Source organism: Peromyscus leucopus, chromosome 5, assembly GCF_004664715.2.
Source record: "Peromyscus leucopus breed LL Stock chromosome 5, UCI_PerLeu_2.1, whole genome shotgun sequence".
In the NCBI taxonomy this organism is placed as follows: Eukaryota; Metazoa; Chordata; class Mammalia; order Rodentia; family Cricetidae; genus Peromyscus; species Peromyscus leucopus.
This window is the reverse complement of record NC_051067.1, coordinates 34,664,243-34,736,331: the sequence shown is the minus strand read 5'-3', so window position 1 is coordinate 34,736,331 and position 72,089 is coordinate 34,664,243.

The window sequence follows — 72,089 nt, the reverse complement described above, 5'->3', positions numbered from 1 at the left end:
GGGAGGAAGGGGAACAAACAGGCTAATGGGGAAAGATAAAATATCACACTTTCTTTCATATACATAATCTATACTTAGACATATATGCACATATGGTATGAAAGCAAAGAGGGAACTATTTGGGGAGAACAAGGGGATGATGGGGGCAGGGTGCATGGAAGTGCCGTGGGGGAAGTAGAGCAAGATACAACTAGATATATACATTATATATAATATATATGAGTATAAAATATATAGTGTATATATATATGTAATGCTATGATGAAACCTATTTTTTATATGTTAACTAAATTTTAGTTTAAAAGTTCAGGTAAAGAAAATAGAAAACAAAAGCTATGAACCAGACCTGGAGCAAGCCTATCAGAATGCCAGCATCTTGGTGAGGTTTCCTTTATTATTGCTAATATTTGCAGGGAATTTGGAGGAAAAGTAAATTAGAAAAATAAAAAGGAAAAAGCTTATCCAAAAATGTTATTCTGTACTCCAAACGAACATTTAAGTTGTGTCTTTTTAAAATATCTCCCTAGGACTAATAATATACACTATTTAAATTTAGCAAGTTCATAGTAAATTACTCTAAAATATTAATGCACATTTACACACACTCAAATGCATGCATGCACACACCTAAAGAATTAGGTAAAATTTTCTGGAATGTACAATATAGTTTTTCATGAAAAGAGGGAGAAATGTTTTTGCCATCATTATATAAAATCTATGCCATAGATTTTTCATCCTAGATATGTCTGCTAATTTCTCTTGTTGTGACCATGACTGCTCCATTCCCAAAGTGTTCAAGAAAATGCAATTTCCCTCAACTTTTGTCAGACTGTAGGATCTGTTGACCTCTGGGGCCCCCTGAGCCTGCTACTCTTGCTGATGTAAGTTTTCAGTCATCCTAATTATATTAGATGTTTAGGTACCAGCTCTCTCTAAATGCTCTAGTAAGACCCTCCCATTGTTTAAGCTGTTTTCACAACAAGGAAGAGTGTGAAGACATAAGAAGATGAGAGAAAAGGATGAAGAAAGGAAGGGAAGAACTGAAGATCAAGAGACCGCAGAGGAAGAAGAGGAAGGAAGAAGAAACTGGTCCAAACTCAGCAACAGCACGATGGTCAGGGAAAGAGAAACGTCAGGAAAGAGAAACGTCAACGGTGGGAAGAAGATGGAGGGACAGAAACACAGGGGAGTGAGACCACACAGTTCAAACAAGACCGAGGGACTCCTAGCCAAGCAGTGTGGATAAACCATCGCCAATGGAGAAGGCAAACTGGAGGAACACCAGCTCACAAACCCCGCCAAACATCTGAGAGACTTTTTTTAGCAGTGGACACAAAACATGAGTAGTAGCCATAACAACGAAACAGCTGGTTGTGGTAAAGAAGCATCCGTGTGCTTGGACCATTTGTTGTTTACATGTACTAACTCATCTGAAACCCCCAGGAACGGAGTTATAGTTCCATGGTCAAGTGTCCCCCACAGGTTCATGCAGTTCAATACCTGGTCCCCAGACGGTGGTGCTGTTTGGGGAGGTTGTGGAGCATTTGAGAAGGTGTGGTCTACCTGAAGGAAATGGCTATGGGGGTGCAGCTTGCAGTTTACAGCCCACCTCACTTAGTTGCCTTTACTTCCTGTTCCATCCAGATGTGAGCAAGCTCCTGCAGCTGTGCTTTGCCACCATGATGAGCCATCTCTTCAAAATGTGAGACAGAATAAGCCCTTCCTCCCTTAAGCTGTTTCTTACTAGACACTTGGTCATACAGAAAAAAAAAAAACTACTGAGGATAGATATGAAGATGACTGTCGCCATTTTGGAAAGATGGCACTCAAGGCCCCAGAGAATGGAATGAATGCCAAAGGCCAAAGAGCTGGTAAATATTTTCAACTACTCCAACAACAGCAATGTGGATGAGCTAGATGTGCAAAGACTGTTTATTATTATTATTATTATTATTATTATTATTATTACTACTACTACACAATGAAAAAGCCATTTTATTAGACCAGGAAAACATTAAAGGAAGACTCGTCTCTGGCACAGAGATGGAACAAAGGTTGTCACCCAGTGTGTACCCTTTGAGCCCCCTCACCAGTCACTGCTGCATGTCAGTGGCAGTACTACTCATCAGTGAAGGACTAAAAACCACATACGAAGGCCACTCCTGAAGACTGCACAGCCAATGAGAAAAGTCTACGTTAACCAGTATGCCCAGAAAAATTCCTCAGATAGACTTTGTAATCTTCAAAAGGCAAGTTGCCCAGCAGGCATTGTAAGAGGCTGAGCACTGGCCCCGGAGATGCTGGGTCCAGTCTCCAGGAGCTGGCGCACTACCTCGTTTGGAAAAAGGATCTTCAAAAGTGTGAGTGAAGATCTGTAGGTGGGAAGAGCATGCTAGACCACTGCAGCAGTTCCTACCTACAGTGAAACTCTCTTTAAACATTTCTATTTGTTTTCTTTGCCATGTTGGGATTCAAAGCCCAGGGTCTCCAGCATCTTTGGTTAGTCCTCTAACACTGCTAACTAACACTGAGCTCTCCTGCAGCCCCGAGAGTTATGGGAATAGAGGAGATTTGAGCAAACAGAAGATAATGTGTCTCAGTTCTGTCTCCACCACCAGCATCATCACCATCAGCATCACCACCACAATCACCATCATTTCATAACCATCATCTTCACCACCATCATCACCATCACCACCACCACCACCACCACAATCACCATCATCATCACCACCACAATCACCATCATCGTCAGGCTGGCCCGGAACTCCTAGGATCAAGTCATCCTCCTAAGCAGCTGGGATTGCAGGTGCCCACTTCCATGCTGACAGGCAGCAAAAGTCCTCAGAGAGAACTTGGGTCTGCTATTCGATAACAAATGAGACAGGCACCTTTGGGGTAAACTCCTGGTTCCCTGCACCTTCAAAGTGTACTTTGCATTTTTCAGATAAAACTTTCTGACAGAGTTGAACACATCCAAAAGTGCTCCTGTCCACCACTGTAACACTTCAGGCATGCCTGCAATGACTTTTGAGCTAAAAGAATGGCCACTGTCTTGCCTTCCTGAACTCTGACCTTCAACTGAGATTGCTAGGAAATTGTACTTACTTTACTGGTTGAACATGCACAGGACTGTGCTTGCCTCTCAACTGCTTTTCTGTATGAATAGTCACAGACTCCCAAATAAAAATTCCCATGTTTCCTTTGTTGGAAAAGTACAATGCTTTGGTGGTGTTGGTGGGACCCGGGGGGGGGGGGGGGGGGAGTTGGGGTGGGGAGCGAATCCTGGAGTCTCTCCTTCCCTACTGAATCCTGGAGTCTCCTTCCCTACTGAATCCTGGAGTCTCCTTCCCTACTGAATCCTGGAGTCTCCTTCCCTACTGAATCCTGGAGTCTCCTTCCCTACTGCAGGTAATAAACCTTGCTCCACTCTTTTCCGTCTTGGCTCAATTTGTTTGTCTTTGCACACTCTGAGATGTGATGCTACTGTCTTGCTGTACTGCTGACAACCTTGCTCTCTGCCCAGTGGTGCTGATTTTGGACTCCTCTGCTCCCAGAACTTGGAAGAAATGCTTTTCTGCTGCTTCTAGCTTCCAAGCTTGCTGTCTCATCTGTAAGATGAGGTACACACGACACCACTTATATATAAAATGTACAGACTCACACAAATAAATATTAGCAGGGCAAAAGCAAAAGACTGCCAGAATAGTCCTGAGGAAGTGGGACTAGGGAAGGAAAGAAAGGGAAGGAACCAAGGAGAGTGGCTCCTTCTTAACACGACACTCAGTTCACTCTCTCCTCTTCACCTGAGTTTTTCTTTGCTGTGAAAAGAAGTGTAAGAATGCACCTTCCAAAAGGAAACAAACCCTCATTCGTTTCCACTCCAAATGCAGAGACACACCTCCCTAAAAAGAGAGCCGTTAAATGTCCAAAATGATGAATGAGTGCAGTCTTCGCCCAAGACAGCAGCCAGTAGGGAAGGAGGGGGCGAGGCAGTGAGCACGCTGTGCACCCAGCTGCCAGTCAGCATCCCGGAACCCAAACAACCACAAGAGATGGTGGCTCCGTAGGACTCTGACTCACTGCCACTACCAGATGAGATGCAGCCACACTCCAGACCCAGCTTTGCACGATGTCCACTAAGCACACCCCTCCAAGTCACATCTCCTCCCAACAGTTAAGTGCCCTTACAAGAAAGGTTCCCAGCGCTGGCTATACTTTTTCAAACCTGAGAAGCATTATTAAAAGGCAAGGGCCTCTCCACACCAAAAAGGAGTCTCCATTAAACATCAACTAAGGCATTAATTAATACCACCAACGAAGAGCTTCATGACAAATTCCTCTTAGGGTGATTGCTTCCATTGGCAACGGACACACTTGTGACCCAGATCTAGACACTGTGTGAAGCCTGGCACACCCATATCTAGCTAAAGACTGATTTAGAAAACCCTGGGTAGTTTTTGTTAATGGAGTTGTTGTTGTTTTGTTTAAACACAGGATCTTGCTCTGCAGCCCAAGCTGATCTCAAAGGCGATCCTCCTGCCTCAGTCTCCTGAGTGCTGGGATTATATGATTAAATCATACCTTGGAGCCACACTCCTCTTTCCTGATTTCTCAACAACAGGGAGACACCGCATCTAAACTCTCCTAATATTCCTTCAAATATAAAACAAAGGAGTGGTGGCTAGAGGCGAGGCAGGACAGGCCCCCAGGCTCTGGGAGCTCCATCTGTCCACAAGGGCAGGTGGCTTTGTCCAGAGCTCCGGGGCCTGAGAAGATGATACAAACTGGAGAGCTAAAGCTACGAAATGCAGGCAGGTGGAGATCCTCCTCCATCTCGGCAGATTCATCTGGAAGACAGCCCAGCTTTGGAGGACTTGAACTGCTGCAACTATTTCCTGACAGATTTTTCCAACCATCACATTACCAAAATGAAAATGTAACAGCTTGCAGGCACTGCAATATACTTAAGATGTAATAATGGAAAATGAGATGTTATTGATTGGAGAGGGAGGAGAAGTAACCACAATGGTGTCATCAAGTCAGAGAAAGAAAGAAAATTAACAGATGAATTCTTCAGGACTGAGATCTCGTTGCCACCCACTACAGATGGCAGAGTTCTGTGGAGCAGTCCCCAGACAAAACAAGATACACAGGAAATATGTGAGGCAGTCCTCAAAAGAATATCCCATGGCCTTTGGATCTTAAGGGAATTCCAGGCTCTCGAGTGCAGCACAGCTAAAATGTCTGCTGTGGATCCATTCTGCTCGCAAGAATACACACAGACACACAGCTACCTTCCACGAGTGTGCACGTGGTTTCCTGCCTCCTTCCAATGAGGCAGAGTGTGCAACGGACACCAGCTTAAAATGATAAAGTCAGCAGTATTTTCAAAGGAGTAGCTAACATTAAATGTAGCACATCCTCAGGGAGAGAACCTGGAAATTCACTCCAAATGAAGCCCTTCCTCCTTCTCTCTATTTATTCATTTTATTTATTTATCTATTCATTCATTCATTCTTGAGGCAGGGTCTCACTGTGTAGCTCAGGCTGGGCTAGAACTCACAGAGATCTGCTGCCTCTACCTGAGGAGTGCTGGGATTAAAGGCATGAACAACCACCGCCCTCCTTCAGGCTCTGCACTGAAAGAAAAGGAATTAAGGTTTTAGAGACAGATACCCGCTGAGACACAGGATTTTTTTTTTTCTACACCCGCAGCCACGTGCACATCTCCCTGGAAGAAATGTCACCTTGTTAGCCCATTGTGATCCAGTTATTATCAGGGCTCCACTGGTTCCTTGAGTCTTTGGTAGGTTAACATCTTCTTGTGTATATGAGTTGTAAATGTTTCCCCCAAATTCTGTAGCTCAGCCTTTTGCTGTGTTTTCTAGGCTATACAGAAAGTTTTCAGTTTGGTGTCACAAATCATCATGGAAATCAAATGCAAATCACAAACAGTGAGCTCTCACACCTGTTAGGATGACTATTACTTTTTTTAAAAAAAAAAATTAAAACAAGCTTTGTGGAGAAAGTGGAATCTTTTCATATTCTTGGTGAGGCTCAAAATGGAACCACCGTGGAGAACAACATAAAAGATTCTAGAAAAATCAGAGCTGAAACTACAATAGAATCCAGCAATCCAGCTCCTGGGGACTTAACCAAAAGCACTGAGATCAGAATGTCTCTCAAAGACGTTAACAACCACCCGTCAGATACTACCACTCCCTTCACAACAGCCAAGATGGTCAGGGCACCTAAATAGCCATCAGCAGGTAAACGGACAAAGATAATGTGCTTTCTGTGTGTGTGTACATGTGTGAGCATGCATGCGCATGCACAAACGCAAAACAGAATTATTATTCCACCTTTGAAAAGAAGGAAGTTCTATAAAATCCAGCCACATGAGCAAACTTCCTGTGCTGAGTGAAATAAAGCAGATGCAGAAGGATGTACAGTGGCGTAAGTTCGCTGTATGAGGTATCTCAGTAGTCAGAGGCACGGGATCAAAGTGGGATGCTGGAACAGAGACAGAAAGAAGGAATGGGGACTTACTTATCAACACATGTAGCTTCAATTAAACAGGAGGCCAGTGGCCTGCAGGCTGCTCTATACTGCTGGCCTACAGCTAACTGTACCTACTGCTACCAAGACAGCATTGTCCACTTTGGAATTGACGAACAGTTTATGCTGAGTGTTCTTACCATGGTCTTCTTTTTTTTTTTTTTCCCGAGGGGGGGGTGGGGGTGGAAGGGACTAAAAAGGATACCTGTAGAGCAGTAGAAGTAGAAAATACTTCCTTGGCAAGTATTGTGTGGCAGTGATTCTTGCCATCTTTTTTTGTGAGTCAAAAACGTAAATTATCAAACGTAAAGTTATTTGTGCCTATGCACCACTACTTCAGAGAAATGCACTGAACTGTCATAATAAGAAATCTTGAAATTTTGAAAACAAGGTGCATTTAAGAGATATGACTACTGAAAATTATTTCATCCATTTTGCACTGATTTAAAGAAAATCTAAAGATGTAACTATCCAGAATAAAGGTTAACTCGTGTGTATCAATGAAAAACAACTGATTTTTAACTCATAAAACAAAGAACTTTTTTTCCCAAGAAGTCCTGTGTAAAAGGAGTCCACCATGTTGGTATTAGCTGCTTTTCTTGTAGGAGTGAGCAAATGTCTGACAAGAGGGAGTCTGAGGAGGAGAGACTCATTAGGGCTTGCAGTTTGAGAGATGCACTCTCTCAGAGCCAGGAAGGCATGGCAGCAGGCCTCCATGGTGACAGGTGACACACGGTGACATGTGTTCAGGACTCCTCTCATCTACACAGAACAGGAAGTGGAGAGCTGACCAGGCACAGGCTGAGCTGTGGAATCTCAAGACCAGCCCCTAATGACTCACTTCCTCTTGCAAGGAACGGCTACCTAAAATGTCCACAACAGCCCCAAACAGGGCACCAGCTGGGAGCAAGGATTCAGAGACACGCACCTGTGGGGATCTTTGCACAGTCAAAGCACAGCAAAAACTCGTGCCATTATGCAGCCAAGGCAGTGGGCAGCAGCGGAAGAGACGGGCTTTGGTGAAGAACCTTTTCCAACTCCGCTATTCCATCTTTTCCCGTTATCTAGACAGCATGCCATGTCAGCCCCATCGAATCCAATAGGCACAAAACAGAGACAACACGTTTGGGATCACAGAACATCTGTTAGAGTCCAAGTGGCCTTGGGCGGGTTATTCAAACCCTCCAGGGTTGTTTTGCATCAGCAAACTCCTTCTCAAAGTTATTATATACTTCTATAAGTAATAGTGAAGTGAGGATATAAAGTACCTGCACAGAACAGCCAAGAACAGGAACAAGTCGCTCCCAAACTCACATTTCTCATCCTGATCTTCCATCCCTTAGAGAAATAAGTTAACCCTGAGCACACCTAACCAGGGGAAGAGGCTGCCACTCATTCTGACAGGCGCCCACCCAGGAGAGAGTCTAATACACATACCAGGCCTTGCTCTACCTCGGCTGGATTGTATAGAAATGTTTCCCAAAAGTCCCTTCTTCCATCTTCCCACACTGCCAGTAATGTGCCCAGGCGTCCACTGCTGAGCAAGGTTTTCTCAGCTGGAGCAAGTGAAAAACAGGGGCAAAGTGGGAGGCAGATGAGTCCACTCAGCACCATGAGGCAGGGCTCCCGATGATAACCTCTACTCTGGGATTTCCTTTGGATGCCCTGGTGGGCTCTGAGTGTGTGTGTGTGTGTGTGTGTGTGTGTGTGTGCGCGCGCGCGCGCGCGCACGCCTGTCTGTCTGTCTGTGTCTATGTGTCTGCATCTGTGTATCTGTGTCTGTCTGTCTGGGAAGAGAGACTAAGTTGATGCCAACATCAACACAGGCAAATTTAGTGTGCAAAATTATAGGCTATATTTTGAAACTACAGGAAGACATATGATGCCAATGGTTTTAGCCCCAGAGGGAGGGGCGAGGCCCAGACGAACTTTTCTATCTTTGTCTAACTTGGACATGGACATCGCTGACTTTTGGGTCCCCTGCTAGAGTTCCTCATTTGCAGCGGTTCCCCAGGGGCACTTGAAGAACGCCTTTAACTACAAAAGAAAACACAACTGAAAACAGATTCCAGGGCAGCTTCTGGTAGAAAAGCTTGATCTGAAAGGTGACTATCCTTTTTTGGCGAAATACTCCAGATATGCAAAAAAACACTGTGACTCTTCAAATACCGCTTTAACGGCCACAAATAGCACATGCACCCCCAAATCGGCCACCAAGCATCCATTCAAAAATGGCGTTCATTGCCTACTACAGGTCAGACTGCTAGAGAATTGGACACTGCAATACACAAAATGGACATCTGCCTCAATCACCTTTTCACCTCTGCCCTATTCCAGCTCCCAACAAAGACGCTTTTTCCTTCAACGGACCCTCCATCACTCACAAATCTGGCTTTTGCAAATTGCTCTGTGGAATGTGTGGTTTGCCCAAGGACAAAAGACTCCTTTCAGTTCACTGAAATGGAGTCTGGAATCCTGAGGAGAAGCTCGCTTCTGGGGCTCTGCACGGAAGGAGACATGACCTCTCAGGCTGGTTCTACACTGATAGTGAGATCTGTCCAGCCCAAGAGCTTGAGGCCCACCTTGCCCGGCTGGTTACCATACTAAAGCTTGTCCTTCCCACTCTGCCTCTGACTCCTGTCCTTCTCGCCCGCCTGTCAACTAAGAATGCTGCCTTTAGTCTGTGGCCTTGGTGTGATCCACGATGTTTTTCAGTGAGGGAGGGAGGTAGTAGGCAGGGTAAAGAACCAAGACAAGCAAAGCTTGGGAAGGAGAACGCTCTCTAATTTTCCTTCCTTGAATGAGCTTTGGAGTCTGCACTATCCATTCAGGCAAAGTGCTCGGAGCTCCAGTGGAAAGTACCTGTTAAAGGTGAAGTGGAGATTCAGAGGCCATGGTCCATTTCCACGCACAGCTCATGACATGGCTGGATTCATGGAATTGGTGCCTCCTGCACCAACCTAGCAGTTCCATGGTGTTGTCTTAAAGATAGATGTGACTCCCTTCCAGCTAGAAAGCTGAAAATGTTCACTACCTTTAGTTCCAGGTCATGGGAGCGCCTATCCTGTATTAATCTGTAGATGAGCCATGTCAAAGGACAGCCAGATTGCATTTCAAGGTAGGACATCTTCCTGGGGAGACCACCATGCATACAAAGCCACCTCCCCACCTTGGCCATGCCCAGCTAACCATGCATATTCTAATTTTAGAGTTACATATCTCGTTCCAGGCTTCTTGCCCAAGAAACTGCCAATCACACAGTATTCCTCAAAAGACGTCCCTGCCTGTCTATGCAAGGCTGCCAGTAACCAAAACGAGGCATCCGCTGCCGGAAGGAGAAAAGAACTGCCCCTTACATTCATGAAACAAGCAACGTGGAAACGAAGCCTAAAACAGCATTGTCGCCATCGAAGCATAAGAGGAGATCATAAGAGGCATGAATGGTGACTTGGGGTCGACAGGAAATCAAATGTTTTATGTGACAATCAAGCACTCATATTCTCCTTCCAACTTCCTCTATTCCATCTTGCCAAAGGGTTCGGCCTCCTAAGGGGCCTCTGATGGAACAGAGCTGCTGCTGTTTCTAGTCAGCAGATGGAACACAAAACCCCATGGATCATCATGGACCATGGCAGGACACGATCCCAAGGCTGACAGCACATGCCTAACATTTTTAAATTTAGAAGCATATATGGATGGGGGGTTTCTGAAATCCTGGAATATGAACTGTGGCAAACAAAACAGTACGTATGCAGCAAATGTGCTACACTGCATTTCTACAAAGAGTATGCTCTCCCACAAATACCACAAACAGTCAGACAAGGTGGTGCAAGTGGAGGCAGGAGAACTAAAGAGTTCAAGGCCAACCTAGGATACATAGTGAGTGAGTAATTCCAGGACAGACTGTGCTACATACAGTGAGAGACCCTGCCCCTAAATAATAGATACATAAATAATAAATAGGCAAAAAAAAAAAAAACCTCAGGAGGCAGAGGCAGGTGAATTTTTGTCAATTTGAAGCCAGCCTGGTCTACATATTGAGTTCCAGGCCAGCCAGTGAGACCATCTTAACAAATAAATTAAAAAATAAAAAATAAATAGTTACATCACAAATAATATGTTAGTCCTTAAAAAAAAATCAGCTTCAGAGACTGGAGAGATAGATGGCTTCATGGTTAAGAGTGAATACTGCTGACGGAAGACCCAAGTTAGGTTCCAGCACCCATACTGGGCAGCTCACAACCACTTCTAACTCCACTTCCAGGTCGATATAACTTACTCTTCTCTCACTCCCACTAACATGCACAAATCCACACACAGACATAAAATTAAAAATAATACAAATAAATATTTAAAAAGTCAATTCCAAAAATATAATGATATCAAACAAATTTGTTGTTATAGACTCTCTACTCCTCATACCGAAACTTGGTTCCATAAAAACCTGACAAACATCAGAAAGTTGTCTTAGCCTCAAGTTGGGTATGGTAACACAAAGTCTGTAAATCCTAGCACTCAAGAGGCAGAAGCAGGAGAGCTGCTGTGAGCTAAAGGCCAGCTTCGTGTATATATAAGAAGTTCCAGGCTAGGGATACAGAATTATGATCCTGTCTCAAAAGATAGATAGATAGATAGATAGATAGATGATAGATAGATGGATGGATAGATAGATAGATAGATAGATAGATAGATAGATAGATAGATAGATAGATAGATAGATAAAAGGGTTTAACTCAGCCTCCAAACCTGCCCCCTTAAGGTGAGGGTACACTTAAAGCCCACATATAAACCCTGAGGGCAACACAGTGTTCCAGAACTACTTCTGTGGCCAACAGAGGAGTGACCCTCCAAGACTGTAACAAGTCTTAGGTGCTCTGAGCTCCTAGGAAGGAACTCTTCAGTCTACCTCAGTCTCGCACCTCAGGAAAAGACCTCCCTTATTGTCCACCCACCACCCCCTTTTCATTTCCCTGCCGTGGCACTTCCACTGACTCTCCCAGAGCATGAGCAGTCTGCTGATGAGGATGATTTCATCTACACCGAGTCGATTTTCATCCCTAGACACGCTCTTCCTTTAGCCACAACTACCCACATATTAGTCTTTCATTATAAAATAATGCCCTGCTTTCAGACTCCCTCTCTATTTTGGTACATCTTTTGAAAGTAAAAGGCTTGCCATTAAAATGCATTTGTTCCATTGAGTCAGATTTTCAGGCTCATTATGATGCTCACTGTTGACACAATAGCTCCTTCAGACACACAACAATCTGTCATAAAAGACCCACACTTGGATGGGTGACAAAAGTGTTTGGCAAAAGCTGGCTTCTCAATGCAGTGGCTGTCAGACATACATTAATATCATCCTAGTTAAAGAGTATTTGTTCTAGAAAGTGCAGACCATCTAAATAGAAAATTACTTCATGAGCTATTTCTGCAAGTTCAGTCACTTCTGAGATGATGGTGCTTTTACATATTCAGTAATGCACATGTGAAGAAGCAGCAGAAGACCGTAACCTGGGCACCCTGGGAGGACATTCCTTGCTCAGTGTTCCTTCCTGTGGCTTAGAACTCCAAAGTCAAGCTTTTGTTTCTTGCAATTTTATCCTCAATAAACATGGGGTTGGGGTGGCAGATGAGGCGGTTCAGGTCGATAAAGTTCTTCACGTGTAAGCATGAGGACCTGGGTATGCCCGCCAGCATCCATATAAAATCTGTGCATGGTGATATAAGCTTGTGAGCCTGGAGCTATGGAAGTAGAGACAGGCAGGTTCCTGAGACTCACGGGACAAACGGTGTAGATGAGTCCATAATCCCTTGGTTCCAGGGAGAGGCCCCATCTCAAAACACAAGGGGGGGGGGTTCCTTGGGAATAACATCTAAAGTTCACATATGTGCACACTCACCCACACACTTATATCACCATACACATAAATACACACACACACACACACACACACACATAAGCATTTAGGTCAATTACATGTCAGATCTAAGTGAACAGCTCATGTGTAAACTCTGCCAGGTTCAAAATACTAAAGCTGGGTCATTTGTTATAAAATAAACCTTAAAATAAAAATGTGATCTCCTCCTCAGAAGTGTTAAAATGAACAGCTAAAATAGAAGGATGACATATCCTTATGGAGTGAGGTCATGTTTTATTCTTAATCATGCTTGAAAGAATTGAGATCCAACATTCTGAAAAAACTAAAATGCCAAATTGAGCCTAAACCAGGTAAACAGAAAGAGAAAGAAACACCAATATATATCTCAGATTTTTTACTTCTGTAACATTTTAATTGCTAGGATATCTTTTTTTCTTAGTTTAATTTTATTTTTTGTGGTGCTGGGTAAGGAACACAGGCTGCCACAGCCTATGATGTCATGTAAATCCAGGTGTGGGGTGTGTGTGTGTGTGTGTGTGTGTGTGTGTGTGTGTGCGCGCGCACGCGGTATCTTGCTTGAGCATGCATACACTGATTAAGGAGGTTCAAATATTTTGAACACCTCTTATATGCTTAGAAATACAAAACAAGAAATAACCTTAGAAAAAACAAAGTCCCAGGGAAGTAATGTCACATAGCCAGTTAATGACAAACTAACAGATGAAATTTCCAGTTGTGATCGCCAAAGTCACAGATCTCCACTTTCTATATAATCCTGTTCCATCTTACGAAGCCACATGTACCAAGAGGCACTCAGAAACACTCTGGAAATGAAGGAATAGCAGTAAAGTACGGGGGAAGCAAAAGCTCAAAGTTTATCTTATGCTTGCATGAAAATGGGAGCAGGTGACCCAGGACAAGAGACAGACAGATGAGAAAACACACAAAGAAGAAAAAGAGGAGGAAGAGAAGAGGACAGGGAGGTGGCTCAGTGTGTAAAGTGATGGCCATTCGAGTGTGAGACCTTACGTTTGCTTGCCCAGCACCCAAGCAAAGGGAAAATGGAGGATCCCTGGGGCGCCATGCTAAGTTCCAGATCTCAGAGACACTGTCTCACAAAAAAGGTAGACAGCTCTTCAGGAACAACACGCAGTGTTGACCACTGGCCTCCATACACATGTATGTGCGCCTGCACAAACACATGCACATGAATGTCAACAATGACACGCAATGCACACATGAAAAACAGAAACGGGAAACGAAAAGTCACCAAGGCAGCACAGACACTTTGTGCCTCCTAGTTAGGTCAATGTTGAAACTAAGGCCAAAACGTGGTATACAGATTATAACTCAACAAAGCTGCTAGTTTTTGAGGTCTCATTTTCAATAACATCACTGAGCATAAAGTACCTAGTAATTAGCAAAACTGAGGCAGGGCCTTCATGATATCGTTTTACTTTCTTAAGCAACATAAAGAGTCACTAAAGGGTGACACTTTGTCACTTGAGGGAATGAATGGATGTGAGATATCAAGTCTCTCAATCTAATCTCCTATCATGCAAGACCACAAGAAAATTCCACTCAACTTTACCACTGTTAAGACTACCAAGAGCAGAAAAACATCTGGAAGACTGATAAGGGGGAGGTGAGTCCAAGGCATTCTTTTTAGTAGGAAAAAAAATATTTTTAAGCTGGGCGGTGGTGGCCTTTAATCCCAGCACTCGGGAGGCAGAGCCAGGCAGATCTCTGTGAGTTCAAGGCCAGCCTGGGCTACCAAGTGAGTTCCAGGAAAGGCACAAAGCTACACAGAGAAACCCTGTCTCGAAAAACCAAAAAAAAAAAATTTTTAAACTGTATGGAGGTGGGCCAGATATGATGGCACATATCTTTAATCCCAGCATGTGGGAGGTAAAAGCAGGTAGATCTCTGTGTCTTTGAGGCCATCCTGGTGTAATAGTGAGTTCCAGGACACACAGAGCTATATAGTGAGACCTACTCTTAAAAATCCTAAATAAGCAGGTTGAGTGGTGGTGGCACACACTTGTAATCACAGCACTTGGGAGGCAGAGGCAGGAGTATCTCTGTGAGTTCAAGGCCAGCCTGATCTACAGAAGTATGCTTGAAAAACAAAACAAAAACAAAAGAAAAAAAGAAAGGCCATATAACAAGGCTCTTAATAGGCCTGTCAAGATAGCTGAGCAGGTAAAGGCAGTTGCTGCCATGCCTGATGACCTGAGTTTGATTCCCAGGACCTACAATGGAACAAGCTCTTGCAAGCTATTTATTCTCTGACCTCTACACATGCATCAAGGCACATGTGACTCACCTAGTAATAATAATGTAGTTTACATTTTTGTAAGATTTTTAAGGTGATTTTAATAGTGAAGAGGAAGGAACTCAAATCAGACATGGAAGAACTGTTGAATTTCTGGCCCCTATCCTCTGCAGCATAATAAAATGAGATCCATGTAAATTAGTCAAATTAACGGAAATGAAAGAAGAGAAAGGACAAGCAGACAGGGTGACTCTGAAATGGGACAAGACTTTATAACAGTAGAGAGAATCCACCGACGGATCAACCACTCTGAACATAAGATAATAGAACAGATCCCCATATCAGCAGCTTCCACACACTGACCTTAAAAGCACATGGACACATTGCCTAACCTGGCACACAATGGGACACTTTATAGACAGAGGCTGCACATCCCTAAGAAAAATAAGCACAAAGAACCCGTAGGAACATGTCTAGAAACCTGGTGAGTGACAGAGAAAACCCCTCACATTCCAGATCATCAAAATGCCAATGAAAACAAACTCCTGTCAGTATTCATTGACAAATTGGTCAAAAAAAACTTCAAGAGATGACAGGTAAAATTGGTGGAGGCACAGGCAAACAGGCACACTCACATCCACAAGAGAACAGGTAGGTGCTGACCTTCCAAAGGCCTATAAAATTGCTATAAAAACATATGATTATGGCCCAGCAACTCTCCACTGCCTGTATTTACCCCGAGGAAATAATTAAGAGTGTATAAAAGCTATATCTATAAGGCTAGTCATTAGAGTATCATTTACATATGTAAAAGAAAATGTAAACAACTCCATGTTTGACAAGAGGGAATTGACTCCATCTTGCCACAGATGTATCTCTATCTGACTCAGTACTAAACAACCATTACATTTTACTTCTAAGAGAATTCTCAGTGCCCTGGGGAAATGGCCACAATGGACTGTTAAGAAGAGGGCTCATCAGTTTATGATTACAGTTTTATTTTATTATGTATATATCCCTGCTGAGATGGATACCTCAAAATAGCAGCTACATCTTTCTCCAGCGTGATGGAATTATTGGTAACATTAACTATCATCATTGACTTTCTCTCAAACATCCCAAATTTTCAACTCTCGTGTGCTATTTTTTTTTTTTTCTTTAAAAAATTTCACCAGTGTAATGGGCATTAAAAGGATATTATGGTCAGGTGGTGGTGGCACGATGTAGCAGGGTCCTTGCTGATGTTCCCTTTGGGGGCGGGGGCCAAGTAGGCGCAGAGTCAAACCACACAGACTTCGGGAGAATGTCAAAACAACAAGCTCAGTTTATTCAGGAAGAGGCAAGCCTTATGTACCCTCCACCCCACCCTTGGGGGGAGATCTGATGAATATGCATCAGCTGGTGTGACATAGCTGTCTCTCATTGGCCCAGGTCATCTCCAGATCATGTTTCAGCTGCTGTTGCTAAAACAATCAGGCAGACCAAGGCTGGCTCTCAGAAAGTATCTTTTTTACTTGTTTGGGCTGGCTGGCCCTCAAGCCCTTAGGGATGAGTCATCCCACAGCACACGCCTTTAATCCCAGCAATCGGGAGGCAGAGGCAGGCGGATCTCTCTGAGTTCCAGGCCAGCCTGATCTAGAGAGCGATATCCAGGACAGGTTCCAAAGCTACACAGAGAAACCCTGTCTCAAAAAAACAAAAAACAACAACAACAAAAAGGGTATTACAAATTAATGTTTTTTCTGGAGATTGAATCTAGGACCCCACACATGCCAGCAAATGCTTTACTCTGAGTTATAAGCCCAGAGACACAAATGAAACTTTCAATGTACCAATACATTAAACTGTGATCCAGTAATAAGATTCAACTGAAATATACTAAGGATCTGGGGGATGTTGGTGAGAAGTCAGAACCAATATGGTCTTTATTCCTAAATCTGCCAGAATTCATGTGTGTATGTTCTATACGTATTTGTGTTCATGAGTTTATACGTGTGTGTGTGTGTGTGTGTGTGTGTGTGTGTGTGTGTATGTGTGTGCATGCTTGCATGTGTGCTTGCACACTTCCTCAGTCACTGCCCACTTTATTTTCCTTGTGTGTGGTGTGTGGTGTGTGTGTGTGTGTGTGTGTGTGTGTGTGTGTGTGTGTTGGTGTTTTCCCTGCATGTATGTCTGTGTGAGGGTATAGGTGCTGGAGTTACAGACAGTTGTGAGCTGCTATATAGGTTCTGAGAATTGAACCCAGGTCCTCTGGAAAAGTAGTCAGTGCTCTTAACCGCTGAGTCATCTTCCCAGCCCCCTCCATTTTTTCTTTTCTTTTTTTTTTTTTTCAAGACAGAGTTTCTCTGTGTGGTTTTGGTGCCTGTCCTGGATCTCGCCCTGTAGACCAGGCTGGCCTCAAACTCACAGAGATCCGCCTGCCTCAGTTTCCCGAGTGCTAGGATTAAAGATGTGCATTTTGTTGTTGTTTTGTTTTGTTTTGTTTTGTTTTTCTCCGATTCCATTTTATTTTTCAAGACAAGTTCTCTCACTAAACTAGAGCTCACTGATTTGACTAAGTAGGAAGGCTAGTGAACTTCAGAGATCTGCCTGTCTCTACTTCCCCAGAGCAGGGGTTACAAACTGCAGTCACCTGCCCAGCTTTATATATTATACAGTTCGGGTACAAAGGATCCAAACTTGGGTCCTTAAATTTTCCAGGTAGGCACTGTACCAACTGAGCTATTACCCCAGCCTCAAAGAATTCTTCAAAATGGAAAAGGGTCGATTATAATTAGGAAGGAAAGTAAATGAACTCCCATTATCAGTCAGCCTCCGCACTGACCACCTCAGGAACAAGTCCCAGACATCTCATCATCCATTCATGAATATTTCAGCAGATACCTCTAAAAGATAAAGACTCTGTCATCATTGTTACTGTTTAGACATTATCAAAATAACTATACCACACAAGAATAATTCATAATAACCCCTAATGCCATCAAGTACCCATCGCCGTTTTCATCGTGGAAACTGTATAAGACAAGCATTTATGTAATTTTTTTTAACCTATAGGTGTTGATAGGGTCTCCTCCATTCCTTCCCCTTCCTTAAACAGTTTTTGCTGTGGGAGTCTGGGTTGCTTGTGCTCAGTTTCCCAGGTCTGGATTTTTCTGGAAGTGCCTCTGTGATGTGGGAAGCGAATTTCTCCTGTGTCACGTCTCCTGAATACGCTCGCCAGGTGTAGAGACTTGGTCTGATTCGGGTTTGACTTTTTTGCTGTTTATTTGCTCGCTTTGTTTTATTCTTCTCTGTTTACCAAGTCTTGGAACTGTAGACAACCATGAACCTTGTCTGGCTAGCTCTCCTTTTGAAAACTACTGCACTGTTCATGGAGGATTGCAAAATGCCCTCCCATGGCTCCTTGCCACACACGTCCGCTGGAATGGCCTCTGCAGAGCCCTCCTCCCGCGTGCTTGGGAGTGACTCTGACATACGAGTTACACAGAACAACAGGAGAAACACTTTCATTTCTCGCTTTGTGGATATTTGCAATCTAATGGTTCGGTTCCCAGCACGAAGGCCATCCTTACAAAAAGTGCAAACCTAACCTTCAAGCTCCTCTCACCATCTAGACGGCCTCTAGAAAGCAAACTGTGGCTTCTAAGGTAAGACACACCTTCAGTGAAGACTTAGGAGTCGTGAAGGACAGGACTCTGGGATGGGGAAGGAGGTTACATGGTTGAGTGCCTAGCTAGTGTGGCCCAGGCCCAGAGTCCAGTCACAGCTCTACAAAAAAAAAAAAAAAAAAAAAAAAAAAAAAAAAAAAACTCTAATTGTCATATGACTCTGGTCTGTTTTCCAGATAGATCTTTCTAGAAACCCCGGGGATCTGGTTCACCATGCTCTCTCCTGCCACAGAGCACTTCTAAGGCCATTTCCCCAGCTAAGAACTTGCTCTTGTCTTTCTCACCCCCCAGTTAATTTCTACTCATCCTTCAGATCTCGTTTGACATTCCACTTTCTTTGGGAGGCTTTCTCGGTCCCCAATATTGGGGTCACCCTTACATGTCTCATGCTCCTATGCTTCAAAGCACTTACCACAATTTTTAACTAAAGACATTGTAACTGTGTCAGGGTCCTTTACTCCCTTACTCACAAACTGGAAGCCTGCCCGAAGCAGTTACTTACCAGGTCTGTTTGGGCACAATGACTCAGACCCAGAACCTAGCTCTGTGCCAGGCACATCATAGCTTCCTGGTATGCAATTGCACACTGAAACAAAGAGTGAATGGGTACCTCTGTATTTGGTTGCTAACGTAATTTGTTTATTCTCTTTCATCCAAGGCAGGTTTACTGACCAGAACGGCAGACGTGCCCAACAACATGCTAGATACTGGGGATTTTGAACTAATGATAATCTAATCTAGCAGGTAGAGAAGTAAACAGATAATGCCAGGACTGTTTATAGCCTCGTCATCCAGGGAAAGCAAAAGGTGGCCCTGAGCCTGTGTCAACAGGCACAGCTGAGTTAGAGCAGTATGCTCTGCTTGGTACGATACAGTAGACGTGGGTCTTTCTGACATATCTGGGCCCCACGAGAGGGCAGAGGGAACAATACTTTTCCAAAACACAATCACTTCAGCCAGACCTAGTAGTGCAGCCTCCCATACCAGCTACCATGGAGCTCAGGCAGAAGGATTGCAAACTGAAGATCTTTGTGGGCTGCAGAAGGAATCTGAGACCAGCCTGAGCAGCTGAATAGACCCCTACCCATAATAAAAACGTAAAGAGAGCTGGGGCTTTATCTCCATGGGAGGATAGCTAGTTAGCTTGTGTACAGCCCTGAGTTCTACCTCCCGGGACTGGAAGACGGTCAATTAGTCAGGTTTCTCTTAATGCTCTTTCTTTTATTTGCTTGTTTGTTTGTTTGTTTTTATTTTGGTTTTGGATCGGTGTGGTTTTTGTTTTTTTGAGACAGGGTCCTTCCATATAGGCCTGGCTGTCCTGAAACTGACAATGTAGACTAGACTGGCCTTGAACTCACTACAGTTTAAACGATAAGGCTTTGTGCCGGAAATGTGGCTTGATGAAGCTACCAAGGACAAGTCTCAGACCATGAATGTACAACTCACACAAGATATTGAGGCAAATGGAAAGGCAACAACAGATTTACAGCTAGCTCAGCTTCTCTGTCATGGATTCAACCAACTCGGGGTCAAAAATATTTCAGAAAAAAAATAGGGATATAAAATATGCATCAACTCTTTCTTGCCATCATTCTCTAGATGCTACAGTTGCTACCATTACTTAAAGCAATAGTTTTATCCTGTGCTGCATATGATAAGTTATTGGGACATAACTGAAAGCGTAGGTGATGCTCTAGGGCCATGATTCTCAACCTGTGGTCACAACCCCCTTAGGGCCATAAATCAGACATCCTATGTATCAGATATTTACATCATGACTCATAACAGTAGCAAAATTACAGTTATGAGGTAGCAATGAAAATAATGCTATCGTTAGAGGTCACCACAACATGAGGAACTGCATTGGAGGAACTATATTAACTGTATTAAACCGTAGCCTTTACTACTTTAGGAAGGTGGAGAACCCTAGTCTAGGGTCTGTGCAAACACTGCACCATTTCATGCAAGGGCCCTGAGAATTCATGGGGTTTGGTATCTATGACCAGTGCTTTCACAGGGCTACAGAGCACATTTACCGCACACTAGTTCATGGAGGGATTCAGAATAAGTAAAACTGCTCAGTCTCAATCCATCACCGGAAACAGCAGCAAAAGCTACTGCGGCAGCGGAGCCAGTCAGTTAGTTCATCGGCACAAGCATCCTTCTTGCATAAATGTAACTCAAAGGCCAGGGATAAATCAGGTAAAACAGTTCTCCAATCTGTGGTTCCAGGGCACTTAGGTTTTGTGTTGGTTGTTTTCTTGTTGCTGTGACCAATTACATGACAAGAGGCAACTTAAGCGCCTGGTGAGAGGCTGAGGAAACAAGATCCCCAGAGCAAGCTGGCGAGCTCCTCTAACCAATAATGAGCTCTGGGTTCCAGTGAGAGATGCTGCCTCAATAGGCAAGGTAGAGAACAATGGAGGAAGATACCTAATATTAACCTTTTCAACTCCACATCCATGCACACACATGGATGTATACCTGCACACAATCAAGTAGAGAGAGAGAGAGAGAGAGAGAGAGAGAGAGAGAGAGAGAGAGAGAGAGAGACTAAAAGAAGAAGCAGCAGTTTAAAGGAGGAAGAATTCATCCTGGTCCATGCTTTCAGGGGACACAGTTTCTCATATCAGGAAGAAACAGCAGCAGGTGGCTGGCTCCATGACCACAGGAGAATGAGGCTGCTTGCTCACACATTTGCAGATCAGGAGGCAGGGAGTACCAGTAGGAAGCAAGACCAGCTTACAACCCATAAGGCCTATTCCCCAGCGACCCTCCTCCTGCATCTAGATGCCACCTCCTAAAAGCTCCACAACCTCCAGAAAGAGTGCCACCAGACGGGACCACCCACAAGTGGGTATATTTTATTCATACTTCCAGTCCCACTTTTAAATCTCACCATCTAGCAAAAACTAGTAACTTGATGATCAAGGGATAAATGAACGAGTGATCTGGAGTTGAAAAGTCCTTAACATTGTGTAAGAGATGACGACAACAATGTTTGACCACAGGTTAATGACCCAACCTTGAGCACTTCTGTGTGAACAAGGAATCTATCACTAAGCATAAACCAAGACCGTCTGATATAAAACCCCTCACCCCTGCATGGTGTTTCAAAGGAGGAACCAACTCATTGTTTATATGCTTAAGCCTTAGGGGAACGGAGAGGTATCAGGAAGACCTTCACAGTCGTGACTTAATAAACAGCCTCACACATTCATTCATCCATGAAAATGTTAAAGCAAGAGTGCCAGATAGGATAACACACACCTAGAATCCCATCCCATGAGGACCTGGGGAGCACTGGTGGGAAGATTGTGGGAAGTTCAAGGCCAGCCTGGGGTAAAGTGCCAGATAGGATAACACACACCTAGAATTCCATCCCATGAGGACCTGGGGAGCACTGGTGGGAAGATTGTGGGAAGTTCAAGGCCAGCCTGGGGTAAAGTGCCAGACAGGATAACACACACCTAGAATCCCATCCCATGAGGACCTGGGGAGCATTGGCAAGAAGATTATGGAAAGTTCAAGGCCAGCCTGGGGTAAAGTGAGACCCTGTCTCAATAAAACAAGCAACCAAATAAAGATACTCCAATTCATTTGTCTACGTGGAAACACAATGAGATTCTACTGCTTATCCAAGAGAGTGGCTACAACTTAAAAACTAATGCTATCAAGTATGAGCAAAGCTGTGGTAACACATGGAACTGCCATAGAGACTGGGGGAAGTGTAAATTGGTACAAGCACTTTTGGAGAACTCTTTGACAGCATTTACTAAAGTTTAATATATGCTCTCTGTCCCGGCAACTCCATCCCATAATAGGAATGCACACATATGTTCAATAAGAGACACTTCCCAAGGATATTGTATAGTGTATCAAATCATCACACCACATGCCCTGAGTACACAATCTTTGCCAAATAAATATTTTTTAAATCCAAAAGAAGCGTGTTCTCAGCAATGGTATTCCTAACAACAGCTAGAAACAACCCAAATGCCCTCCAAGAATAGAAGAGAGGAATGCAGCGTGGCATGCTCACGAAAGCAAATGTCACACAGCAGGGAGATGCTACGGCAGCATGTCTGGGTCTCACAAACAGAAAGCTGAACTCAGATGCAATGGAGGACAGCAGGCCTCTCCAGGAACGTCACCAGATAGCCTGAAACCCTCGGCAGCATCTGCCCTGCAGACGAATTGCAACTGAGCAGGCAGGCAGGGAGAATCAACACTCTTCATCTAGAGTTCATTTTCTGATACATCATTGAAAATGCATTTACAATTATGTACTCTTCTCTATGTATTTTATACCTATTAATGAGGTTATGAAAACACATCCAAGAGATGCTATTCTCTTATCTTCCTTTTCTTGTACCAATTGTGAACTTGGCAGATATGTTGACACACAGTAAAAGAGGGCTAAGGAGAGAGTTCAGTGAGTAAAGTACTTGCCAACCAAACCTGACAACGCAAGTTCCGATCCAGCACCCACACCAAGGCCTGACACAGTAGCACATGTATCTGTAATCCCTGCCCTCACACAGGGAAGCAGGAAGTTCAGGGGCCAGCTGACTGGGCAGACACAATGATGAGACACTGTCTGAAACAAGGCAAAGACCAGCATCCAAGGTTGTCCTATGACCTCTATACATGCACCCTGGCACACGTGTGCTCAGACCCAAATACATACACACACACACACACACACACACACACACACACACACACACCACACACAACCTAGTCAATTAGTTAAAATACAAGACACTGAGAACTTTTGTTCTGATGGATGCTTTTAAAAGAAGAGTTGGAGGAAAAGAGAAAGGAGTTTGAGTTTGTACTGAGGGATGGGTACCACCATCAGCCATGAGCTGATCTAAGTCCATCAAATCTGGTGCCAAACAAGGAGTGTGGCTCAGTAATAGAGTGCTTACCTAGCAAGCAAGAGGCCCCAGGTTCAATCCCAACACTACAAAAAAATAACAATAAACAATTCATATGCTGAAGTTTAGCTTCCAGTACCTTAGACTAGGAAAGTCATTGAGGGGGTAATTAAATTAAAAATAGGATCATGATAGTGGACCATAATCCAGAATAGCAGACAAATTTGTGGGAAAATAGAATTTGGACATCATCTCATATAAAAGAAAGGGAATGGGAAGACAGAGGCCAGTCATCACGTACACGAGGAGAGACAGAGGAAAACCATCACTCCCATACATCAGAGCAAATCTTGAACTTCCAGGCACCAGAAGTACGGAAAAGAATTTTGTTGTTAAAGCCAGAGATCTGTGGCTCTCTGCTATGGCAGCCATGGCTGCCTGATATACCATTTGGTGTAGAAAGTGTCCTGATTCCTTTGCATGTGCTCTCAGAGTATAAGCTCCCCAAAGGCTCCTTAAATCTACTAGATTTAGGTTTTCTGGGATTGGGTGTGGCTTACTCATAGAATGCTTAGCTTCCATGTACAAAGTCCTGGGTTCAAGTCCCAGTACTGGAGGCAGAGCACATCACACTCTAAATCCTAACTCTATATTAGGGGTAGGGTCTTAACTTCATGGGGGGGAGCTGCCCTAAGCAACAGCATCATAGTCTTATCCTGAACACCTCGTAATGAACAAGGTTTCTCTTTGAACTGCCAGACTTGACCCATACGTTTATTTATGAATGTATCTCTCATGCTCAATGCTTTTTTACTTCCTTTGTATCGTTTTTTGTCTGGTGTTGTTAGATTGGGGTGTTTGGGGGGGGGTAGAGTACTTGAATAGATAATTAACATGCCCACCCCTTTCAAGATCTACTTTTGCTCCATCCTTGCTATGAGCCAGGTACTGCTTTTTCTAGAACAATTATGTGTGGCAAGTACCTGCCATGAAAACATAAAGAACACCCCCTTACCAGAAGATAAATGAACAGAGACTTGCCTTCCATCAAAAGAGAGAGAGAGAGAGAAAAGGAGAGGGGAGGGATGTCACAAAGGTGGGGGTACACTAGTGGATATAATAAGATAATAAGGGAGATTATTGAATCTACTTCTAAAAAGGAATTGTTTTAAATAGGATAAGTAATGAAATTTTTTGTCTGAGTTTATCAAATGTTACTGGACATTGTTATATATTAATGGAATTTTTTGTCTGAATCTGTCAAATGTTAATGGGCTAGACATCATTAATGTAATTCTTGACTGTATATATTGTATATACTTATTGGATATAGTTTTTCTTGTATTAGTTATAAGCTTTTTTAAAATTTTAGACAAAAAAAGGGGAAATGTGGTGGTATTGTGTTCCCCAAAACATTGTGTACCCTAATAAACTTATCTGGGGTCAGAGAACAGAACAGCCACTAAATATAGAGGCCAGAAAATGGTGACACACACGCCTTTAATCCTAGCATTCCAGAGGCAGAGATCCGCGCCTGGATCTCTGTGAGTTCAAAGCCACACTGGAAACAGCCAGGTGTGGTAACAAGAGCCTTTAATCCCAGGAAGTGATGGCAGGAAGCAGAAAGGTATATCAGGCATGAAAACTAGGAACTAGGCTGGTTAAGTTTTTAGGCTTTTGAGAAGCAGTTCAGCTGAGATCCATTTGAATGAGGACTCAGGTTTCCAGTCTGAGGAAACAGTATCAGCTGAGGAATTGGCAAGGTGAGGAGGCTGTGGCTTGTTCTGCTTCTCTGATCATTCAGCGTTGACCCCAGTACCTGGCTCCGGGTTTGTTTTATTAATAAGACCTTTTAAGATTCGTGCTACACACTAGACTATCAGGTAATTCAGTAGGAATATTAAGGGCCAGAAAGATGACTCCATGGTTAAGAGCACTGGCTGCTCTTCCAGAAGACCTGGGTTCAATCCCCAGCACCCACATGGAAGCTTAAAACTGTCTGCAACTCCAGTTCTAGGGGATCCAACACCCTCACACAAACATATATGCAGGCAAAACACCAATGCACCTGAAATTAAAAAAAAAAAAAAAAAAAGGAACATTAAGTCCTCAGCTCACCTTGAGAGAATGTCATCGATCCCCACAGCAGGGCCACAATCTTACCCACCATGACTTCCTGAGTCTACTGGTTCAGAAAATGTGGTACATGCTTCTAAAATACACACCCACCTATGCACCATACAGAATTTAATTCACTGCAGCCGGCCCTACAGAAATAATTTACAATAATTTGTCAGGATTAACCTTTTGGTAAAACATAAATTTGTCTAAATTTAAAGCACTTGAAAGAGGTGCAGGGGTCCACTGGTATTATCCAAATGCTGCATCAGCAAGTTGACAGAAGCACAAAAAGACCAATGCTGAGCATAGCGACCGCCCTGTTGGCTTGGTCTTCAGCTCCATAAAACAGAAGCTGCGGTCTCAGCACAGGCTGGCGGTGATTCACGGGCAAGGACCCCTTCCGTGGTTAGTCCTAGAAATGTCAAGTTCTGTAATTAACGAGGGACCCTCACAAGTTTGCACACTCAGTTCTACAGAGACAAATGAGGAGTCTCACCCCAGCCTTTTCAAATGTTTGCAGGCTTATGATTCTAAATAGTCAATCGCCACCATCTACAGAACTAGAGGACTTCAGACCACCCTAGACGCCATCCCACAGAGCACGAAAGAATCCCAATCACCAATGGGAGATTTCTACGTTGGAAACAGTTACTGTATACTCTGATTCCTCCAAGCATTTGCCAAGAACCTGCACCCTTATGGTTCTCTCCAAAAAGAGAGGAGACTTGGGAAAATCAACATTTTATTCTGGATTCTTCAGTAGTCATCACTACCCAAGATCTCCTTAAAACTAAGTTTTAATGACCAAATATTAAACAAAACTAGCCCAAACAAGGCAGTGAGCTGGCTTAGTGATAGATGCATTTAGCTGAGTTAGATGCTCAGGCTCACGTAATACAAGGAGAGAACCAACTCCCACAAATTGTTCTCTAATCTCTACATACAGCTCACACACAAGGACGCATACATGCACTTGCTCACATACACACAATAAGTAAATGAATGAATGAATGAATGAATGAATGAATGAATAAGTATAGTTTTCAAACAATTTTTAAACGGAATAAAAAGGGTAGGCATGGTGACACACATCTTTAATCCTGATAGTGGGGAAGCAGAGGCAGGCAGATCTCTCACGAGTTCAAGGCCAGCCTTGTCTTCATAGGAAGCCAGGTTAGCCAGGGATACATAGTGACCTGGTCTCAAAAAAAAAAAAGATAATTAATTGAAAAGTAAAACATTTTAAAAGCTAGGATTTTCCTGATAATGATAAGGAAGAATCTGTGGCAGCATTTCCACGTGTCCAGGAGAACCTGAAAATCTATGTAGTGTTTGTAATCTTATTGTATAAAATGGTAACTACAAAAATCTTAACATGGATGAGTATGCTTAATATTTATAGAATATTCAGTATTACTTTTGTTGTTGGTGTTGTTTTGGTTTGGTCTGGTTTTGATTTTGGTTTTTTTGTTTGTTTTTTGGTGTTTTGGTTTGTTATATTTTGTTTTGTTAACCCAGGGTTTCTCCATCTAGCCCTGGCTGTCCTAAAACTCACTCTGTAGATCAGGCTGGCCTCCAACTCACAGAGATCTGCCTGTCTCTGCCTCTCAGTTGCTGGGATTAGAGGTATGTGCCACCACCACCCAGCGAATACTCAAAATTTGTTAAGAAAAATGCTTGAAAATACTGATACCTGGTCAATTCATGACAAAACTAAAAATGTAATTGAATTAATCCTTTCAGAGAATTTTCAGTCTGATTATTCGGAAACAATCCATAACACTGATTTCATTTTCCCTTGGACACTCACTCAAATCAGAAAGGCAAATATATGGATTTCATTCAGCATGAATGCAGCCATCTTGAACCACAATCACCATGACTACCTCAAGCTTCTCCTGCATCCTTCCCCAGCACACTGGGTGTAAGGGCATGGCTAGGAAGGCTCATTTCCAGCAATATAACTCGCTCCTCAGGAGAGTCACTCAGCCTCTGTCACAAGCCACAAACTTCTGGGATGAACCACCTCAGAGTGTCAAACAATGTTGACATCTACTGAACCGTGTGACAGCTCCTAGCCTAGTCAATCCAAGTGAAGAGCCAGTCCTTCCTTCATTTCTAGAAAGACAGTTGAAAATCTGTGCTAAATATATCTGCCCACCGCTGTCAGAGCCCTTAAATGAAGCTTTTAAGGACAAGTAAAAAGAGCGTTATGGCTCAATAGGCTAGTGAGCAGGTCTCTGTACTCACACTTGTAATTAATATGGGCCGTGTTAATTTAGTGAATAAATGATGTCTCTCTAAGCTAATAAGATGATGCTCGTTCTCATCTTCATCAAGTAGTATCAAAGAAGAATCTTAAAATCTGTCATCAAAAACCAGAAAACAAAAATAAAACCCTTCTGAAAAAACTAGTGAGGGCTGGTGAGATGGCACAGGGGTTGAAAGCAGTGGCTGCTCTTCCAGAGGACCTGGGTTCAATACCCGGCACCCACATGGCAGCTCATGCCTCTCCGTGACTCTAGTTCTGGGATTCTGACACCCTCACACAGACACATTCAGTCAAAATATCAATGCATATGAAATAACAAGGAAGGAAAGAAGGAAGGGAGGGAGGGAGGGAGGAAGGGAGGAAGGGAGGAAGGGAGGAAGGGAAAGAGAAGGAAACAAGGATAGAATTCCTAAGTAGTCGTGAAGGAAGTAAACAGAACTCAGGATTTCCATCAAACCCCGGAGTAAGGATCATTTCATATGGGATCGCCTGGTTCACAAGGATTCCCTAGACTGATGTCTGGACTGCTTCAGTGAAAGACCCTTAGCAATTGCGACATGATTAGTAATGCCCTAGTCAACGGTAGAGAGTTACTGCACTCCCTACCACCGTCATACCAAAGCTGAAGAAAACCTGTGTCGCTAACACAAGCTGGAGTGGTGACTGGTGCCTCTGAGGCTTGCTTGCTTGGTTTGTTTTGAGACAAGGACTCACTCTGTAGACCAGGCTGGCCTTAACCTCTCAAAGACCTACCTACCTCTGCCTCCCCAGTCCTGAGGTAAAAGGCATACACTACCAAGCCCAGCTTGTTTGGGTTTTTGTTGTTGCTTTTATAGTTTTTTAACAAAAATAAACAAATAAATACCAGCTATACACAAACATAGAGGAGAGCAAACCCTTTAGGTTCAAGTCATCCACTCTTTCTGATTTTATCTCCCCACAAATGAACTACGTCGTCATTCTTTTTTTTTTTTTCCAGGACTCAGCATTGTACAATCTCTTATTCTCTGCACCTTGACCAGTTGTGGGTCTCTGTGTTAATCCATTCATTGCAAATAGAAGTTTCTCTAGTGAAGGTGAGATGCATTAATCAATGGGCATAACAGTAAGTCATTGGGAGTTGGTTTAATCTGTGACCATTTAGAACAGTAATAGTAGTAGGTTCTCCCTGAGGGGTCTACAACCTGTCTAACCACAGGTCATTACCCAACAATAGTGCTGGGCATGGGTTGCATCTTGTGGAGCAGGACTGAAAGCCAATCAGAAAGTGGTTGGTTACTCCCTAGATGTTCATGTCACTAGTGCACAAGTGGACATGTCTTGCCAGGCCAGTCACTATTGTAGTTGGCAGGGATCATAGTTAGGTAAGACTGATGCCATTTTTCTCTTCTGGTAGTGTGCGTAGCAGCTTCTAGAACTATGAAAGTTAGTCAGCAGGAATGAACCTTCCAGGTCCCTATTAGCTTGATATCTCCCTGTTCTGACTCAAGTATGTGGTGTCTTCAGTGACAGGGTCTTGATGTCAAGTTCTGGAGGGTAACAAATAGCATGGGCAATAGCCAGTACTGTTGAGGGGGATCTATAGGACCTCACCAGCCAACAGCTCCAAAAAAGTAATCTATTCCTGACAATGGACTATTTGTTAGCCCGCAGGGTCTAGGAAGAGCACTTATGGGTTAACCGCATATGAACTATTCCATTTTAAGGAAGTTTCTATGGTAGTAGGTTGCCACAAGACATCTTCAAAATGTCTTTAGTGTTATTTATCCCTCTCTGTACTCTCTCCTCTACCTTGCCCTCCCGTCTCCTATCCCAAAAGAAGACATCTAACATCACACCCCTTCCTCCCAAGGCTCAGGGATCGTTGCCGAAGAGGAGATGGAAAGACTATAGGAGACAGAGGTAATGAATGAGACAAGGAAACAGCATCTTACACACAGTAGGGCAGCTGCACACATGAACCCACACTGAGTGTGACAGCATGCACAAGACCCATGCAAGCTCAAGCCACATTAAACCCCAGAGTGGTGAGGGGAGGTGGCCATAGAGTCCCATCCCTAGTATAGGAACCATTGTAGGTGATACCTGTTGGCAGAGGGAGACTCAGTTTTCTTTGAAAGCGTACCCCCTCGTAAATCGACCATACTCCCATGGAAGGCCACACATTCAAGAGTATATGGGCAGCACAAATTGACAGTGGTTGCAAAATGATTTTTTCTTTTTTCTTTTCAAAAAGAACACAAAGTTGGGTGAGTAGAAAGGGGAGGGTGGATCTGGGGGATGTTGGAAAAGAGGATGAATACAACCAAAACACATATGAAATTCTTTAAAGAACTAATAAAAGAAGTTGGCTTTAAAGTAGTTTTCTTTTGAACTAAGTGTGTATGTCCGAACACAGATGCCCAAGGAAGCCGGAAGCAGTTGTGAGGCATTTGACATGGGCACTGGGCACTGGGACCCGAGCTCAGGTCCTCTGCAAGATCAATGAGTGCCCTTCACCTGTCAGCCCCTGGGCCATAAGCCATCCCTCTGGCCCTGACATCAACTTCAAGCTGAGTAAGTAACAGCTTCAAGCTGAGTAAGTAACACTTCAAAAGAGAGGCTGGGCTGGAGTGGTAGCTCAGGACTCTAACCCCAGCACTCAGGAGGCAGCGGCTGAGGCAGGAAGAGAAGATCATTCAGAGTTGAGGCTAGCCGAGGCTAGTGAGAACCTATCTCAAAAACTCCATTTTTCTCCATTGAAATGACTGTTTCACCAAATCCACTGTGTTATAGAACAAAAAAGAGCTACTTCTGTGTATTTTAGGGTATTTTTTTTTAATTTAATGAGTATGAAAGCCAAAAGAAACTTTATGTTTGTTCTTTTGGGGATTTATTTTACTTATTTTTATACAGGGTTTCTCTTGATAGCCCTGGTTGTCCCAGAATTTACTTTGTAGAGCAGGCTGGCTTTGAACTCACAGAGATCCAAGTGCCTTTTCCTTCCAAGTGCTGGATTAAAGACATTCACAATCATGCCCAGTCCAGGAGAATAAAATATCTAACAAAAGCTATATTACTTTTAAAAAGGCACTTCCAAAATCCATCTTCAACCACAGAGTTAATAGTTTGGGCAAGTCCAGCTGTATGTGTGGACCAAGATTTGACAACAAGCCTTCAAATAAAGGTTTGTAAAAATTGAACATGATAAGAGTCTTAATCAACACCAGCCTCAACAATCACAATATTCTCCCTATCCTTCAGGGTTCTCAAGTGCCATTAAAATTACTAATGCTTTCCTGACAATTTTTTTTTTAATAAACACGTGGTTAAAGGAGGATGAAAGGATTGTTGGTAATTAGTGAAAGCTGCATCAATTCCTCTGGCATCAGTCCTTATCACTGGGATGATCTTCCTGAGAGTGAACATCCGGTATGGAAAGGCCCTCCCCTCTGCAAACTCTCAGGAAGCACATGCGCACATCATCTAAAACAGGAGAACACTAGGAAGCTCTGGCGGGCAACAGAAATTGGCTAAGGATCTCCAGGGAGTTCTAATTCTTAGTGTCATCCCTACTCACAGTAAACCAACACCAACTAGAAATACTTTCCGATCAAAATGCATTAAGACAACAGCAGAGGACTAGTTAAGACTAAAGAGTAAGGAACTCTATCCGTGACGTGACCATCAATGCTTCATGTAATCCGTTCTGCTTGTTTGTCTGGCCTCCAACTCCAATAGTGGTGGAACATGACCTGGAACTCCCTACTTCTCCTCCTAAGTGCTGGGACTGGGCCACCACATACAGTTTATGAGGTGCCACGGACCAAATCTGTGGCCTCATGCACATTAGGCAAGCATTCTACAAACTGAGCTTCATCCCCAGCCCTTGTTATGGTTTTGCTCTGAATGTTTTTATTAATACCTCGAGAATTTCATACAATGTATCCTGACCATATTCAGCGTCCACGCTCAGCTTAACTCCACCCAGATCACCCTTCCCTCCCTAGCAATCCAAGTGTGTGTCCTCTTTTCCTCTTTTTTTAAATAGCCCCTCAACTCGAATTTTATACTGCCCACACACTCCTGCTAGAATTTGGACTGGCTCTACCTTCTATAGGCAAACCCAGCCCACAGCTGCTGTGAATGCATGCATGCCTGCAGAAGTACTGCCATGTAAAGAAGACACATCCCTCCAGCCCTCCCTGACTTCAGCATATTACACTCAGGAGGGAGAGTTTGAGGCCAGCCTGATCTACATAGAGAGTTTCAGGCCAGCCAGAACCACATGGTAAGACCCTGTCAAAAAAAGAAAAATTTTAAATCACAACAAGGAAAGCAAACCCAACTCCTCCTTTGGTTTTTAGTCGTGTTTGGAGACAAGGTGCAGTGAGCCAGCTCAACCCCCGCACTGTCAACTGTTCTTCATCAACTGTGCTGGGTGTAGTGGTACATGCTTATCATCTCAACCCTGGCAACAAATGTGAGGCCAGTCTGAGCTACACGATGAGTTCCAGTCCAGCTTCAGACTTATTGGGAGACTTTGTCTCAAAAAGAGAAAAGTGGGAGAGGGGGAGAGATTCCTTATTAGGTTGACATCAGAGTGCAGGGCACTCAGATTGCTAGTTAGGGCGGTGCTGACATCAAAATGTGTGGGTTTTATTCACTATTCAATTGCAAAGCAAATACATTCTTTTGTTTTTGTTTCATTTTTGGTTTTTTTTGAGACAAGGTTTCTCTGTAGCTTTGGAACTCACTGTCCTGGAACTCACTCTGTAGACCAGGCTGGCCTTGAACTCATAGAGATCCACCTGCCTCTGCCTCCTGAGTGCTGGGATTAAAGGTGTGCGCCACCACTGCCCAGCATCCCAGCATCCCAAGTACATTCTATAAACAAGTGTCTAATGAGCAACTTTTTATGTTCCCATCCAAAAAAATTCAATGTCTGAAACACAGGCTTTCCTGTAGGGAATTACATGAGACATCCCAATCACACCACTCAACTTCTCAGCGCTTCCTAGCCTTGTATCTATTAGTAAGAACCACACAGCTCGAGCGGATATTTAAAATACGGTTAGAGAGTGAAAGGTTAAGCAATGATCCAAGAATTTCACTGGCTGGACACAGGAAGTGAATTGGCTTAAAAAGAAATCGCCCTGCCAACTTTAATCTCATCGCTCAGGAGGCAGAAGGATGGGGTGGGGGTGGAGCTTCAGGGCCAGCCTGATCTGTATAGAGAATCCCATACCAAGCAGGGTTTCATAGTGAGACAGTGTCTGAAGAAAGAAAAATAAAACAACAGCAACGATCAAACTGCCTATTAATCAAAACAAAACGTTCGATCCATGGTGGTGATGGTGAATTTAACTGATATCCTCACTACTCACTTCCACAGCCAAGATGGAGTTGGTGACTTCCTCCCTATTGTTGTAAATACCTGTTAAAGTGACCAAGTCGTACAAAGTCTAATGGTGTATTGATGTATTAATGCTTTAGGTGATTCAAGCAACAATATAAACATTCACCAAGAAAGGAAGGAAGGAAGGAAGGAAGGAAGGAAGGAAGGAAGGAAGGAAGGAAGGAAGGAAGGAAGGAAGGAAGAAAGGAAGAAAGAAAGAAAGGAAGGAAGAAAGGAAGAAAGAAAGAAAGGAAGGAAGGAAGGAAGGAAGGAAGAAAGAAAGAAAGAAAGAAAGAAAGAAAGAAAGAAAGAAAGAAAGAAAAGAAAGAAAAGAAAGAAAAGAAAGAAAGACCAGTCTCACAGTTAATCTGTAAAATATCCTCTTCCTAGCTCAGTGTGCAGATGAACCCGTAACCCTGGCAATTGGGAGGCAGAGGCAGGAGGACCAACAGGTTCAAGGTCATCCTCGGCTACATAGGGATTTTGAGGTCATTGTTGGAGGTAGGGGGAGGCAAAAGAAATAAGAAGGGAGGGCAGGAGATGGAGGGAGGGACCACACAGAAGGAAAAAGAAAAAGCCACACTATTAGGTAGAGTAATATTAGCTAGCAGCCCAGTCTATTGAGTCCAAATCCCAGCTATTTCTCTGTGGCTTTTTTATACATAAAAACAAACTCTATTTCCCAAAGAATGTGATCCCACAGTTGCTGTTCAGCAGAAGTCCCAGTAAATACAGCAAGGTTCTGCCTGAGTGAGAACCAGGCTCACAGTTTCAAAATTGTATTTCATGGAAGATTTGAGCAGAAGACACTCTGTGTTTGATTCCAAAATCCCTGAACACTGTCACTTAGATATTGTCAGTGCAGGAGAGCACCTACCCCGAAGTCCTATCTAATTAAGACATCAAACCACTGCCTGGACCAACTCGCTCTTCTTGTTCTGCCAGATGAGGTTTCTTGGTGCGTCTATTAATATTCTAGCCCAGTGCAGGAATTGCTACATTAAAAACGTGGTGTAAATCCAAGCTTCAAGATGCAATAAACTGAGACAGAAGTAAGCCTTAGGGATATCAATTCTTCTTTTGCAAATAAATGCCACAATCTTGCCGGCCTCACTTCTCTTCCAATAAAAATTTAAATACAAATCTTCAGGCTCTAAAGTCCTGAGCCAATGAAGAAGTCAGTTCGAGCTACTGGATATGTGGTGCCTGCTGTGTGCAGAAGTCTGCTAACTGTCAAGACTCCAGGGACAGAGGGAAACAAGCCCTCGGCCTCAGAAAGTGTACAGCCCAGTGAGGTTCGGAAGATAACACAGATGAGAAGGTGCTACCAAACATGAAGCTCTGAGTTCAATCCCCAGACCCCACACAAGTCAGGTGTGGTAGCAGGTACTGGTAAGCCCAACATTTGCTCACCGACCGGCCTAGCTGAATGGGTGAGTGCCAGGCCAGTGAGAAACCTTGTCTCAAAAGAATCAAAGTAGGCAGCTCTTCCAGAACAATACCCAAGGTTGACCTTTGGCCTCCAAACACACAACCTTACAACTCACAGGAAGTATACAAATGTACAACCCAATTATGTTTTATTGTTGTTGTGACAAATTACATTAAGTTTGTGGCATAAAACCGCAGAAATATGTCATCTAAAGGCAAAAAGAAGAGTCTTTCTTTTCCCCTTCCAATTAGTAGTGGCTGCTGGCACTCTTCTTGTGGCCTCCTAAGTTCAGTCTTTGCATGTCCCTTACACTTGCCCCTCTTGTGTGAGGACATTGAGACTAGATTTAGAGCTTACCGAGGCAAACCAAGGCGATTACTCTATGCCAAAATCCTCAGCTGAATCTCATCGGCAAAGGCCACTGTCGTGACTTTTTTTTGCCTGTGATGCTTCATTTTGGTGGTATTGCAGACCGAACCAAGGGCCACATACGTGCCAGGCACATTTTCTACCCCTGAGCTACAACACCAGTCCATTCTTCAAATTGTGAGTCAAGCTCTCACCATGTAGCCCAGGCCAGCCTTGAACTCATGGTTCTCTTGCCTCAGCTTCCCTAATAACTGAGATTATAGACCTGTAGCAATAGCTCCTGCTTATGTTTTGTGGGTTTTGCTGCATGCATGCATTCATGTGTGAGGGGTGGGGGAGACGAAGAGAGGGGGATTGTTATACAGCCCAGCTGACTTTGAACTTGCAATCCTCCTGCCTGTGGACTGGATAAATGACCTCCTCAAAAGACTGGGTCTTAATGTGCAACCTATCCATGGAAATACGAGGAAATGGTAACTGGAGCCAGGGGTGCGTGTCTGTAACCACAGCTACTGCAAGGTAAGACAGATTTTTATTGTTGTTGTTTTTCTGGTTTTGCTGTGTTTCTAAGCTGGGGCCTGTCTTTTCACAGCGGAAATGAGCAGCTACCTTAAATCCTGAGAAGCAGACCTCGTGGCTCACACTTGCAATCTCAGCTCTCAGGAGGGTGAGGTTATGAACTGAAGGCCATCCCAGGTTACAGAGTGAAGCCTGAAAGACACGGAAGGGTCTCCACTGCCACAAAGTAGTGTCTAATAGAGCAGGCGACTGTTGGGTGTGGACATGAGCTCCTCAGGCCTGCATCAGCCTCATTTTCGCCCTACATTCAGAGGTGCTATAAAAGAAATGGCAGGTGGACTGAGCAGTGGAGGCACAAGCCTTTAATCTCAGCACTGAGAGGCAGAGGCAGGTGGATCTCTAGTTCAAGGCCAGCCTGGTCTACAAAGCGAATTCTAGGAGAGCCAGGGCTACACACACACACACACACACACACACACACACACACACACACACACAAAGATGATAGATAGATAGATAGATAGATAGATAGATAGATAGATAGATAGATAGATAGACAGACAGGAAAAGAAAAGAAATGGCAGGTGCCCTGTAAGGTTTGCAATTCTGCTTTCACTGAGCAGTTTATCAAGCACTCTAAGCTATCAGGAAGCACAGATGGTACATCCCTTATGATGGGCACATATTAACTAAAGAATTTCCCTCTTCTCCTACCACCTCCAGGAACCAGAGACAATTTCACTTCAAACACATTCTATAGAATCCTTTCAATCCTGCGGATTTTAAAAAAACAGAAACAAAATAAAAACTAGTGGAGACCTCAATTCGACATTCAAGAAGTTAGAAAAGAAAAAGCAAATTAATAAAAACAACAAAGCAGCTAAGCTTCAGACAGGGCCAGGTTACAGATGCTGGTGTCCTTTCAAAAGGTATTCTCCATGGTTCTCCAAATGTTTTCAGACCCAGAGCCACTTCCCCTAAGCTAAATGAAAGTTGGACCCACTTTCATCTTGGTCAAACTTTGTATCATCAACATTAGTTGAGGACTAACACATAACAGCTACCCAATGATATCTGAATGACTGAATGTATAATAGAAGGAAAGGCAGCTGTTTGGACGCATGGATTGAGGGGAGGAAGGAGAGCATGAATGGGTAAGAAAGTGGATGGATAGAAGGAAGGAAGGAAGGATGAATGGATGGATGAATAGAGGGGGGATGAATGGGTAAGGGAGTAGATGAAGGGAGGGAGGAATGTATGGAGGAGTAGATGGGTGGATGGAATAGCAATCAAGGGTCCCAGGAAAGAAAAAAATGGGATGAAGAGAGAAAGGGAAATGAGAGCAAGAATGAAGACAGTATTCAAATAGCTCAAGTACAGCTGGGCATGGTGGCTCACGCCTGGAACCCCAGCACTCAGGAAACTGAGGCAAGACGACCATGAGCTTGAGGCCACTCTGCTCTACATAGCAACACCATGAATCAAAAACAAACAACTGATAGGCGGTGGTGGCACACACCTTTAATCCCAGCCCTCAGTAGGCAGAGGCAGACAGATCTCTGTGAGTTCAAGGCCAGCCTGGTCTACAAAGCAAGTTTCAGGACAGCCAGGGCTACACAGAGAAATCCTGTCTCGAAAAACCAAAACCAAACAAAGAAATAGAGTTATGTCTGCCTAAAACAAGGGATGAGCATAAAAGACCAGGACAGACATCGCAAGTAGCAAGTTGTAGGATTTGCATAACTGACAAAATCAGTGGGTAAATAGTATAGGACTGATGCAGAGACCATTGTCAGAAAACAAGATGGAGGGCCGGCAAGACAGCTGTTAGTAAAGGTGCTTGCCAAGCCTGAGAACGTGAGTTCGATCCCTGAACGCTACAGGGTGGAAGGAGAGAACTGATACTCACAAACTGTTCTGTGGCTTGTACAAGTAAGTGTGTCGTGGTTTGTAGTGCAGGTACACACACACACACACACACACACGAACAATAAAGTTATGTAATTAACATTTAAAAACAAACAAGATGGCATTATCTGGTGGAAGCACCAGTGGCTCAGGCTGAGCCCTTTTCCAAGGGTCATGCTCACACCCTCAGAACTCAGGAGGCCATGTCACCACGCCAGGAATTAGTGCTAGAGCAAGGACAGCATCCTTCCTGTGCTTGCTGGCTAAGCCTGGGCAAACATTTGGCTCGAAGCCCACATGATATACTTAGGTACGGCAGTTGGACCTTGAGAGTAAAGTGAGAAATTTTAAATTTGGCTGTAAGTCAAGCAGACATTGACAAGAAAAAAAAAAAGACGTAAGAAAAACATTCTATGAACTTTCACCCAAATTCCCACACTGAGACAAAAGCTGCACATTAATTCAGAGAGAACCAAGGTTTATTTACCCTAAGACAAAATGACAGTGAACTTCCCTTATCTTCTGAACCACACTAATCTACAAAGTAAAAGTGGCTGAAAATTCTTTGTCGTATCAGTGTCTCCTTTATTCTGACCATCAGCATTCCAGAAGAGCTCCTGGTGAAAGCTAATGCAGAAAGTCTCACTGATAATGAACTCCTCATGGAGTCTATCACCTATGCTCATGAGCCTTTGGGTACTAACTCCATCCAGTAGCTCGAAAAGCTTCTGCATTGCCATATTTGTTTTTTTTTGTTTGTTTGTTTGTTTGTTTGTTTTGTTTTTTCAAGACAGGGTTTCTCTGTGTAGCTTTGCGCCTTTCCTGGATCTCACTCTGTAGACCAGGCTGGCCTCGAACTCACAGAGATCCGCCTGGCTCTGCCTCCTGAGTGCTGGGATTAAAGGCGTGCGCCACCACCGCCAAAAGACGCCAGGAAGGGAATACCAAGAAGAGCGGCAGCTTGTGGTGGGGCTGAAGAGAAAAGGCCGTGTACACAGGGCCACTATGATAAGCTCGAGCACACTGCCTGCCTCTGGGGGCCCCAACTTCTAGACTTCTTCCTTACACCTCTTATTTACCTCCTGGTGATACAATGTGCCAAGAGCTTAAACATGCACTCTTGACAGCCTGGCTCGCTCACTGGAACATCTGAGCATCACCTTTTGGGCCAGAAGGGAGATGTGCAGAGATAGGTCCAGGCTACAGCGCAGCTCAGTGACGAGGAAGCATTTGCGCAAGCTGCGGGGAAAGCATCGTGAAGACACTTCAGGTTCTCTCTTCCTCCCAGCCCAGGGTTGAAAATAAAGGGCTCAAAGAGTGAAGGACACCACATGACTGTCAGATTGACTGAGCTGAGACCGGGACCCAGGTCCAAGAGAAATAGAGTAAATCGCGGACTTGTGGGTCCAATCCTGCTCTGGGTTTTTAGAAAAACCCTGTTCCCATTTGCGAAGGAAGGTTCCTCTTCACTGTCGGGTTGATGGTATTTAGAAGCGTGCCTATGAGAATGTTTCCAGAAAGGTTTACTTTGAAAACAAAGGTGCCGTAGTGGGGGTGAATTCCAGACTGAATGAAAAGCAGACCAGCAGCTGAGCAGCAGCATTCTCCACTCTCTGCATCCTGACTGCAGGAGCAGCGTGGCCAGCTGCCTCACGCTCCTGCGGCCATGCCTTCCCCACTGCCACGGACTGTATCCCTTTGCACTGTGAGCAGAAATGAGACTCTCCTCCCTGACACTGCTTCTCCTTAGGAATTCTTATAGCAATGAGAATAGTAACTGAATCACCCTACTAGACTGGAAAGCCTGGAAGACTACTGGGGAGGGGGGAGGTTGTTCCTGTTGTTTTTTTAATTGAGACGGGATCTCACTATGCCTTTTAATTCAAGCCTTAGCTTCCTGGGTGCTAAGATTTGGGTATGTGTGATTTCACCTTCCCTACCTGTACAAGGGACATAAGCATCTTTGGATTCTGGTATCAAGGAGGTCATAGATACTGAAGGAACCACGTGTCTCTGTGTGTGTGTAGGAGAGAGAGGAAGAGAAAGGAGAGAGAGAGAGACAGAGAGAGGAAAAGAGAAGAGAGAGAGACAATAGGGAAAAGGTTGGAGCTGCAAGAGTTGGCTAGTGAGGCTAACTGTGTGACTGCCTACAGCTCTTTGGACATCTGACTTGAAGAAAAAAGTAAGAAGAATAACCCCAAATCACTGTTCATGTAGCCCAGGCTGATCTCAAATTCTCTGTGTATGCTGATCTTGAACCTCTGATTCCTGACCTCTTCCTCCTGAGTGCTGGAATCAGAAATTATGTGCCACTGTATACTGCTCATGCTTTTTTTTTTAAATTGATGTCTCCTAATTATCAAGTTTCTTTTTAACTTCATATTCATTTCCAGAGTCTTCCATTCCACTCTACTGGTCATAAACATAAACCCACCTGCTCTGGAACTTTTCAGCCAATCAGCTGAACATGGGTATTATGTACATCTGGTAGACTTCCCCATCTTCAGAGCCCAGGATAAATATTTAAAGGATTGCAAAAGAGAGAGCCAGCCGGGGATGTAGTTCAGTTAGAGTGCTTGCCTAGTATAAGAAAAGCCCGGGGTACATAGCAATCTTTGGCAACTCATGATCTAGACATGGCAGCACTTGCTTGTAATCCCAACACTTGGGCATCAGAAGCAGGAGTATCATAGGTTCAATACCATCCTTGGCTACACAGCAAGTTTGAGGCTAACCTGGGATGCTTGAGATCCTTGTCTCAAAAATAAATTAAATAAATAAATAAATAAAAATAAAATTATTAAAAAAAAAAAAAAAAAAGATCAGACTTAGTGGCTTTTATCTGTAATCCCAGCACTAAGAAGACAGGGACAGGAAGATTGTCACAAGTTTGAGGACAGTCTGGGCTACAATGTAAGTTCCAGCCTTACCTGAATTACAGTGTAAGACTACCTCAAAAACGTTAAGGCAAAGAAAATCATTTATTTTAAAAAACCAATCTCAAATAATTGCTCTCACCTTGCTGCCAAGCTGTCTGACACTTCACCTAGTCTAAATATCTTATCTTAAGCCAAGGATTTGAGCCTGTGAGCTTGCATGCCTCAAGATTGTGCAAAGCTGTTACTGGGATACCAAACGTTACACATTGCCTCATCAGAGAGGAATGCTAGGGCTTGGCAACTGCCACTGGTCACCTCCCAGAGCTGTGCTTTGCTGTTAGTTTACACAGACAGGTTAGTTTTCCAAAATTATTTTTTGATCTTTGTATTTGGCTTTGGTTGGTTGTTGGCTGGTTGGTTTTTTTGAGGCAGGGTATCATGTAGCAACTGAGGCTAGTTTATTACTCTGGATTATCCCACCCCCATCTCTCAGGTGCTTAGATTACAGGCATGTATCAAACCCTACCTCCACCCTCATCCCCACTCCCACCCCTACCCCCGCCTAGTTCTCCCAAATGCTTAATGGGATCATCTCAAATACTTTAATGACCTGGTTCTAACAGCATGGACTGCTTCTCTGCGAGTTTGAACCTAAAGTTTAAACCAAACTGTTTCCTGTGCAGAGAACATGACTCTCTTTCATATGCTTGCTTTCGCAGCACACGGCACTGGGACAAAGCCCTCCGTGTGATGGCCGGCCACCTACTTCATTCTATTCTGCTCTGACAACAGACAGGGACAAGCATTGCAGACCTGCTGAGGTCTAGGGATTTCGATGACCAAGCTAAACCTCATTGCAATCCCTATAAGTGACTATTTTATCCTGGGCTCCATGGTTAGGCTGGGAAGTTTTCTCATGGGTGTTTCTCACTCACAAAGTTAATAAAAAGCAGAGATGTGGAAAACTCGAACCTTTATCCATTGCTGCCAGTAACCCCAAAGCTGTAACATGACTGGTGATTTGAGTCAGAACGGTCCCCAGGCTCACAGTTAGGATGGATTAGAAAGATTAGGAGGTGTGGCCTTGTTGGAAGAAGTGTGTCACTGGGGTGGGCTTTGAGGTTTCAAAAGTACACCACAGGCCTAGTCTGTCTGTCTGTCTGTCTGTCTGTCTCTCTCTCTCTCTCTCTCTCTCTCTCTCTCTCTTTCCCTCCCCCCCCTCTCTCCTCTCTCTCTCCTCTCTCCCCCTCTCTTTCTGCCTGCAGATCAGGATGCAACTCTCAGCTACTTCTCCAGCACCATACACCTGCTTGCATGCCACCATGCTTCCCACCATGATGATAACAAATTAACCCTCTGAAACTATAAGCAAGCACCTGGTTAAATGCATTCTTTTATACAAATTGCCTTGGTCACTGTCTCTTCACAGAAATAGAACAGTGACTAAGACCCAAACTTAGGAAAGAATTTCTTTAAAGTTTCATATAATTACTGTGCCACCCACCAATTCAACACCTAGCTATTTACTCAAGAGAAATGAAAGCATCTCTCCATGCAAACACATGGATAAGTGCTCATTGCAGTACTACTGGAGATTGTTAAAAATTGAAAACAACTTGCCAAGCAGTGGTGGCACATGCCTTTAAACCTAGCACTCAAGAGGCAGAGGCAGGTGGATCGCTGTGAGTTCGAGGCCAGCTTGGTCTACAAAGCAAGTTTCAGGACAGCCAAGGCAGTTAGTTATACAGAGAAACCCCGTCTCAACCTAACAAACAAACAAAAAATTAGAAACAACTCACATAGCCACCATTGGGTTAACAGATCACAATGGAGTAAGCATGTCCTTATGGTGGAATTGCACTTAGCAGTCAAAAGAAACAGAGTACAGATAAATTCCACCACACGGATGACCTCCTCCTTAGTTCTATGGCAAGTCCCCAAAGTCAAATGACCAGTAGTTGTATGAATCCATTTCTATGAAATGTTCTAGAAATCTGTAGAGACAGAAAGATTAGTAGTTGCCTGGGCCTGGTTATTAGGGACACACATTGCCAATAGATACAGGGGATCTTTAGGTAAAAGGACTTGAAAACAGTGTTGGTGGCAGGTACACTGCTATGTGTTTTTAAGTATATGACACCCACGCCAGCAAGTTGGCTCAGCAGGTAACCCCTGTTGCCATCAAGCCTAACAACTGAGTCAGATCCCAAGGACCCACATGGTAGGAGAAAGTACTCCCCAAAGTTGTCTGTTGGCCTCTGCATACACACACACACACACACACACACACACACATGCACGCATGCATGCACAACACACATGCACACGGTGGGGGGTTGATGTAACTTTAAAAAATACCAGTCGATACGTATCATCTGCAATATCTGAGGCAGCCAACGTAATACAAAGCTATCCCGTTAGGATCTCTGGAACAGCCCTACCTACTCTGAATTACTTCAGTGAAAAATCCAAACACATAACAAAATAAAAATAAAATTCTCTCTTATGCAGAGGTCTCTGTATGTAAACCAGGCTGCCTTCAAATTTACTCTCTTCCTGCCTCAGCCTCGGAAAGCTGGGATTACATGAACATGCCACCACACCCAGCAAACCCTTGCTTTGTAAGATATAAATTGGGAGGCTTCTTACTTGATTCCAAAAGCTTCCTGACTAATAGAAACCCAAATGCTGAACTCAGAGCATCAGTGGCAGCGGGTGACTCAGACAAACCTCCGTTCAATGACGAGAAAAGAATAGGATTTTTAGACCATGTATCTGTGGTAGTGTATCTATGTTCAGCCAGGTATGTTCTAACAGCATTATCCATGATGCCACATCATAATCACTCTGCTCAAACTCAATTTCAGCCTGGCATGGTGGCACAGTCCTGTGATCCCAGCACTCAGGAGGCAGAGGCAGGAGGGTCACAAGGTCAAGTCTAGCCTGTGCTACAGTAGACACCACCTGAAACAAGGAAACAGGTCTGGGGAGATGGCTCAGTTGGTAAAGTCCTTGCCTTGTAAGCCTAAGGACCTGAGTTCCACACTCAGAACACCCACCCCCATGAACAGAAATTCACAAGGGGCTGTTATGATCACAGCAGTGGAAAGAGCCGGGCAAGTCCATGGTGCTGCTGGCCAGACAGCCACGCCTACCTGGGAGTCCAAGGCCAGTGAGAGATTCTGTCTCAAAACAAAACAACACAAGAAGGATGACACCTGAGGAACAACATCCCAAGTTTGTTCCCTCGTCTCCACATACACAAGCGCACATGTACCTTCACACACAAATATGTACACACACACACACACACACACACACACACACACAACCACATCAAAATAAAAATCTCAAGTTCGTCTCAGTTTGAACTAGCCCTTGTCACTGTATCGCATGATGTTCCAAATTGCAACATTCCCTCCAACTTGAAACATTTGCTCCAGGGAGTAAACAGTTGCTGAAAATGGAGACTGAGCCGCCAAAGTGCAACAAAAAGATGTTAGTACTGCCTGCAAGGGGCGGAGGAAGGGCCAGGCTTGCAGCGTCCTCCTCGCCTTGGGCTTTCTGGTAATGCAGCTGCTTTTGAGTTGCCCCTGCTGCTTGTAAGTAACCCCTCACCCATACTCCTGCTAGTAACCCAATTAAAAAAGGCATTGGTTCACCAAACTGGACCTTGGTTCAACTGCTACTTTGGTCTATTGTGGATTGCCTTTCTGGAGTGAACCGACCTAGATGCTGTGTCTCCCCTGGAACAATCTCTCACACAGCGTCACTCACCCTATCTCCTATCCACTTCGTTCTCTGCTCAGCAGGAACCAAGGGGCTCCCAAACCCTCATATCATCCAGGTATCACCTCTGTTGTCTCATCCTTCCAAGCTTAAAGTAGTCTCTATTCTTCTGAAAACATGTCCACAAGCCGTGCATGTTCTAAGGTCTGGAGGTGCAGTAAAAAGGTAGTGTTTGCCTTGCATGACTGCACAGCACGCCACAACACAAAAACAAAAGCAAAAGGTTCCCGAGTTTGAGGCCCACCTAGATCATCCAGAAGGAAGACGACAGGGTTTCCACAACAACCGAAAGCTATACACCCTTCCCATCTTCCCAGACCACAGTAGTGTCGCCCCTCTCCGGCTTTGATTCGTGTGCTGTGTGTACACTGCAGTTCTTCCTACTGTCCCACAAGGCTGGAGCCTGGTTTCATTACGACTGTGTTCTCCTTTGTGAATGACACTGATCTGAAGTTAAACAAGAGCCCTGTCTTATACTTATGCAACTTTGGACAAACTTCTACTTCTCAGGCTTAATTTCTTCTTTTATAAGGTAAGTCGGGGGCGTTACTGTGCTGTCCCACTGTGGCTACTAAGAGGCTCCACTGAGATAAGAGACATGGAAGTTGGTTGTCTATTTTGAAAGTGTCTCACTGTGTATCCCTGGCTGGCCTAGAATTCACTATATAGACCAAGCTGGCCTTGAACTTCTATCCACCTGTCTGGACATCCTGAATGCTGGGATCAAAAGCCTGCCCCACATCAGGGAGATAGAAGTATTTTATCATTTATAAAATACAAATTTTAGTCAGGATTCACAAGACTGTGTATATATATACACACACACAACACATATATCATACACACACACGATATATATATATATATATCGTGTGTGTGTGTGTGTGTGTGTGTGTGTGTGTGTGTGTGTGTGTGTGTTTAGACCAGAGGTCAACTCTGAGTGTGACTCCTCAGGCATTGTCCATTTTGGGTTTGTGTTTTGTTTTGTTTTGTTTTTGAAGACAGGGTTTCTCATTTTCCTGGAACTCACCAAGGAAGCTAGGCTAGCTGGCCAACAAGCCCCAGGGATCGGCCCGTCTCTACCTCTGCCAGGATTCCCAAGGCACACTAGCACACCCAATTTGTTTTAGGTGAGACCTTGGTATCACACTCAGGTCTTAAGTATTTTGCCAACTGAGCCATCTCAGCAGTCCCCGAAGGGGTAAAGGCATGTGTGTAACAAGCCAAACCATTGAAAGGAAATGCTCTTCCTCCATCGGCTTCCCTGCTTCTAAATGTGGGCTTGTACAACTCTGTGCCTCCACATCTTTGCTGTCCACACTCACTCCTTGATGAACTTAACCACCCATGGCAACAGCACTAATGCCTCCCAACTTATAATAAATCTCCATCTCTAGATGGCTGTCTTGAAAACATGGCTTGTCTCTCAGACAGCTTAGCTGCTTTAAAGGTGTCTATATCTTGGGCTGGGAAGATGGCTCCCTGGGAAAGAGTGCCAGCTACTCAAGTGTGAGAACCTGAGTTTGAATTCCCAGAACCCCTGTAAAAAGCCAGGCACAGCTGTGTGTATGGTTTCCTGGCCACCAATGCAGCTCCAGGTCTCCAGGTGAGAGACCCTGTCTTAAGAGAATAAGGTTGAAGGTGATGATAGAGCAGGTGTCCTCTTCTGGCCTCTACGCAGGCATGGTGCAAGTGGGCATGCATGCATGCACACACACGGGCACACGCATGAACACACACCTGGATCCTGATGTACTCTAGCTGAGGTGCTGGTCGCCCTTCCTGCATGTTTACCCTCACCTTGGGTAAGGACTTTCTGCCTCCTCTTGGGCTCAGGCTGAAAGTCTTAGAATCCTATGCATCTCCTCTCTTCCTCTATTTCCCATCCACTCTACCAGGAAAACCCTCCCATCTTAGCTCTAACATATACCAAGGATTTGGCTCTTACCCACCCCGACCCTCTAGGCTCCCTCTACCTTACTGTTCTGGCCACCATTTTGGCAGCAGGCTAAGCACAGTAGCTTTTGAGGGTCTCCCCGGTTCCATCTTGCACATCTTAGCTCTGGCCTCACTTCCTCAACCAGAGCCACTCTGTGGCAGCTTCAGTAATGGCAGGTCATATGATGTCTGAAACTCTTCAGTGGCATCCTGTCCCCTTGGTACGCACGTACCACTCTGTCCTCCAAGGCCCCTTGCTATCTGTCCACATTCCTGTTTCCTCCCAATCCTCATCTCACTGCTGTCTCCTGTGTACCCTCCACTCCCCCGGCTTTGCCTTGACAAGCCAGGCTCTTGTCCCTGCCTCAGCCTGGATGCCCGCCACCCTGCTAGAGGAGCTCTTTCCTTTCCTCCCCTCCTATCCTCCCTCAAGGTTAGCTTCCTGATAAGGCCATGCCTGAGCAGCCTGCAGAAAACAGCAGCCTCTCCCCTCTCACTCCCATCTCCCTTCCTGCTTCCTTTTTCTCAATAGTCACTTCTTCCTTTGAATGTATATTTTACCGCTGTCACCAGTAAGAGCTTCAGAAGTACGGGATTTTACCGATGATCTTCATACCTGTTGTCCTGAAAGCTTGTAACGTCACTCGGCACACAGAATGCACCCAAAAGAGTGGTTGAAACAAGAAATGAGGAGAGGAGAGATGAACACTGTAGGCTTCCTAGATTCATGATATACCTCTAAACATCTGTATCTTTGACAATAATGGACAGGTGGCTGAGGGTGTAGCTCAGCCCAGCAAGCACCAGGCCCTAGGGTTAATTTCCAGTCTAAACAACAATAGGCAGGAATGCCATCTAAGTTCTTAGAGATGGATGGCATTATAAAAGTCAGCAAATCTGGTACTGAAGAGATGGCTCAGTGGTTAGGAAAGCTTACTGTTCCTACAGATTCCAAATCAAGTTCTGAGCACCTACATGGGAGAGGGACTAAACCACCTATAACTCCTCTTCCAAGGGCCCTAGTTATCTAACATCCTCTTCTGGTACCCTCAGGCATGCATGACATCAAAGCTCTGGAGTGTGTGTGTGCGCGCACACATGCACACACACACACACATACACACACACATACACACACAATAAATAAGTAAATGTAATTTTTTTAAAACAATTTTTTTTACAAAGAAATCAAAGTAAATTTGGGGATACAAGCAGGTATCTAGAAAAACTTTGAGCAAATAAATAAGCAGAGCTGAGACTCAGGGCCAATGGCTCACTCAGCTCAGGACCCAGCCAATGGCTCAGCTACCAACCTCCCAGACTTTAAAACCAAAGCTGAGCAAACACTTTTCACTACTTGTGAAGTCTTTAAAGTCACCATTTGTAGACAGCACAGGTAAACAGTCAAACCTGCTTCCTATACGAGTTTATTGGGAACCGCCTGGGGGATCACCGTAAGCTAAGCAGATGCAGTCCTAGCCATGCTAAACACCCAAAGTGTGAAACTCCAACTACTTTAAAGTAAACCTGGTCATCATTTCAATGACCACAATACAGAGAAACTTTATGACATTATTTCCAGCTATCAGTGGCTGGTGGGCAACAAACTAAATGAATGTTTATGACAGTTTTGAATATAACATTTTAGGAGATATTTTCCTACTTTAATATTCACATTTCATATTCTGTCCTACCCTAGCTAATATTATTATTTCTAGGCAACTACCTGCTAATAGAATGCAAATGAGAAGAAGCCATACCTTGGTATTTCTATCCAAAACTTCCTGAAGGATAAAAAGGGGTCTGTAATCTTTCTCCAGGTTAAAAGTCACATGCAGAAGGCACAACACCCTCCTGAGGCACAGATCTAGACGCACAGCTTCATTTTAGAAAGAACCCCTGTTCTACTGAGCCCCATTCCTGAAAACCCTAAGTTTCTATTTAAATAAAGACCATTCAGTAAAAACGGCAGTCAGATGTCTGTCAGTTCTTGATTTCCAGGTTGATAACCCATGAAGCCATTACTTTTATATTTTAGCTAATTAGTGAATAAATACTGGGGGAGGGGAGGACCAGGGTTCAAGACAGTGTTTCTCTGTAGACCAGGCTGGCCTTGAACTCATAGAGATCCACCTGCCTCTGCCGCCCAAGCAGTGGGATTAAGAGCGTGTACCACCACTGCCTGTTTTTTTTTTTGTTTTGTTTTGTTTTGTTTTTTTTTAAGGCAGGGTCTCATGTAGATTGGACTAGCCTCAAACTCAAATTGGTAATAAAAGATGACCTTGAACTTCGGGTCCTCCAGGTGAGTGTTACAGTTACAGCCATGCATCACCCATAGTTCTAGGCAAGCACTGACTGTGTAAACTGAGTTCCATCTTCAGAAACCCCAAATTTTAAAGCAATCTCAAAGACCACTCATCATTAACAGCTTTCAAAGTAGACAATTGAAGTAAACTAGACAGGCAGGATGGCTCATCCAATAAAGGCACTCACTTATCACAAAGCCTGATGACTTGAGTATGATCCCTAGCCAACTACAAGCATTAAGAATCAATCAATGGGCTCCTGCAAGATGTCCTCTGACCGCCACACACACATGCCAGCCCCAACACACAAAATACATAAATAAATGTAAAAACCAAAGACAGAATCTGAGTAAACAAATTCTAGAAGTCACTGTCATCTCAACTGACAGTCATTCTACCTGGGAATGAAGAGCCACTCATTCTGGGGTGAAGTTTGGCTACTCAGCAGCAGCCTCGCTCAAAGCAGTGCTTAACCCATGTTTGCTGAAGCAAATTAGTCTGCAATTGATTGGACAACAGAACTGGACAGAATATGCTCTTAAGAGAAAGGCATACTTAAGCATGTACGCACTTCCTTCCAAATTAATTTTGATTATTTTAGTGAATAGTTCTGTTGGGCATGGTTTGTCTTTTGTAAGACAGTTAAGAAAGAACATTTGAGGCATTCAAACACCACTAATTCATTGTAGAAGCCAGTAACAGTACCATTAATTCATTAATTCTGAGCCCCATGTTATAAGTTTTTCAGACATGTATGCTCTTGGGGTTCTCTTGTGATTTGTAGTGCTAGCAATTGAACCCAGGGTCTTATGCATGAACTCTAGGCAAGAACTCTACAACTGAGGGACATCCCCAGCCCTATATGTATGCTTCTCACAACACTCCTATGGGACAGGTGTTAGGATGCCTACTTTATAAATGACGCAACTACAGAAAACCAAGAAAATGAAGCAACCTAGGCAAGATGTCACAGAGAGTACATTGCCTGGGCTGGGACTCATTCCAAAGCCTGTGTCTAAACCTTCGAGCCCAACACTGGGTGGCCATTAAACGAAATTCCAATACAGGAACTTCCGACGGGTAATACTCTTCTTGGGAGTGGCACGCTCCTCTCTGTGTCCAGAAAAGTGTTCTGACAGATAAACTTTTGGTGAAACAGAGGGACCGCGGACACTTCTGTCTAGCACACTTTGCTGAAGGTCTATTCCTCAGCACTGAAACACAGGCATGAGCATGAGGTGCCAACGCCAGCCCCCTCTCGTTTAACAACTCGAAAATAAACTTCACAACCAAAGATCTAAGTTTCAGGAACTACTGAAGCACTCATCAAGACAAAGGACTTCGGAAGTTTGTTTAAACCTTCGACTTACAGATGATAAAGAGAAGAGGGGAAGGTTCAGAAGCCTAATTTTACACAAATTCAGAAATCACTCTGTTTCACTCATATTGAGATAAAGTTATTTCCAATGAAATTTTTTGACCAAATTATGAGTTTCCAGAACAAACCACTGCTTCATCAGGGCAAAGAATGCTATACAAAAGTAACCCTATATGTTACCATGAGAAGATGAGAATTTTTAGTTGTATGTCCAGAAATGAACAGAAATGAACTGTAAAGCATTTTAAAAGGAATATAAAATCTTGGTAATCTGCCATGAAGAGCAGACAAAGCATCATGCCCTTTGATTATGGCATGGCCAAATCTTCCATTCTAAGAGAAATTGTTGCGCTTTGTCCTGATACCCTGCCATTAGAAATTCATTTATTTGGGACCACTTGTGGATTTTGTTTACCAAAATGAACTGTAAATATACAAATAATACAATAATAATAATAATAATAATAATAATAATAATAATAAAGATGATAGTAATAATGTAATTCAAGCTACATAAGTTCTGTTAAAATAGAATATCCACTCTGGTATTTAAGGAGAAAATCAGCCACAAATAAAACAAGGACTGTTAGACACATTGGACACATTACTGACATAAAATATACATAAATCTACATAAATCAACATTCATTATATGTGCAGATATTGACAGACACATTGTAAAAAAATCAATAAACTTTCATCACACATACCCAAATCATCGTCCTACTTGAGAAAAGATCTACAAAACACAGTCCCCAAGAAGGAAACATGAAGTCATAAATTACTTGGTCAGGCAGCCACTCCAAACAAGGAGACAGGTCACCAGTGGCATTAAGTATGAGGCCCAGAATGAAGTGCTTGTGCGTGTCTAAGAAACATACCTTCTATACGTGGAGAATTCCCAGTCATCAAGCTGCAATAATCCACATAAGGAAAGCACTGCCCAAAATCCCAACAATTTAACTGAAGAAACTCCAAAGAAAGAAATTGATAGTATTTTGTCCACGGCTGACTTGCTGGGGTGGTGGCATCTCCATGCCACTGGCTGAGAAGTATATATCCAACAAGAACAATTCGAATGCAGATCAGTAGGAAGTGCTCCGGCCAAGCATGACATGACACTTGGAAACGCTGGTAATGACACCTATATAATTAGAATTGGTTAAGGTTAGTTCGCAGGCCAGTCTATACACTCCCTTCCTAAAAGACTGTCATCATCTTAATCCATTTCAGTCTTGGACATGAAAATTCAAGGCTCCACAGCTCTGGCACCTTGCAGAATGGTCACTTTCAGAAGTTAAGGCTCTGTTTGGATGCTTCCTGGAGTTATCAACACTGGCTTGGGTTCGGGTGTTTCAGATGTTTTGTTGAGAGTCGCTCCAAGAGCTTGGAGAGCACCTCCAGCAATTGGAAGACAGTGGAGAAGGTGATAAATTACCTTGGTATTTGGACCGATCCCACAGAACATACCTGAAGATGATGGGCCTGGTTTTCTGTTGCAGAATCAAACAGCGTCATATTTAAAGACATCCGACAGATAAAGCCAACATTTGTCCTTTGGACAAACCTCAAATTAGGTTTCTAAGTTATCTTTTTTTATGTTCGCAAAGTGACCGGTAGAGATAAACAACTTTTGGAACGAAGTAGAAAAGCAGCAAAAGAAATTTCATATCAAGTGAAGATGTTGACTTACCAAGCAAGAACCAACCCAGAAGCTTTCGAAGTTAGAGGACTTGGGAAACAAAGTTAGGAAGCCAACCTTCACCCCTAACTGGAGGGAACTGCGCTGCTTCCCCGCAGAGCAGAGACGAAAAGCCGCCGCTCTTTTTGGCGGGTGTGGCCCGATAGAAACAAAAGGTTAAAACACAAAAGGCGGGGCGGAGGGGCTAGGTCAGGGGAGCTCTGCAGGCTCGTGGTCCCCTCTCTATTCAAGCTCACTGAAAGGGCGGGGGAGGGGGGTCTCTACCACGGAAAAGAGGATGGATCCCAAGGATAGCAGTAGGTCATTCTGAGTGGGTCATAAAGCTGAACCAGACCAGGGAGGTGAGGGGAGCGGACTCCTAACTGATGGTCCAGGCCCCATCCACTTCATCTGCGCAACTCTTGACAGTCTGGAACCTGTGGCTTCCACCACCGGACCCTAGCCACCAAGAAAACTTCCAGCATTCCTATCAATTTTCTAGAACCCCCTTACCACCCAAACCCCTTCTGTATTCTATTGTTGCAAGCTTCATGTCTCCAGAGCGCTCATCAGACAGTGAAGTTTGAAAACGCGTGAGGAAATGACCCCCACCTCTGCATCTCTTCCTTTTTCATGACCAAAGTCCGGGCTCGGGTGCGGGTGAGCCTAATCTAGTTCCCATCCTTATCAGAATGTTTTCCTCAAATCTACACACAACTGGGGGAAAGCGAGGCAGTGCCCGTCTGGATGCCCTTCTCCCCAGCCCCTCACCACTACCCCCCGAAGAAGCACATGAGATGACCGTGTTTCAAATAAAAAAAAAATAAAACAATCTGTACAAGAGCCTTAAAGAACAAAAGAAAGGGAGAACCGGGGAAAGAGATACAATTAAAAAAAAAGAAAAGAAAAAAAGAAAGAAACAGTGAAACTTGGCTACTGGATCTGAGACTTTGCCCTCGGAAGGGCTGGGAGCCTGGGGACCTGAAGGGAGCCGGGTAAACAGGACAAGTCACTCACCTTCTCCCCGACTTCGTCGCACTTTGAAGGGACATTGTTTCCATTGTTGCAGCCTGCGAGGCGCTGGGACACTTTTGCGCAGCCTGACAGCGGAGAAAGTCGCGTTGACAAAGTTGTGAGAGGGAGATACCCAGGCGTCCAGGGAGCGGGAGAAGGAGTTCATCAGAGTTCCCCCTTTTGTTCCAAGTCCCAGAGCAGACAAAGAGGCGGAGAGCCGCGGCAGGTTTCTCCCTCTCACCCCTTCCTCCTCTCTCCCTCCCCTCCCTCCCCGCCCCCTCCCTCTCCCCGCATCTCCCGCCCCGCTCCAAGCCTTGGTGCGCAGCTCAGGCGGCTCTGTCCCCAAGCACCAGCAACTCAGTCCGGACCCTCTCTCCTTCTACCTCCCGGAAAACTTTGCCCTGGAGATGCGGGTCCGGGTCGCTTCCCACACACCCTTTGAACACCCAGCCTTCAGTCCACGCTCTCACGCCCGCCCGAGGGAAATCTCCAAACTCATTGTTTCCGGGAGATGCACCTCTTTGTTTGCACTTTCCCTGCCAATCAGGGAGAGGCATCCACTTTGGCAATGAGTTTCTGCCATTTTTCAGCATCCCAAGAGACATAATGTGAGGGATCCAGGTCAACCCTTTAAGATAAGAGGTGGGGTTCAGAGGAGCCTCTCCATCCACTCCTATTCATCTTCCTCCACCCAAAAGGACTGGAAGAATTCAAAGGCGCTCGAAATGATGGGAAATTCTCCTCTTCCTCCCCGACCAGTGCCCACAAGCGAGCCCAGGGAAAAGCACTCAAATTTGCCTGGCAGAGGCCAATAAGGGTCCCAGAGGGACCTATACCCAGCCCTTGTAGGCTACCTGTTGCTCCCGATACTATGCTACTCATTCCAGGGCTCACTCAGGTTCTACCACCCTCTCAAACTCCAGGGAACTTCCTCTCCTCTCCAACTGTATTAACAAGACTCTCGGGTTAGCAGGGCTCCCTCCACCCCTAGGCCTAGCATACCTACCTGGTTCCCTTCCCTTCACAGCTACAGGGTCCTCCTCCCCTACTTCTAACTCCTCATCCTCTACCCTCTGTAACTGGTGTGTTCCAACCCTGCATCCCCTCCCCCACCTTCTGGTCATTGGCAAGCCAGGTGTCTTCCGAATCTGGGATGTCTCTCAACCTTTCTTCAAGTCTTCTGCAAGAAGAAGAACTGGGGACCCCATCTTTACAACCTCTTGATGCTCGACTCTCACCTCTACGTGGTTTACTCTCTAAGGAACTCAAAGCAGCGCCAATTTTCTTTCTAGATCTCACCAGAATTGAAGAAAAAAGCAGGAAGGTGGGAGAACGTGGAGGGAGGGGCGGCCTTTATAATGAGTCAGTCTTTAGGACAAAGTGAGTTAAAGGCGGGGGGGGGGGGGCACCAAAACTTTCCAAAGCAAATATACAATCTTCTGCTGGCATCCCCACCACTGCGCACCTTCTTATTTACTACTGCTTTCCCCAAGTCCAGACATGGGGGGAGGGGGCTCGGTGGGCTTAAATTTGAGGGTAAAGAGGAGTGAAAGAAGGCTTTGGGAGCAATGTTCCTAGCTAGAATGAAGGATGTGAAGGGTGGGTAGCAAGGGACCCTTTCTGGGTCTAGAATGTCATGATTGTGGATCCCTACAATCACCCTACCAGTGCTTCCCAAGTCTCTTCCCTAGGGCAGAACAAAGATGCTGTCAGGGAGCTTCCTTCCTGGCCTCCCGGTTCCGGTCCGGTTCCCGGGTCCGCAGTGGGCTCTGTGTTTTCCCCCTCCAGAGACCGCTGGATTCGCTCTAGGAAACTTTGTAACCAACTTCCCCCAGAGTTAGCGCTCCAAGTTCCCTGGCCAAAAGAAACCCGGATGATCGCATCCCAGGATCAGAGAGATGCCCTCTCCAAGGTCGGTCCTCCACCCATGCTAGATGCTGGACTTCACTCGCGTGCCAGGGCAACCCTCTGCAAAAAGGCAAGCAGAAAACTCTTGGTCCATTAGTTCCCTTAAAAGTAGTTTCTTAAGTTGGGGGCCCTACTGGGTCTGGAATGTCGGGGGAACGACCTGGGGTAGAGGCAGCTACTGGAAAAGGTAGCAAAGAGATAAAGGATCAGCAGGGAAGGCCAAGGGCGGTGGCTCTGGCGGCTGCAAGAGGGAGGCCCTGGACTCACTAGCAGCGGGGCGCATGCCTGCGGTCCGCCGGGATTCCACGTGCATAAAATCGTACCTGAGATCCCAGCAGCACACTGGGATCTGCTGGGCCCCTCACCTGCTGGTGACTCCAACGCGGCATCCTGGGGTTGTCGCTAGCCTCCTGGATATTCAAAAGTCTCTTTTTAGGATAGGAATCTTGAAGACATTACAACCCACCACAAAGAAAAAACACCCCCACCCACTCCTGTCTGGCACATTCTCCTCTTTGTGTAATTATGATGATCTTGAGAGTTCTCTTTTTAGAAGAAATGTACCCTCCCGCAGATAAGCCCTTACCCTTGTCTCAAATATCTGCGTTAAGAGTCACGAAAAGTCAGTAGCTACAATTCCATACAGCTACTCCTGGAAAATATTCCAATCTATAGGTCGAGTCAACCCTTATGTTGTATCTAATTCCGAAATAATATCCTGTTCTCCACTTCCCTTTACAGTGTATAACACTGTCAAGCCTCCCTGGTGGCATACACTAGCAACCCCAATCCTTCAGAAGCTGAGCAAAGAAGTTGACTGAATTCAGGGCTAGCCTGGTCTACAAACTGAGCTGCAGAATAGCCTGGGCTACATAGTGAGCCCCTGTGTTTAAAATAAATAAATAAACAAATAAAACAGATCAAAAAAGATGAGCAAGCCTTTGAAAATATTTACTCATGTCTCATGGAAGAAAGAACAAAAGCCTTGCTAGGTGCAGAGGATAATGTAACCTTACAGTTTCTCGATGTCAATGTATGAAATACTCCTTGAAATATCTCTTTCCCAGACAGCTTATGAAGAATCTCAGAAGTCCTCATCTCCTTAGCTCCTGGGCTGGTCTATGTCAGGGTGTTCACTGCTCTGTTTGAAAAGGAAGCTATTGCTCTTAGTTTATCGTTGCTGTGATGAAATACCATGACCAGTAACCTGGGAGAAAGGGTTTATAGGCTTACATTTCTGTATCACTGTCCATCACTGGAGGAAGTCAGGACAGGATCAAACAGGGCAGGAACCTGGAGGCAGGAGCTGATGCAGAGACCACGGAGAGGGTGCTGCTTACTGGCTTGCTCAGCCTGCTTTCTTACAAAACCCAGGACTACCACCAGCCCAGGGGTGGCACCACCCACAATGGGCTGGGTCCTCTCTCATCAATCACTAATTAAGAAAATGCCTTACAGTCAGTCTTGTCTACAGCTGGCTCTAATGGAGGCGTTTTTATGTTGGGTTGGGTTGGTTTGGTTTGGGATGGGATGGATTGACAGAAAACTTGCCAGAACACCATCTCTTTTTAGATACCGAATTTCATGTATTTTTAAAAGGTAAGTGCTTCGGGAGGGGATGAGGGAGAGGAAACAGAAGTCAGGATGTAAAATAGATAAATTTTGTTTTGTTTTTATTTTTTTGTTTTTCTGAGACAAGGTTTCACTGCTAAACACAGAAACTCTGTCTCAAAAACAACAGGGTTGAAGAGATGGCTCAGTGGTTAAGAGCCCTGGCTGCTCTTCCAAAGGTCCTGAGTTCAGTTCCCAGGAACCACATGATGGCTCACAACCATCTCTTTGGCATGTATGCATGCATACAGACAGAGCACCCATACCTAAAAATAAATAAATAAACAAACAAGTAAAATTTAAAAAAAAAAAAAAAACAAAAATGGTAATAAACAGAATTGGAGCTCAAAGATGACTGTAGCAGAAACAGAGAGGGAAAACCGCTCTCTATTCACTATGTTGGAGCTTTCTTTGCTTTGGTTCTCATTGTTGAGATAGGACCTTACTACAAATCCCTGGCTGGCCTGGAACTCACTATGGAGACCAGGCTGATTTTGAAATCACAGAGATCCACCTGCCTCTGCCTCCCAAATCCTGAAATTAAAAGATTGTACTGCCATGCCACACTTGGTTCAAGGATTCTGACGCCAACACCTGGTCACGTCTCTCCCTTTGTACTCCTGTGATCATGGCCTTCCTTGAGTTCTAAAGACCACTGTGATTAGTACAGAGGGGCAAGCCACAAGTGGCAGGCAGTGAAGCCCTTCAGAGCAGGCCTTCCCCAGAAGATGGTGTGACACACTCCAGCTCCCTCACTGGGACATGGGACTATGGTAAACTCTTCTAGTTTCCTGGGGGCCACCAGTTTTGAGCGTTAGTTACCCACAGCAATCATCTCTCAGGGGGCCGACCGTATGTTAGCTGCCTCCCTCCCTCCTCCATCTGTCCTTTCCTTTCTTCCTTTCTTCTTCTCTACCTTTCTGATCTCCTTGTTCTTTTCTGGTCCCTCTAGAATCACAGCCCAAATAGACTACAGCACCTGCTGCCAAGTCCTACCCTCACAGTCAGCTTCCTAGGGAATAAGAAACCTTTGCATGTGGTTCTTCTAAAGGGAAGAATACATTCTGTTTAGAGACAGAAGGTAGAAGGTCACATGTTCCCTAGAAGAAAATTCGATTCTGTAATAACAAATGTTTAGGGATTGTACTTAATTAGCTATGCAGTAGTTGAAGATCAGCTATGTTATACTCACTGAGACAGAAGTAGGAATAAGTAGAATCATATATTACCTATGAGAGTTGTATACACAGGTTCATAATGGTCATAGCAAGTTCCTTCCTCAAATTACAACAGCCAGCAAGGCAATAGGAAATACTAACTAAAAACACTCGTTTTGAAAAAATGAATTCAAAGAAACAAAAAAGCAGAGATGGATTGTAACTCAGTGATACAGCAAATGCCTAGCATTGACAAGGTCCTGGTTCAGTCTCCAATGTCACATTTCACAGGAGGAGGAAGAAGGTAAGGAAGAGGAGGCAGGGAAGGAAGAAGAGGAGGACTAAGATGAGAAAGAGGAGGAAGGAGATGAGGAGAGGAAGGGGATGAGGAAGAAGAGAAAAGTGGAGGTGGAGGAGGAGGAGGAGGAAGCAGTGTTTGATGGAGATTCGGCCTATGGTGAAAGGGCTAATAAGTAGTTCCAGCTGTCTGACTGAGCTATGCCACCTCTCAGCAAACTTCTCACGCTGCAGAGCAGCTGCCTCATCATCTTAGGAGATGACATACAAGTCTCATTTTCATCCTAGTCACTATAGTCAAGTCACCAAATGACCACATGACTGTAGGACTCTAATGACATCCCTAGCTCCGGATTTTTTCTAACCTCGACGGGACGCTTTCACTTCTGCCCTCCTGAAGTTCTCACTGGGCACAGGGCAGAAATGCTACACACTTCCCTTGAGTCAGGGGAGTTCGTATGACTTGTTTGTGTTTGTTATTTATGTGCCTCTGTGTGTGTGTATGTGTGTGTGTGTGTGTGTGTGTGTGTGTGTGTGTGTGTGTATGTGTGTGTGTATGCAAGTAGTCATGCCATGATGCCCATGCGGATGTCAGAGAACAACTTTGAGGAGTTGGTTCTCACCTTCATCTTGCCTTGAGGTAGAGTTCTGCTTCTTCCCAGTTACATCTTTGAAAATGTACACAAAGTTTACATAAATTTATCATAGTACCTTCTAGCTGGACATATTTTTTTCAATAGTATATATTGTGTTGGGTGAATTCTTTCATTTTATGTGGATGTGTTGGGGGGAGCATATGTGTGCCATGGCATGTATATGGAGGTCAGAGGACAATCGGTAGGAAATGGTTCTGTTTCTGCCATGTGGGACCCTGGGATCTAACTCAGTGTGTCAGGATTCAAACCAAGCACCTTTACCCAATGAGCAAGCTCTAAACTGGATTTTGGTTTTGCTTTTTATTCATCATTATTATTTCATTTTATCGGTATGGATGTTTTGCCTAAATGTATGTCTGTATACCATGTGCATGTCTGGTGCTCAGGGAGGCCAGAAAAGGACCGTTGTGAGCCACCATGTAGGTGCTGGGGATCAAACCCAGGTCCTCTAGAAGAACAGCCAGGGTTCTTACCCTCTGAGCTATATCTCCAGCCCTGAATTGTTTTCTTTATGAACTGAGGGGGGGTGGGTACTAATCAATTAGTAAAAAGGGGCAGACTTTGTGAGGTATGATATGCTTCATTTTTATAACAGTCCAAAGAAAGCGAGAATCAAGTCTTCTCAATCTTTATTATTGACTTATAGACTTGGGGCCCTTTTAATCAACACTGTGGGCTTGGTAAGTCTTTATCTTCCCAGGTCTTTGTTTTTGTTTAGTCAAGGCAATGGATTTCAACCACTAGGTGTGAGCTGCCTCCTTTTAATACAGTTCCTTATGTTGTGGAGATTCCCAACCATAAAATTCCATTGCTACTTCATAACTGTAATTTTGCTACTGTTATGAATCATAATGTAAGTATCCGATGGTCTTAGGTGAACCCTCTGAAAGGGTTATTTGCCCTCCCATGGGGATCATGACCCACAGGTTGAGAACCACTGATTGAGGTCTCCTGCAAACCACAGTGGTCTCAGACTCCATATATCCCTGAGACTGGCCTTGAACCCCTGATTTTCTAGAGTCCACCTGGAGGAAATTATAGGCATGGATAATCCTGTCCCACTTCCTATTTTACTTCATTTTTAGCTAGATTTCTTCAGATAAGTCACTAGTTTTATTCACCTAATAAACTAAGAGGTCATTAGCTACTTCATGGGGTTATTATGGGCATTAAATGAGACACTAAATTAAAGTGCTTAATCTAGATGCTGCCCAAGATAACAACAAATGTCCAAAATGCTCCAGCGTTGCTGACCAACTTCCCTGTGCTCAGAACCACCCCAAAGAGCCTTGCCTGTTCTAAAATGGTTCTCATTTTCTTAATTCCCAATGGTTGTTTTATTGCCAAAAAAAAAATTTTTTTAAATAAACAACCCACCTTTTCCCTTTCCCAAAAGATATCTGAAATGAAGTCCTCCTTCACTTCTAAGCCTCCAGACTGTTAGCTTCCATCTACTCCTGTGTGCTTGCTGTCTCCTTTATGATTAGCTCCTCAGCCTATGGTGAAAGGCAAACTCCTAGCACATGAGGCCCTCCTTCCCCTCCTTCTTCCTTCCCCATCATCCTGAATGCCTGCGCTGGGGACATGCTCAGCTGGTGGTAGCTGCGCTTGGTCAGGCAGGCATGCTATTCTTGCTGAAGATCTCTCTCTCTCTCTCTCTCTCTCTCTCTCTCTCTCTCTCTCTCTCTCTCCTACTCATGCATCAGCTCCTCCTAAACCCACCACTGTGGGAAGGTTTGGAGAGAATTTAAAGGAATGCTTTTCTCTCCTAACCTGGCTAGGGCTAAGTGTCTCTTCCTTAGCACCCTAGATCAAATCTCTGTCTTTTCCGAAAGCAGAAGGCTAAAATATCAATAACTGCTATTTCTATGTCTAGTCTATATTTTACCACTTCACGGAAGTTATGTACTAGTTCTCAGAGGCGTTGGTTGTTATAAATTCTTCGGGATTTTTTTGTACATACAACGAGAATGTCTACAAAGAAACGGCTCTGTCCGCTCCTCTCCTCTCTGATAGCGTTAACTATTTATTTATTTCTTCATAGTAACTCTGGCTGGGACATCCCACACTGTGTCAGATGGAAGTGCTGACAGTTGACACAGGTGTCTAGTTCTGTGTCCTAGAGAAAAGGTAGTTAGAGCTTAGCCTGGGGCTTGTCATGAGTGACCTTTATGGTTCTCCCGTACCTTATCCACAAGGAAAGGATCCTGAATATTATTAGGTATTTTTCTCTCTGCAACAACAATAAAAAAGAGAGAGAGAATAAAATCTTCTGAAGCTGAGCCTGGTGGCTCACTGCTTGGCTCAGTGGTTCTCTGTCATAAAGTCTGGAATTAGAGAAAGAATCTTCCTTAAGGATGATAGGAATGGAAGACAAAAGTTATTCAAACTTGTTAAAGAGGGGCTGGATGTAGCTAAGTAGGAAAATACTTTGTGAGGCTCTGAGTTTGATCTCCAGTAACACACGCATGTGAATTATAACAGGGGATAGGGTGTGACTCAAATGATAGAGTACTTGCCTACCGGTGTGGGAAGCCCTGGGTTCAATCTCCAGCATCGCAGAAATAGGTATGGTGTTAAACATTTGTCATCTCAGCGTTTGGGAGGTGGAGGCAGGAGGATCTGGAGTTCAAGGTTATCACTGGCTACATAGCTCTATACTTCAAAGGTAACCTGAACTCTCAAGAGACTGTGAGACCCCGTTTCAAAAAAAAAGAGGAAGAGGAGGAGGAAGAAATAACATCAGAAACTAAATTTCTCAATCAGTACTAGAACATTCCTTCTGTTAAAACACATAGAAGACTATGAACAGCTCAAAAAGAAGGACTCAAAGGAACAACAGTATTGGAAAATGCAGTGTTTCATCCAGACAGTTGTGGAGGTTAGGGACTCTCTGCTCTATGTGTATCTTTTCCATCTTATGAACAAGGGCATTCACCCCTTGGAGAGAATCAAATCCTTAAAGTTGTCCTCTGACCTCCATGTTTATGCAATACTCCAACACACACACACACACACACACACACACACACACACACACACACACACACAGAGCTTTAGAAATTGTTAGACTGTACCAGAAATACTAACAGGACAATCATATTTTGCATGTTCAGGGTACCCTGAATTTTGCGGGGGGGGGGTGTTTTTCTGGTTGTGGAATATTACTTTAGCTATATAAAGATGTTTTATATTTGTTTATGTTGTGGAATATTGTTTCAACTATGCAAAGATGTGTTACATTATTTATGCTGCATTTGTTTAACTATGTAAAGATGTATTGCATTTGTTTCATCTTGCCTGCCTAAGGTACCTGATTGGTCTAATAAAAAGCTGAGCAGCCAATATCTAGGCAGTAGAGAGATAGGCAGGGCTGGCAGGCAGAGAGAATAAATAGGAGGAGGAATCTAGGCTTGAGAGGAAAGAGAATGAGGGAGAAAGAGTGGGAGATGCCTGGGGCCAGCCAGCCAGGTAGCTGTCAGACAGACAGACACAGAGTAGGACATACAGAAAGAAAGAAAGGTAAAAAGCCCCAAGGCAAAACATAGATGAAGGAAACATGTTAAAGTTATAAGAGCTAGTGGGACAAGTATGAGATAAGGCCAAACTTTCATAACTAATAATGTTTCTGTGTCATGATTTGGGAGCTTGTTGGTGGCCCAAAAGAAAGCCTGCTACAGCTGGGCAGTGGTGGTGCACGCCTTTAATCCCAGCACTTGGGAGGCAGAGGCAGGTGGATCTCTGAGTTCGAGGCCAGCCTGGTCTACAGAGTGAGTTCCAGGAAAAGCACAAGGCTACACAGAGAAACCCTGTCTCAAAAAACCAAGGGGAAAAAGAGAAAGAGAGAGAGAGAGAGAGAGAGAGAGAGAGAGAGGGAGGGAGGGAGGGAGGGAGGGAGGGAGGAAGGAAGGAAGGAAGGAAGGAAGGAAGGAAGGAAGGAAGGAAGGAAGGAAGGAAGGAAGAAAGCCTGCTACATCTGCTTTTTTTGTTTTTAGAAGCAGGGTCTTTCACTTCATAGTGAGTATTTCAAGCTCAGGCTGGCTTGAAAATCACCATGTAGCCCAGTCTGGCCACAAATTCATGATGATCTGTCTTTTTGTTTGTTTGCTTGTTGAGACAGGGTTTCTCTCTGTGGCCGTAGTTGTCCTGAAATTTGATCTGTAGACCAGGCTGGTCTCAAACTCATAGAGATCCACCTGCCTCTGCCTCTGCCTCTGCCACAGTGCTGGGATTAAAGGCATGTGATATCACCACTGCCAGGCATGGGATAATCCACCTTGCCTCAGCACCGAGTGCTGCATTACAGGCATGAGCCACCATAGTCAGTCAGACTCAAGTTGTTTTTTGTTTTTTTTTTAATCCCTGAAACAGTGTCTCATATAGTTTAGGCTAGCATCAACTCAATATGTAGCCAAGGCTACCTTAAACTTCAGGTCCTTGCGCCTCCACCTTTTAACATAGCAGGTTCATGGGGCTCTTTGTTTTTGTTTTGTTTTATTACTTTTTATTTTGAAACAAGGCAGGTCTTGAATTTACAGCGGCCAATGGCACTTAGATCTGGCTACTCTCCTTGATTTCTGATTCGGCTAGGTGACCCTTATACACACTTGGGGCGCAAAATGCCAGTCTCATGGGCTTCTATAATATAATTTGTGTGTCAGGTACATTGTGAGATTATATCATAAGGATTTTTGTGTAAGGCATACTCCTTTATAAGTTTTGATTTATTAGTATAATTTTTGTCTATTTTTATATATTTGGATTTATTTGTCATGATCCTAGAATATACTACTAACTCAAGCAATTAATTAGAAAGTGCAGTAAGTAGATGATAAACTTACTTTCTGAGGATCTCTAGAGTGGGGGATACATCTTACTTTATAGTTAGGGACACATTGCTATAACTGCTTTGTCATCAAATTTTCCTATGAGTAACAGCAACACTTTTCCATATTAAGGATACAGAGATCCAGTAAATCCCACCTTCTATTTCTCTACGACCCTCCCCGCAACCTCTGTTAGCCGTTCCTGATGCCTTAAAGCACCTGGCTTGCTGAGCATTTGAACCAAGAGTCATTGCTATTCTGTTACCTTCTAAGGCTTAGAAGGTCTCAGAGCAGCCCTGCTTCTTTTATTTTTACTTTTTTATTTCTTTTTTTTAATTAATTAAATTTTTTCATAAATTTTACATACTGACCACAGTTTCCCCTCCTCCTCTCCTCCCACCCCTCCCACCTCCCATCTACCCCTCTCCCCATCCACTCCTCCATTCAGAAAGAGGTGGGCCTCCCATGGGAATCAACAAAGCATGGCTTATCAGATGGAGGCAGGACCAAGCTCCTCCCCCCTGCATTAAGGCTGGACAAGGCAACTCAGGATGAGGAATAGGTTCCCAAAAGCCAGCTCAAGTGCCAGGAACAGGTCCTGATCTCACAACGAGGGGCCCCACAAACAGACCAAGCCACACAACTGTCACATCCATGCAGAGGGCCTAGGTCAGTCCCATGCAGGCTCCCTAGCTACCAGTCCAGAGTCTCTGAGCTCCCATGAGCTCAGGTCAGCTGTCTCTGTGGAATTCCCCTGTCATGATCTGGACCCCCCTGGCTCACACAATCCCTCCTCCTTCTCTTCACCAGGACTCCCAGAGCTCGGCCCAGTGCTTGGCTGTGGATTTTTGCATCTGCTTCCATCAGGCTCTCTGACCACAATTAGGGTCATCACCAATCTGATTACAAGAGATGGCCAGTTCAGGCACCCTCTCCAACTATTGCTAGGCATCTTAGCTGGGGTCATCCTTATGGATTCCTGGAAGTTTCCCTGCACCAGATTTCTCCCTAACCCTGAAATGCCCCCCCCCCCTCAATTAAGACATCTCTTTCATTACTCTCCCCCTCCTCCCCTCCCCCAATCCACACAACCAGGTCCCTTATGTTTCCAACCCCAGTTTACCCAGGAGATCTCTTCTATTTCCCCTTCCCAGGGCAATCTGTGTATCCCTCATTGGGCCCTCCTTATTACCCAGCTTCTCTAGGGCTGTGGATTGTAGCCTGGTTATCCTTTACTGCCCTGTCTCTTTTAAACAAAAACTGGAGCATTTCCCTTTGTGAGTGTGGTTCCTTTCCTCCTCAGCACCCCCACACACCCTGGTTTCACCTCCTGCTTCCCACCATCTCACAGTCCCTGAGTCTGTGCTGCTGGAACCCACACTTCATGGAGAATCGGGTTTCTCTTTAGTCTATGGCTTCCCCTGGAGCCTCTGAATTCATTAGATGGGTGGGACCTTTGTCAGTAAAAAGTGCAACCCTTCTAATAACAATCCCTGCTCCCGGGTGCTCGCCTGGTCGTGAGGTGCAGGAGAGGAGAAAAAAACCCGGATCCTGTTCAGTGTGTAGATGGTGTAACCGTGGAGCTCTACTACCTGTTTTTTAATTTCATAGTACTCATCCCTCCTGCCTACCGGATACAGTCTTTAGCCCAAAAGCAACGAACGCAAGGGGAGGAAATGTCCCTAGATGCTAGCTTTCAATTTTGCGATATTTGTCTTTGCCAGTTATTCCCCCAAGCCTTTTTCTTTTCTATGAAAATACTTGAGGTGATACAGCTTAACAAGGCTAGAACTGATGGATGTGTTGTTTTGTTTGTTTGTTTGTTGGTTGGTTTGGTTGGTTGGTTGGTTGGTTTTTTGAGACAGGGTTTCTCTGTGTAACAACCCTGGCTGTTCTGGCACTAGCTCTGTAGACCAGGCTGGCCTCGAACTCACAGAGATCCGCCTGCCTCTGCCTTCCAAGTGCTGGGATTAAAGGCGTGCTCCTCCACCGCCTGGCTGAGCGCATGTGTTGTTTCATAATAGAGAGCGGTATTACTGGGCGTTTTCCTCCAGGCTTAAAAAATAAAAACAAAACAAGGCCCAGGAAAACCTCAGTGCTCCTCTCTAGGTCAGAGAAGTCTCTCAGGGAGGCATTTTTATTGCAGCTTTGACTCTATCAAGAAGACATAATTAAAGCATAAGAAGGCCCCACGTGGTGCCTTACACCTTTAAGTACTTGGGAAGATCTCTCTGAGTTGGAGGCCTGCCTGATCCAAGTAGTGAGCAAGTTCCAAGTTAGACAGGGTTAAATATACTGTGCAGAGATATGTTGCTGTGATTGGTTTAATAAAGAGCTGAACCACCAATAGCTAGGCGGGACTTCCAGGCAGAGAGAGGAAGCAGGAGGAGATCAAGGTGCAGAGTATATGCTAACAAAACATGGAGGGAGTTGGACACACAGGATGAAAGAAAGATAAAAAGCCACATGGTAAAATGTAGATTAATAAAAGCAGGCTAATCTAAGTTATGAGAGCTAGTGAGACAAGCCTAAGCTAAGGCTGAGCTTTCATAATTAACAATAAGTCTCTGTGTCATTATTTGTGAGCTGGTGGCCCAAAGGAAAGTTGGATTATAGGGGGCACTGGCTTGACCTCAAGGTAGAGAGAGTGCTTATGTAGCATGCGTGAGACCCCAGTACTGCCCAATAAATACATCAAACACGATGCATACCTGTATTTCCATCACTCGCAAGATAGAATAGGAAGAATAGGAGTTCAGGGCTAGCTTTGGCAACATAACAAGTCAGAGGCCAGCCTGAGCTATGTGAGAACCTATATCAAAAACCAGAACAGCCAAAAAACACCAGAGATGAATAAGGGGGCTTTTTCCCTTTTTGCACACTGGTTTCTTGGTTTGATTTTTTTTTTTTTTAAAGACCCAGTCTTGTGTTGCCTAGTTGGGATCGTGTGTGCTGCCACACTCTTCTATCACCTGCTCTTGAATTTGAAATAGACAAATCTAGCCTCTGTCAGGGTTCCCACCTGCTCAGCAGCACGCTGGGGTCCAATGCTCCATTTCCCTCACAACTGATGTTAAGTGAGTTTCATTTGTCCCTCCCCCACCAGGTCTCTCTCATTACTTATTTAGTTTGCTTTTACTCGCTGGCAATCTTAGCTGTCATAAAAAGAGTTAGAGATGAGTCTCTTTGTCCACAGCAGGCAGGAACTCCACAGCAGACCTTCCTGGCCTGGATCACAGAGAGCCCCATAAAGAGCCACCAGGATCCTCCATGGGTTGGGCCCACCTCCTTGGGGACCCACATAAGAGCCATCGTTCTACATCAAGTAGGCCAAACAAGACCTACCTCTCATCTGCTTCCCTAGCCAACAATTTTTCTCTGTCATAAACCACTTCATTCTGCAGCTGGAGTTCCAGAGGTTAAATTCCCAGCTAAATACAATCCTCTGCCTGTTAGGGCACCTTCCAGAGGATTCTTTTTATTAGCCAAAACATTACTTTGAATGCAATAAAAGTGGGGATGTGTTCAGACAAAACTACTAAGATTGAGGATGTAAACCATGGAAAAATACAAATTATTAAACCAAAAGTATTCCTAGACTTTTATCCCCTGGGTTTGAATGAAGCAATATGACCTTTAACAAGACTTGGAGTATTTTTGTTTGTTTGTTTGCTTACTTGATTTGTTTTTATTTATTTGTTGTTTTAGTTTTAATTTTTTGAGACAGGGTAGCATGTATCCCAGGCTGGCCTCCATTTGCTCTGTAGCTGAAGATGACCTTGAACTCCTAGTCTCCTGCCATCACCTCCAGTGCTGGGACTAGAGGCCTGTGGGTAATTCGGAGTTTGAGTATCTCCAGGTTCAGTTTCTCCCCATGGCCAGTCCTTAGTCCTTTTCTCCTCTTAGTCCACATCTGCCTGTCCACCCTGCTCCATACACTAGTTCCCTTCCTGGATCTCCAGCCTGGGAAAGGTCTACCCAAACACCCATGAAGACACCTTGCCCCTGGGCATTTCCATCATGCCTCCTACATACCTCTCACCTTAACACACCTTAAACTCATCTTATCAGTTTTTCTTCAAAATCACCCAACAACCCTCATTCTTCTTCTCAGTAATGCCATCTGTTTCAGAGATGAACCAATGCTACCAGCTGGGGTAGGGGTGGGGACTTACCGTGTGCTTAAGTCTTCCAGGCCTGTACAGCATAAAGACCTGATGCTCTTGTCCTTAGCATCTGCAAGCCTCCCTGGGGTAGACAGTGTTTGGCACACCCTCCGATTCAGATGCAGAAACCCTAATTTCCTTAGGGCTTCCAAGGAAGTAATCAAGGTTTAAGATGTAATAAGGGGTGGGGCTTGGAGTTTTAGGATTAGTGTCCTTAAGAACTGATGGGGGGTGCAGCTGGAGAGATTCCTCAGTGGTTAGATCATTTGCTGCTCTTCCTGAGGACCTGAGTTCCATTCCTACCACCCACAGAGTGGCTCACAACCATCTCTAAATCCAGTCTTAAGGGATCCAAAGCCTTCTTCCGTTCTGCAGGTACCAAGCACACAAGTGGTGCACACACCAACATTTAGGCAAAAGACACACACACGTAAGATAGAATAAAAATAATTTTTTAAAGATTTATATGTTTATTATGTACACAACTTTCTGCCTGCAGATGAGAAGAAAGCATCAGATCTCATGACAGATGGTTGTGAGCCACCATGTGGTTGCTGGGAATTGAACTCAGGACCTCTGGAAGAGCAGCCAGTGCTCTTAACCGCTGAGCCATCTCTCCAGCCCCAAAATAAAAATAATTTTAAAAAACTAAAAAGAGCTGACACAGAGAGGGGAAGGGGGAGAAGGACACATTCAAAAAAGGTAAACAAGACAGGGCTGGCTGGCACGCGCCTTTAATCCTAAAACTGAGGAGGCTCTCTCTTCGTGAGTTCAAGGCCAGTGTGGTCTACATAGTGAGTTACAGGATAGCTATGTAGAGAGACTCTGTGTCAAAAAGAAAAGGGAAAGAATTGCGGGCCCCCCCCCCCGCCTCTGCCCTGTACCTTTCTTTTCCCCTCCCTCTTGCACCTCCCCTACAATTCTCAGAAAAGACCATTTGCACACCATACCATACCCGACCTTGACTGGAGACTTCATCCAGATCTGTGCTTGAGGCCATGCTGTGTTTGAAACTTAGCTGCCCACCGCCAAACAGCCTCCTCTTCCGCCCTCACTGTGCCGCCAAGTCCAACCATCTGAAGCACCGTCTCACGAGCACGCGTAATAAAAATGCTGTGTTGGGGCTGGCGAGATGCCCCATGAGTAAAGGGCACCTAGGATCTGAGACTGATCCCTGGGATACACATGGGTGAAGAAGAGGACTCCCATAAACTGACCTCTGACCTCTGCATACACACCATAATAACTACAATGTAATGAACTTCTGAATTGCCTTGTTGATTATGATTATCCATGGGGAAAAAGTCTCACCATGTCTCCATCCAATGCCAGAGTCCAGAAAGCATCCCTTCTATGAGCTAGCATTGGCCACCTCCCCATATCACTTCCTACCTCTCTCCTCCATCCGTGCTAAGTCCTCCGGTGCTCACTTATGTTCCTCCTCCATGCTGTTCTCTGTCTTCGGCGTCTCCCTCGCTCTCATTCCTCCAGTGACCAGGTGAGCTGGAACTAGATCCTTCTACTTGGCTGTTTCCACCTGCTCTGTTTCGTCAAGGAACTGCACCTGCCCACACGCCTAGCCTCTACCTCCCTTGCACACACTGGTATGACTTCCCCATGCCTTTTACTCTAGGTTTCTGGTCCCGAGGCCAGTGTCTGGCCTTCAGCAGACACCTAACATTTGTTTATTTGGAAACAATAGCATCAAAGGCTGGGGAGGCAGCAAGCAGGGCCTCCTCTACTGCTGTCTCAAAAACATCTGAACTAAACTTAGTGTGGTAGTACACACCTGTAATCCACTGGGGAAACCGAGGCAGGAAGATCCTGAGTTCAAAGTCAGTCTAGATTTTGATTCTGTAGAATCAAAATTCTGTAGACAGTAAGATTCTGTCTCACAAACAAACAAAACAACAAGAAGAAAAATATTCTCCTTTCATCTCTATGGATTTTTACTCTATTTAAATTTATGATTCGTTTTGTGTCTGTGTGTGTGTGTGTGTTTGTATGTGTGTGTACACCCATGCACATAAAAGCATGCGCCAGAGTGTGCTTTCACCGTGGTGTGTGTGAAGAGGTCAGAGACAACTTTGAGGAGTCTGTCCCCTCCTTCTGCCCTGGGTTATGGAATTGAAGGCAGGCCATGAGGCTTGAGGAGTGAGTGTCTTTACCTGCAGACTCATCTTGCTAGCTCCTGTTAGTTTTTTATCTTATTTAAAATTACTTCTTTCACTCCAGTCTGTGGAGATTTTTCTTTAAGATTCACTTAGAGTTAATGTAAGGGTCTACTGTCAACCAACTTATTACTTTCATAAAGGTCACAGCTCTGAGAAAGGACACGGAAAGGCTCCTTACTTGGTGTCTATTCATTTTGTAATTACTTTCCCATTTCCCATTTTCTTACCCCTGAGCTGCATTGCCACTCAACTCATTATAGCCTTTTCCTCTAAACTGTGTCTGCTTAGGACAAGCCTGGTCATAAGAACATCCTCCATCAGGCCATGCTTTGGAGGTAGCTGCTCATCTGCTTTCACCAAGACTTCTCGATCTTTCTATCCATGACTTCTTTTCACCCAAGAAATTTATATGTATGTGTATATATATATATATATGTGTGTGTGTGTAAATATGTATATATACACATATATACTGGTATATATGTATGTAAAGCAGATGTACAAATTGAACATCTACTGATAATAAACTATAAAGAAACTAGTGAATTTTAGGGACAAGAGTGGATAGTTCAGCAATTAAGATCACTTACTGCTCTTGCAGAGGACCTCAGTTTTGTTCTTAGCACTCATATCAGGAGGATCAGAACCACCTTAACTCCAGTTTCCCAGAGGTATCTGATGCCTGCAGTCTCTTCAAGCACCTGTGCTCACATGCATACATCCCCATACAGACACACATACAAAAATAAACAAAATCTCTAAAAACAACAGTCAATTCTTGGGTATGATTATTTCATCAGTTACTAAAGATGAAAGCAAATATACATTCAGTGAAGCTAGAAGTGCTTGTCCACTTAATAAAGCACAGCACAAAGATATACTAAGTTGATATATGCTGAAAAACCATGTCAGGAAAATAGTGTAAGTCTTCTATTTCCTATGCTGGGGACATAGCTCAGTTGGAAGACTATCTAACATAAATGAAGTGCAGCATTTGGTGCTTAGCAGCACTGAAACCAAGTGTGTTCACCCACATCTGTAATCCCAGGACTCAGGAGGCAGAGCCATCCTCTGCTACATGTTAATTTAAGGCCAGTGTGGGATACATAGCAATTGACAAGCTACAATAGTCCCAAGCCCAAGTCAAGGGGTTTCAGGCAGCATTCTTTGGGGTCGCCTAGTGTGGCTGCATGTACAGTGAGTGAGAAGTACACATGCTGTGTGTTCAGAACCAGGGCTGCAGAAACAGAGTCCCACAGTGCAACTTGAGTGGCTGACAGCTAGATACATCTCAGATCATTATGTGTTCAATTTTGAAGTAATTTTTGGTTATTGTGGGTTCAGAAACTTTTTATTGATGCCAAATAGTTTGAGATTGCCCCATTCAGTTACATGAACCCATATAAGGTCACAACCCAAGAGGTTTTGCTCTAGTGCTAGGGAGCTGGCTCAGCTGGTTAAGGTATGCCTCTGCCCCTCAAGCCTGACAAGCAGAATTGATCTCTATAATCCACATAAAAGCCCAAAGTAGCTGGTGTGGTGGCAAACGTGGCTCTAGAACCAGCACTCTGGAGGCCGAGGCAGGCAGATCTCTATGAGATTCATATCTGCTAGGTTTTAGTTCCAGGACAACTAAGGATACACAGTGAGATGAGATGAGATTCTGTCTCAAGGAAAAAAAAAAAAGGCCAGAAGTAGTGGCATGTAATCCCAACACTAGTATGATGAGATGGAAGGTAGAGGCAGAAGAATTGGCCACAAGCTCCTGGGCCCAATAGCTTGGAGTGCTCACCTCAAAGTAAACAACAAAAGAGACCCTGTCTCAACAGAATGGAAGGCCAGAACTGATTCCCCAGAGTTGTCCTGATTTCCCATCACATGCCTGTCCTGACATGCCCATGCCTCACACTCACACACACAAAATAAACCAATGTGATTTTTTTATTTTATCATTTTATGTGTGTAGGTGTTTTGTCTGCATGTATGTCTGTGTGCCACGTGTGTGTAGTATCCTTGGAAGCCAGAGCTGGGTCCCGTAGAACTGGAGTTACAGTTTTGAGCAGTTGTGTGGGTACTGGGAATAGAACCCAAAGGATCTGAAAAAGCAGCCAGTGCTCTTAACTGCTGATCCATCTCTCCAGTCCCCTCATTTTTTATTATTTACTTATTCATTCATTCATTCATTCATTTATTATTTTAGATGAGGTCTCTCTGTGTTGTTCTGGCCTGGAGCTCAGCAGGTAGACTAGGCTGGCCTGGAACTCACAGAGATTCGCTTGCCTCTGTCTCCCACGTGCTGGGATTATAGGTGAGTGCCACCATTCCAAGACTTTAATTTGTTTTAAAAAGCACCTTTGCACAATCCCAGTATTTAGTTTTCATCTGCCTGAAGTTTGACAAGGTTTCCATAGCAGTTCTAAGCATTGTAGGTGTATTTGAATTGTGTTTTAGCTCAACTGGTACTATAGTTCCATTGTATTTCCTGAATATGGACTTAGGACCTGTGGACACAGGTTCTCTGGCCTCTTGGAGAGCATCCGTTGGTCTTTTGCCCTTGGCCTTTACTAAAAGATATCAAAGAACCGGTGACTTGAAAGCTGTTTTTGTGTCTATTAGTGTGATGTGGCCAAGGGCCTTTTTCACAATATCAAGCCATGTCCTCTTTATGAGTCGCTACAGGAGAACAATTTCACAGGTTTTTGGATCAAAAAAAGTGTTTCATTTATAGTTTGGCTTTAATCTTATGGATAAATGTAGTAATTGAGCAGGTTCCCACTTCGCTTTGTTCTCTGAAACATAAAGCCGAATCTGCTGCCCCGCACTCACACCTCTTCATGGAGAGAAGGTAAATAGTGTGTGAGCAGGAGCCTCAACCTTGCGGTTTTTCCACGCTTACTTCCTTTCCAACAGCGCTTTTAAGAATTGTTCCATCTGTTGATCTACGGAAAAGACCTTGCAGGAATCAATGCATAGCTGGTTTTTAGTCCCCCTTCCCCACAGAGGAAAACGAACCCTTACAAGCTTAGGTAAAGATGTTTTCGG